This window comes from Gymnoscopelus braueri (genome assembly GCF_963280865.1).
Source record: "Gymnoscopelus braueri genome assembly, chromosome: 1".
Taxonomy (NCBI): Eukaryota; Metazoa; Chordata; class Actinopteri; order Myctophiformes; family Myctophidae; genus Gymnoscopelus; species Gymnoscopelus braueri.
This window is the reverse complement of record NC_137603.1, coordinates 5,953,578-6,017,925: the sequence shown is the minus strand read 5'-3', so window position 1 is coordinate 6,017,925 and position 64,348 is coordinate 5,953,578. Positions and strand designations below refer to the sequence as shown.

Sequence of the window (64,348 nt, the reverse complement as noted above, 5' to 3'; positions counted from 1 at the left end):
TACAAAGTCCTTACCTGTCAAAAGTCCTGATGAATCCAATGTCCTCGTCTGTAGAAATGCCAATGTATTTGAATGGAATGTAATTTAAATGTAATTGTTCAATGTCTTGCAGTTGCAGTCAGTCACACAGTGTCAGCTACGGGCTGATACTAGATAATACAATGTTTTTATTTTATTTTATTTCCTGCTTATATAGCAAGCTGGGAGGAGACACAGAGATAGAGAATGAAGCTCCTCCCACAGTCAACAAAGCCAATCAAAACAAATGATTGTTGGATCGTTTGATCATGAGTTCTGTCCCTGTCATTGTATTGGATGATGATGTCATTTTAAACTGATTGATTGGCTCTATGTGTGTATACATGAATGAACGAAAACGGTTTAGACCAATGGGCTCGACTCATGAGCTTGCGCTCAAGCTTGCGCACGGGGCTGCGCACCGAGGTGACGCAAAACGCGTCACTGATGTGACGCAGAACGTATCACAGTGGCCCCAAATAGGCCTCGCCCATCATACTTCACAACCCGGAAGAAGGGGTGAATTCGCCTCAAATGCTCTGGGTGAGCAACTCAATACAAGTGGATGGGAGGCGATATCCGGTGCCCTCTCTATTATTTTTAACTCTATGATTCCATGTCTGTAATTTGTTATAAGCATATTTATAATGCATTATAATCTGCTTCAAACTCTGTATGATCATAGTTATAAGTACTCTTAAATGCTCATAATGCTTTACAACAATCATTCACAAGCATTGTATTATGTGCTTATAACACTGTATAATTACAGTTAGAATCAGCCATAAGTACTAATAATGCAACAACAACACATTATAAAGCCTTTCACAATTATATGTGTGAAGTCATATCGTCTCATATTAATTATAACTTCTAGAGTGAAGTGTTATAATCATACTTGATCCGTTAAAACCGGGAAAGCATCTGTGTCATTTTAGATTTTAGCGTTGGCTATTGAAAAATAGCAGATATACATGCTCACAGCGCGGCACAGAGTGAGCTTATATATCTCCTTAATATCTGCGAGCTCGTACACCTGCGAGCTCGTACATCCGCTATGTTTTCATGTTTCAACATCTTGAAAGTGATTGTGACATGTTGAATCATTTTGAATTACGAAAAAAGTTGAGATTGAGAACTACTGATTTAAGATGCATTCGTATGGGTTAAAGGACACATCTTGCAGGGACACATTTTGGGCCCTTTATTGTGTTCTATCTAATCTCTCAAGAACAGATTCTGCTCTGCGTTGGAATCTGTCGTGAAGGCTCGTCATAACATGTACACACTGGGCTACAAGTGGGCGTGCCTTCAGATCAGGAAGCAGGCCGCGCTTTACCCAATCAAATGTAGTGGGCGGGATTCACGTGTCCGTCGATCTTTCCCCCTCGAAACAAACCCAAACTAATTTAACAATAGCGTCCGCGGAGCAGACAAAACCACGGAAAGATATTCACATTTTAACTTACTCTTTCATCATAGAAACAAGTGGGCTTATAACCAAAACGATCCATGTTCTCTGGGAGAAGTGGTGTTAGTGTTCCGTGTAGAAATATTGTTAGTGGGAATGAAAACATAGTGGCACCAACCGGAAGTGAAAGCTGAAGGCAGACCTAAACCCCGGTTTCCTTGTGCACTGGTGTTACGTTTTCTTCCGCCCAGAGCCAACAGACATAGAACAAACAGCAGAGGGCGCTGTTTTTCATTTTCAGTTGGCGATGGGTTCCCAGATTGTGTTCTATCTAATGCTTCCCTTTGGTCAAATAATTTGTATCCATGACAGAAATGTCCACCATTATGCTGATGACACGCAGCTACACATCCCACCAAAATCCGGTATTGCAGGCAATGTGTCCTATTTATTGTCATGTCTCTCCAATATTAAGCACTGGATTTCCCAGAATTTCCTGTAGTTAAATGAGGCAAATTCTGAGACTCTTTTATTTGCCTTATTACACTGTATTTGCCTGTGACAGCTGACATTTTATGTCTATCTGTTTTGACTATTATAGTTGTATGCACATTTTGCTTTGTTTGCTACTTTTTAACTATGTGAAGCATTTTGGAACTTTATTTGGAAAAGCACTATACAAATAAATGCATTGTTAATTCTCATGTGTAATTCATTACAATCATTGTATAAGGCTTCATTTTTGTTATGTTTTATTTCTGTCAGTCAAAGCTTTGATTGACAGCTTTTCATGTCAAGGACCTCCAAATGTATTTCCATTTGGCCACGGACCCCCATCTGAAAACATGTTGTGCCATGGAGGGACCCCCATACAAGATTTGTGTTGTTAAATTGTTAAAAGAAAATATTTCTTGATGTTTATTTAAATAGCAGATCTACAATGCATTGCATTATGAGCTTGTAGATCGGCTTTTTTCAATAGGGTTAAAGTGGTTAAACTGATTTTGGTGCTATATTAAAAGTAATTTTGCTGGGGACCCCCCTGGAACCCCGCCAAGACCCCCTCGGGGTCGTCCGACCCCACTTTGAGAACCCCTGGTTTAATGTTCAGGCAGGCTCTATTGGCTCAATTGTAAAAAATAAATGCCAGACAGGTTCAAATTCGGGGTAAAAGGAAAAAGTTACATAGTGCAGCTTTAAGTGCCACACTAAACAACCCAGAGCCAAAAGCCATTATATTTGGACCTATAGGGGGCGCCACCACAAAAGCTACAGATGACACTCTTTGCTGTAGAAACATGCATGATTTTATAATTCAGCAAATTAAGTACAAATGATCTCATGAGTCATGTGACAATGACTGTCAAACAAGGTTTTGATATTCCATACTGTTTGCTTGAAATTGGCGTCATAAATCTGTGGGTGGGGCCTACTTCTTAGAAAGTGAGAGGCCTCTACCCTCTATTAGACTAAAGTGACATCATCATAGGCTTGTTTCTCTGCCCCATCCCTCGTTTCTTAGTGATTGGGTGATTTTTTGGTGATTTTCACCCGACGCTAGTGATAGAGAGTACAACAAAATCGGGTGGGCTCTCCCACAGTTGTCAGTCGTGTAGGGAAACTGTGACTTCACTGGACAAGGCTCACACTCACATGTCCCATTATTATTTATTTTTTTAGGAATTCTTTGTTAACAATTCCCACATTTTCACAGATTTTGCCTACATGAGGTCTTATTATGGTATTGCTTTTTCATAGGGCCCCCCGATGATGTTTTTCATTTTTTGTGATATTTTATATATAAATTGATATTGAAACATTGAAGAAGAGTACCTCAATTTGCCATGTATTGTTGTACTTTAATATATTTGGAAGAGCAGTATTTCTTATGGAATTTATTATATTGGGTATGATATCCCCAACGTTGTGATGGTGTGATAACGTTAGTGTTCTAGGTTTAACCAAGTTGAACAGATTAGGAACTTGGGTATTCTATGATCACTGATCGAATGTATGAGTGATCCCAATCCTTTTTGTTTTGGTTGGTGGCTGACAGTGTATGTATGTCGGCACGCTAGCTCGCCAGCTAACAGCAGTTCACCTCGCTTCTCTCGCTTCTGCAATCGACTAGCAACGCTGATGCTACCAAGGTAGCACACTAGCTAGCACTGAAGCCTGCTAGCCTGTACTGCTTCTCCACCTCGTCTCATTGCCCATAGTGACAATAGGTTTGCCACCTTCCAGAAATTGAAATAAGGGACACTTATTGTCTCCGCAAGGCCGAAAGGCATGGCGAGAGAGTATGTTTTACCCCTTGTCCGTCCGTCCGTGTGTCCGTCCGTGTGTCCTGTCCGTGTGTTAGCAGCTAATCTCCGGCACCGTTGGCCCGGTTGCTGCGAAACTGTGCACACACACTCCCTGGATTTTCACGTGGGCCTGTTATAGCGCAACCAGGAGACCGATTTGTGCAAAACCCATTTACTCCTACAGATTTTATCCAAACATCACTCAAATCGGTACACAGTATCTCTATAGTCATGTGATCAAGACGGATCTGTCCGATATTTCATATTCCATCCAGATTGGCTAAGGTTGGCTTCCAAAGTTTGCAGGATTGGTCCGTTTTGAACAAAATGTCTCAAATCATGAACACAGCGTGCGATTTCTGTGAAAACTTGCACGCACATTCCCACTAGGCCGAGGAAGAAATGCCACCCTTTTCACATTGGCCTGTTATAGCGCCACCAGCAGGTCTAATGTACCAAAACAAATTTTTGCAACACAATGCCTCAAATCATGAATGAACGCACATTCCACTAGCCCGAGGAAGAAATGGCACCCTTTTCACATTGGCCTATTATAGCGCCACCAGGTGGCCACAATAACCTACCTGACCTGGTGGAGACCTGTGCTCCGAGGAGCACTTTTTCTAGTTCCAAAAGTTTTGGGGGGAGCCAGCCCCCCAAACCTCCTGAAATGCATAGAAATCTATGCATTTGGGGAACAGTTATACTTCTAACACACAATACAAACACAACAGGTCTTACACCTGCATTACTGCATTACACTTACAGTAACATGGTTATTTCCTTGTGATTATTCACACCATAATCACAAGGAAATGCAATGCTTCAGCCATAAACCACATGTATTGTTTATGTATGTTTTGCATTTTGAAATTTGCAATTGTTTCCAAAATATGAAAAAAGTGTATAAAATAATGCTGTGGAAAATTGTATGAAATAATAAAGTATGCATGATTTGAACATGATAAATGTATGTATTTATGCCATAATGACATCCACAGGTTTTATAGTAATAGTTGAAATTAGGCCTTAAATGTCAAATGTTCAAGCATGTTCAAATGCTTACCCAACGCGACGCATCGCAACGTGTTGTGAGCTTGTAGATCGGCTATTCTCAAATAGTCGATGCATAGGTTTAATTTTGAGGGCAAAAATAAGAATTAGGCAACTAAAAATAGGCAATTGGCACTGGGTGAAAAAAAATGGTTACAACATCGAGAGATTGTAAGTAAGTAAGTAAAAAAAAGAAAAAAATTAAAGTGATAATGACAATGATTTTTTTTTGTATAACACTTTTCTAAACAAAGTTACAAAGTGCTTTACAGACTGCATGGTAAATGTGACCACATGTGTCCCATTGTTGAGTCTGCTGAAAGCCCATCAACACCCATTTAAGTATGCACATGCAGACACATGGACTTGTGTGTGCACACCCATACACGCACGCACGCACGCACGCACGCACGCACACACACACACACACACACACACACACACACACACACACACACACACACACACACACACACACACACACACACACACACACACACACACACACACACACACACACACACACACACACACACACACACACACGCCTCCTCCGACTTTTTTTTTTTTAATTCAGTCATTCCTTCTCATTTCATGGATTTCCAGAATGGGCGTGTCTGAACAGGCGATCTCAGAATGGAAATGTTTATGATGTCATAGACATTAATGATGGCAAACCCAATGTTAAATGAAAAGTGCCCGAATCGCTCCGAAACTTTTTCTACCCCCCCTAAGTGGGGGTCTACGAACAAATACTTCGGGCTCGGATTTTGGCTCCGCCCCCCGGAAGTGGGTGAAACAGGCACCTCAAACACTTGGTGGAATTGTTCAAAAATGTTCAAAGTGTTTTTTTTTCGATTTTGTATTTTTCTTAGATGCCTCTTTTTATGCAGAATTTTTCCATATTTTTTTTTTTTTTTAATAATTTTTTTAAATAATTTTTTTTATTGACAGACAGAATTGCTCAGTAGCCCCCCCCTGCACAAGAGGACGTTTTGGTATTGCAGCTGAAAGTGCTGTATAAGCCAGAGACAATTGACTTGGGATGAGTATATCTGAGTGATGATTTAGGCTCAAACCTTTTGAAAAAGGTTTGAGGGACATACACCATATGATATTAAATATCAAATATTTTTTTTAAATTCATGGTGTAGCTCCTTTAACTTAAACCCTCAATACTTAGTAAACTTGACCTTTGGCTCTGTACATGATCTGCTCTTGTTTCCCTTTACACCAGACCTTTTTGCCAAAAATAGCAGATCCACCAGCTCACAGAGCACGTTGTGAGCTTGTAGATCTGCTATTTTTTGGCAAATGTTGCCCCAGTTGTTTTTCTGTAAGTTGTCTGTTTGTAAGGTGTTTATTATTTTGTTTACGGTTGAGGGTTGTTAGACATTATTTTGTATCTTATTTATGGTTATATACTTGAGTGAGAGTACTTAGTTATTTTCCACCACTGCTAGTGAGGCACTTAAACAGAACCTAGAGTAGTTTGTGTCTTAAAGCTCAACAGTGAAACCACTCCACTTACATTCTTTCCATGGTGTGGTTCTGAAGGGACGAATATAGCAGCATTTCCTGAATATTTTTCAAAACAACAGCTTATTTTTTATTTACATTTTTATTTGTTCTATGAATGTATAATGTCAGAAGATCCAGCGTGCATCCAGGATATACGGCCAGTCTGGAGCCGATGCTGGTGATTTGACATGAAGATCTACATCAGATCAAAATGTCTGCTTTCTTCAAATAAAGACGTCTTCACAGTGGCTTGGCGTGTGGGTTGTACCTCTTTAACGTGACAACAACAACAACAACAGCTGCAATGAGTCTGGCTTCTGTTCCAACATATTGTCAGGGGAAGAATTTTGCATTGAAAATCCATCGTGTGCCTGCATGGTTTTTGCATCATGGAGCATCACATTCATCATTATTTGAATGTCTGTTTATTTGTATGTTAATATATTATGCATTTGCACATTTTAGCAACAAGGCAATTCAAAGTGCTTTACATAAAACATGAAGCATTAAGACATCAAAACACAGCATAATAGGCATAGAAAGTGAAGCTCACCAGTTGGAATGAGCAGCAGCAGTGGGTACTATGACAGTACCGTCAGTATTATTATAATCTGTGAAACTACAATTAGTCCTATCTTGCTTTTTTTGGTGGTGACAAATACAGTTTAGACGACACTAATATGGATGATGAGGGTGTCCAGAAGAACAACCCCTTTTCTATAGGATGGCAAGAAAGTTCAAGTGTTGGAGGGTCGGAGGGCAGGCAAAATATAGAGAGAGAATAGCCTAATGGTAAACAGAACAGCCCCAGCAGTCTCTATGTGCGTGTGTAACTGTACGTCCCTCACAGTTGTTTACATGCGGCGCAGTTCAAATCCTATATTAAAATTGCCTAGAGGGTGGGAGGACTGTGGACTGACAGTGGACATCACAAATCCAGGCTTGCGAGGCGCACCGTTGCTCCAATCCGCACAAAACTTCTCACCAGGGGCCACATGTTGTACAACCCAGCTTACTGCTGCCAGGGGCCACATGTTGTATAACACAGCTTACTGCTGCCAGGGGCCACATGTTGTACAACCCAGCTAACTGCTGCCAGGGGCCACATGTTGTACAACCCAGCTAACTGCTGCCAGGGGCCACATGTTGTACAACCCAGCTTACTGCTGCCAGGGGCCACATGTTGTATAACACAGCTTACTCCTGCCAGGGGCCACATGTTGTACAACCCAGCTTACTGCTGCTAGGGGCCACATGCTGTACAACCCAGCTTACTGCTGCCAGGGGCCACATGTTGTAGAACCCAGCTTACTGCTGCCAGGGGCCACATGTTGCACAACCCAGCTTACTGCTGCCAGGGCCCACATGTTGTATAACACAGCTTACTCCTGCCAGGGGCCACATGTTGTACAACCCAGCTTACTGCTGCCAGGGGCCACATGTTGTATAACCCAGCTTACTGCTGCCAGGGGCCACATGTTGTACAACCCAGCTTACTGCTGCCAGGGCCCACATGTTGTATAACACAGCTTACTGCTGCCAGGGGCCACATGTTGTACAACCCAGCTTACTGCTGCTAGGGGCCACATGTTGTATAACCCAGCTTACTGCTGCCAGGGGCCACATGTTGTATAACCCAGCTTACTGCTGCCAGGGGCCACATGTTGTACAACCCAGCTTACTGCTGCCAGGGCCCACATGTTGTACAACCCAGCTTACTGCTGCCAGGGCCCACATGTTGTACAACCCAGCTTACTGCTGCCAGGGCCCAGATGTTGTACAACCCAGCTTACTGCTGCCAGGGCCCACATGCTGTACAACCCAGCTTACTGCTGCCAGGGGCCACATGTTGTAGAACCCAGTTTACTGCTGCCAGGGGCCACATGTTGTATAACCCAGCTTACTGCTGCCAGGGGCAACATGTTGTACAACCCAGCTTACTGCTGCCAGGGCCCACATGTTGTATAACACAGCTTACTGCTGCCAGGGGCCACATGTTGTACAACCCAGCTTACTGCTGCCAGGGCCCACATGTTGGATAACACAGCTTACTGCTGCCAGGGGCCACATGTTGTACAACAATGCTTACTGCTGCCAGGGGCCACATGTTGTCAATGTGCTCCGATCTACACCAAACTTGTCAAAAACACTGTTCGGGGTCTGGCATAATATACTGTAAGAGTCATATTACAAAATCTAAATTGCACACATATTGGCCGATACAGCAGTGTTACAGCAGTGTTTAACACTTCAAAGAGCGGCCATAAAATCTAATCCTATAGTAAAATTGCCTAGAGGGTGGGTGGGCGGACGGTGGACGTCACATGTAACATGCAGACTTAATGCAATAATAAACTTGTATGTATGTATATAGCACTTTTTAAAAACAGGTTTACAAAGTGCTTCACATACAATACATTAAACAGGAAATATAAAGGCAATTTAATGATGGACATTTAAAAACAAAGGAACAATACAAAAATAATAAGACCAAAAATAAGAGTGAAAGCAGAAAACTAGCCGACCATTGCTTCTAGCTAAAAGCCAATCTATATTAATTAGTTTTTAAAATACTTTTAAAAGTGGACACTGAAGTGGCCTGTCTAATTTGCAGCGGAAGTTGGTTCCACAGAAATGGAGCCCTAGCAGCGAATGCCCTGTCACCTTCCGTCACAAGCCTTGTCTGGGGGGGGGTCAAGTAAAAGCTTTTCTGCTGATCTAAGATTACGGGTGGGTATTTGAGGAGACAGTCGGTGCTTTAAAAACAAACAATGTAATTGTGAAGTCAATTCTGAATGCTAGCCATTGCAGTGAGGCAAGAACAGGGGTAATGTGGTCAAATCTCCTGGTTCTTGTAAGGACTCTAGCTGCTTTGTTTTGAATGAGTTGAAGGCGATTGATAGATTTTTTGGGGAGTTCAGAAAAAAGAGAGTTTCAGTAGTCCATGTTCATAGTCCATATTACAGTAGTAATGCAAGGCTTGGTCCGATCCACACCATACTTGGCACAGACACTGTTTAGGGGTCTGCCATCAGAAAAGTAGCCTCGTTCCCAGCCTCACTCATCTGCAAAGAGAAGAGCCTGGTCACAACCTAAACCAGCGAGTGTCTTGGAAGTCCTGAGTGGACAGGATTTCCGTCGTACGTGTTTCCCCCGGAAACTATATTTATTGACCAATCGCAACACTGTTTTCATTCACGGAGAAACAGATTTGTAAAGCATCAACGTCATTTCCTTGGGCGGTACTTCCGCCAAATTCAACCACTTCCCCCTAGACAACCAACAGCCCAGGTCTTGCCCAGCGTGTCAGAAAAGCCACCAGGCGCACCATTGCTCCGCCCCCTCTGTGTTCCTATTTGCTGATGCCCCACCCCCTCTGTGTTCCTATTGGCTGGTGTTTAAACAGCCATAACTCTAGTTCCCAGCATGCTAAAGGCTTCAAACTTGGTAGGTGGTCCCACCGACTTCCAATTCAACAAAAATGACCACTTCCAGTTTTTCCATCCTACTTCCGGTTTGTCGGATTGCCTTGAAACTTCACCCACACACTATTTGAGGGGTGTGGAGTTCAATGGTGCAACCTTCCAACTCTGCCTACCCTCCCATTTTTGTCTACAAGGAATCCAACGGTAAAGAGTGCAGCAGTTTCTAACATTTCAGATGGCCATAACTCGGTGACCATTGTTCTGAACAGCGCAATATAGGACTGGATTTGAAGGCCGCATGGCCGCCTGAAAATGATGATGAACAGGTGGCCTCATATGTGATCATCATCTGTCAGGGTCTTTAAAGGGCTCCCATTATTGCCCTTATAGCCTTCATTTCAGTACTGTTATCGCATTGGAGAATAATACAATCTGTTGATCAACTTGACATTCATTTGCATCACTGACCACATTGCTAAGCAATGTGGTCTATACCAGGGGTCGCGCTATAGGATTGTAATCTGCTGGTCCCAATGTCCGGAATGATTCAAATTTATCAGACATCTGATAAAAAATACCGGTCATAATTATGTTTAAGCATTAATTACAAGCAGGTGCGTAAATACAGCCTAACACTTAGGCCTACAGCATTATATTTTGGATTGAGCTATTTGAACATGAACCATGATGAACGAGTAATATACACATTTTATATACAGTAGTAGGGTCATCTTGCACAAATACATTAATTACCTACACTACCATTTGCGCCTGGCAATCTCTGCTTCTCACCCATTGACTTGCATGTTAAATGATGGCTTTTCCCCTTAAAAATAATCGATCATTTCAGGAGCAAGAGCTTCAAACTCTCTTCTAAATCTAGTCAACAAGGCCTGCAGTAGGCTATGCACTGGACAAATGTGCATGACATTATTTCAATAAACTAAAAACATGGGAAATGTTAGAGGGAGTAAAAGCCATGGATACACGACGGTCGACTGTCACGACCGTCATGGATGAACTTCAACCTGGTGTTTGCACTTTCTCCATTTATGACCCGTACATCTACATAAACGTTCATATTTCAAATATAAAGTGCTTATCCCATGGCCACGGATGTTACATATACGGGCTCTCAGAAGTACCTGTATCATCCGTATTGTTCAATAAAAAGCATTTTAATCTGATCGGTGGCCATTTTCTCCATATGCTTTCAACTGAGTGACCCTATTGGTTGGTAGGTGTATTGCACTCCAATACATTATGAGAAAATGGCCACTAATCGGATTAAAATGCTTTTCATTGAACAATACAGAATATACGGGTACTTTTGAGAGTCCTGTGCATAATTGTAACATCCGTGGCCATGGGGTAAGCACTTTATATTTGAAATCTGAACGTTCATATAGATGTACGGACCGTAAATGGAGAAAGTGCAAACACCAGGTTGAAGGTGATCCTTGACTGTAACAGGAGTTTTCATGTACCGCAGGGACTGCAGTAGCAGTTAATAAATAGACGAACAAATGAATTAATATACTTTAACGTGCGGAATCCGAAACAGGCAGCGCTGTGATTCTGAATTTTGTTACGATTACGGTGATTAGTAGATTATTATTCACACCACCTGGGCGAGTGAGTCGTGTAACTTTCCCGACGTTAAGCTGTGTGTGTTCAACAACACAGCCATGAAGCCTTGCAGTTTAAGTGCAGATTTCAGCTTGGGAAAAGCAGCCTCCAACGGGTTTGGGTACATGGTTCATAGTCACCATTGCGTTATCGTGGTATTCCTAGTCCCAGTCAGAAACACACATATGCTGTTAAGAGAGACAGAAAGAAAGAGCGAGCGAGAGAGAGAGAGAGAGCTTGCAAAGCCGCTCACAGCAAGTCTCCGCACAGACTGGTGTAAAGTAAATAAGTACATTCACTCAAGTACTGTACTTAAGTACAATTCTCAGTCACTGTTCGCCTCGCTGTTTATATAAATACTATATAAAAAATAACGGAGTAACGCACCATGTAGTAACGGTAACTGAGTTACTGAATTAAAAAATGAATGCGTTAGAGTACTAGTTACTGAAAAAAGTAACGGACAACGCACTGCTGACAGGTATAATCTGTCTCATACTGTATCTTCTACACCTCATCAATTATGTTCCACCGACTCCTCTTCCTGACACTCACACTCACATAGTCCTGTATCATGTTACTGTATCAACATCCTCAGTGTTTTATTTAGGCCACAGTGTGCCAGCCTTAATATCCTGTCATCACCATTTCCTCTCTCCTCTGCCCACTACCAACTCTATTACCTTTTATGTTCTTTTGAATTTTATACAAATGTCTCCGTTTGCCTTCTTTGTTTCACCTTTCCTGCCACAGTGGATTTAATTTACCACATATTACACTCTTGATCTCTGACTTACTAATACTTAATTCCATTTCTACTGTTCCTTTCTCTAAAGCCACCTTTGTCAATTCATCCACCTTCTCATCCCCCTCCACCCCTACATGTGCTGGTAGCCAAACTAACCTATACATATTTTACCTGAACTCCCTGTTCTGCTATTCTGGTGACTGACTCAAGAACTTCATGCAGAATATCTTGGTGGCTGTTTGAATGAAATGACCTGAAACTCATAAACTCATCACCCTCCAGCCAAACAAGGCCACCGGCCTTGACAACATCAACACCAGGTTCCTCAGAGACACAGCTGTCTCTATTGTTCCCATAGTAGCCCACATTGCAAATGTTTTTATCAGTCAGTGTCACGTCCCACAAGAATTCAAGATGGCGAGAGCAATCCCTCTGTATATAGAAGGAAGCAAATTAGAACCTGGCAACTACCGCCCGTTTCAAAAGGTTATAGAGAGATTAAGTCACGAACAAAATCAACAGCTACCGAACGTGTGTTCGTAAACTCCTGTTTGAATTCCAATCTGGCTTCAGAACATCCCACTCCACTGACACATGCCTACTGTATTTGACCGACTACATCAAACGTGAGGTAGACTCGGGGCAATTTCTGCAGCATGGTCATGCTGGACCTTCAAATGGCTTTTGACACTGTAAGTCATTTAATTCTACTGAATAAGCTGAGGGCGATTGGTTTTGATAGCACATCATTAAACTGGATGAAATCCTACCTTGAGGGAAGAGAACAAGTGGTTGACATCAACGGAACCATGTCCTCGTCCCTCCCAGTGAGCTGCGGGATTACGTTACTGTTCCTTCTATACATTAACGACATGAATTCTGCCCATTATCTGCCAATTTTTCCTGTTCGCTGATGACTCAGCACTCCTGTTTTCCAAAAACCCATTTTTTAATATTTCTCCTACAGATTTGATCCAAACGTCATGCAAATCGGTACACAGTATCTCTATAGTCATGTGATCAACCCGGATATGTCCGATTTTCCAGATTCCATCCTTATTGGCTGGCTTCCAAAGTTTGCAGGATTGGTCCGTTTTGAACAAAATGCCTCAAATCATGAACGCAGCTTGCGATTTCCGTGAAATTTCACATGCACATTCCCACTAGGCCGAGGAAGAAATGCCACCCTTTTCACATTGGCCTGTTATAGCGCCACCAGCAGGTCTAATTTAGCAAAACACATTTTTGGAACAAAATGCCTCAAATCACGAATGCAGTGTCCGATTGCCGTGAAAGGCCTAAGAAGAAATGCCACCCTTTTCACATTGGCCTATTATAGTGCCACAAGGAAGCCACAATAACATACCTGACCTGGTGGAGACCTGTGCTCCGAGGAGCACTTTTTCTAGTTCCTATCTCTTTTCCTGGTACTGCTACTGTACCCCTAAAACGTCTTAGCACCATCTGTATACACCTGTACATACTCATTATGTCCCTTCAGATATACCCAGTAATTGGCCATCAGTTGTTTCCTTCTTAAATCCATAGGCATTTCTCCATCTCCAGAGTTGGCCAGACACCGGTGATGTTTTATTTGCTCCCTACATACTCGTAATGCTTGAGCCTGAACTACATCCAGTCCCTTTAAGTCGGTCTTTGCTGCTGCTGATAGAAATAGAATAAGAATAGAATAATAGAAAGACGTGCACATACACACAGTGTCGGCTAGGTGCTGAGCAAAAAATAACAGTAAACTAAGAAAGTCAAATGCTTGCACATGCACCGATGGGCTCCGTTTAAAGCAAAAATATATATTGCACACTTTACAGCACTTGTTATTTTTATTTTTTTAAGGCACCCGTGCAAGCGTTACATTTTCTCAGTGTCTTTGCTGCTGAACCATATGCCACACTTCGTAATCTAATCCTGACCAGTGCAGAACAACTACCTGACAAACACCTCATCACATGTTTACATGTGTCTTCTATTCTCTTAATAAGTTCTACCCATGTCAATAGAAGCAAATATGATGTGATATTGTAGAATGAACTTATTGCAACCTCTCACTTTGGGCACGCAGAACGACGTGTCCCAGTGATTACACACACTGCACTCATACTGCACACACACACACACACACACACACACACACACACACACACACACACACACACACACACACACACACACACACACACACACACACACACACACACACACACACACACACACACACACACACACACACACACACACACACACACACACACACACCTGTTCCTTATTGTCTCTATTCAACCCCCCCCCCCCCCCCCCCCCCAGGCCCACTCTCTCAAAGAGCCCATGGTGAATAATGGCCCATGCCTTAGGCACTCACTACAATATGATATATATAACTCCCAAGTATTTAAAGTATCCAACCCTCTCCCACTCTTCCATTCCAACACATTTGGGGTGGCTCAGGGACAGGGTTAAACAAATATCAATAGGATTGGTATTAAAGACAGTTAAAGGGACAGTCCCCTCCTTCTCTTTTATTGGCAGTTGGTCAAATGGAGAATCTTTTTTTTAAATACTCAAGTGAAGTAGAAGCCTCAGTTGTACTTCAGTACAGTACTTGAGTAAATGTGCTTTGTTTTAGAAACCTGATGATGTGACAATATTGCTTAATCATTTCCCACAAAGACCCTGTAATTAAATATGATTGTGTTTTGTTTCCCACAGTGTACATGTACAGTGATGCATGGTTCAACAAAGTGCGTTATTGCTACATACAGCAGTAATAATGTGTATTATTATTACATGCTAGACCCAAAGTCCAGCATACACATCAAAAGAAGGAATTTTAAAAAAAAATCCCAAAAGGGTAGCACATCCAAAAAAATCAATAAAATGGAGGACAAAGTGCTCACACTCACGCTTACGCGTTTCGGCTATGAGCCTTCTGCTCTGAGAAAGGCTCATGCTACCCTTTTGTTTTTGTTTTTTTAATTCCTTCTTTTGATTTAAATTATTGTACTTGGAACATACATGATTTTTGCTCTGCTCAGCCTCAGTGAAGCAACATTTATTTTTCTTTATTCTTTATTCTATTTTGGAGAAACTTATAAGACCATCAACAACTGTTGGTATATATGTGTGATAAAGACTATCATCATATTTTCACATGTGGACAGGTGTTGAAAATTAGCACTCTATGTTATATACACTTTAAGCAATGCACCTGGTTCGTCCATAACATTATTTCAAGTTTTATGATGTTTCTTACAGAGAACGCTCTAAGATTACATCAAAACATCAAACAGTAAAACATAATACTTCTGATAAAGCTTGTATGCTCTTAGGAGGGAGGACATCTGGTAGGTTTTTGTACGACTCACAGGCTCTAGATCATAGGACTTCTCTCAGTATAGTCGACTGAATTCTATTAGAGTGGCCTCCTCTCTCCTCGCCTCCAGACAAGGGAAGGAATCTGTTGGTATCCCAATGATGTGGTCGCACTGTCTCTGACTGACTTCGCAGATCGGGGATCAAGTGTGTTGGGAGTCCTGCCCAAATAGGTGAAGCATATTCTAGGACTGGTCTGATGAAGGTCAGGTATATCTGGGTCATCAACACGTCTGAGGAGGAGGCTTGCTCCTTTGGCCACACTTGAAATAATGAACCCTGGCTGGGCCTTCTTCAGCATAAACTGAACTTACCATATAAGGTCACCCTCTCTATACTGCCTGGTTGTTCAGAATGATAGGAGGAGGTATTGGTCTGTTTTGAGGCCCCTTATTGTCTCCGCCAGGCCGAAAGGCATGGCGAGAGAGTATGTTTTGCCCCCTGTCCGTCCGTCCGTGTGTCCGTCCGTCCGTCCGTGTGTCCGTCCGTCATTCTGTCTGTGGACAGCTAATCTCCGGCACCGTTGGCTTGCTTGCAGTGAAACTGTGCACACACACTCCCTGGATGCCACAGCAGAACCTCTGCCCCAAATTTTTCACATGGGCCTTTTTTAGCGCCACCAGGAGGCCAATTTGTGCAAAACATATTTTTTGACAGTACTCCTACAGATTTTGTCCAAAAATCCTGCAAATCAGTACACAGTATCTCTATAGTCATTAAACAAAACGTGTCTTTCAGATTTTTCATATTCCATCCTGATTGGCAAAAAATGGCTTCCAAAGTTTGTAGGAGTGCTCCGTTTTGAACAAAATGCCTCAAATCATAAACACAGCATGCAATTTCCTTGAAATTTTGCATGTATATTTCCACTATGCCGAGGAAGAAATGCCACTTGAAAATTTTCTAATCAGCCTCATGGTGGCGCTGTAACAGGCCGATTCGTGTTTTTACCTATAACTGCACCGATCTGTGTAAAACTTTGTAAGCGCACTCCCTAGAGGTCAAGGAAAAACCTTTGCCCTGCATTTTTCACATCTGCCTTTTATAGCGCCACCAGGTGGCCGACTTATATAAAACAATTTTTTTTATATTACTCCTTCCGATTTTATCCAAATTTCACGCAAATCGGTACACATGATCTCTATAGTCATGTGATCACGACGGATGTGTTTGATTTTTCATATTCCATCCTGATTGACTAAGATTGACATCTATAGTTTGCAGTAGTGGCTTGTTTTGAACAAAATGCCGCAAATCATGAACGCAGCGTCCGATTGCGGTCAAACTGCACGCACATTCACACTATGTTGAGGAGCAAATGTCACCCTTTTCACATTGGCCTATTATAGCACCACCAGGAGGCCACAATAACCTACCTGACCTGGCGGAGACCTGTGCTCCGAGGAGCACTTTTTCTAGTTGTCTGTTGTTTTTACAGCGTTGGCTGCACAATGATCAGTGGTCATTTGAGGAGGCTTGTGCGTTATTTCAAGTATTTTAAGCATAACTAGCCTACTACAGAAGAGTATCAGCTCAGTAACATGTCCACACACCCTGTCAAGAGGTACATGTGTATGAAACACAGTTATACTTGTGTATAACTGTGTTCTGGATGAGTTGAATGACCAGAGTTTACAGTAAGGGACGGTTCCTTATTTAAATTGAAGGGTTGCTGAAACTAAATCATGACCCTCCCTTTGACAGAAATACTTCCTAGGCCCTCCCCAGGTGATTAAAAAAAGAAGATAGACCCTCTCCCAACAAATAAAGGAGAATTGTATACGTCGGCTATTCGAAAATAGCCAATTTATAACCACACAACGCATTGTGATGCAAAGGTTTTGAGAGCTTATAGTCCGCTATTTAAAAAACATGCAAAACGCTATTTAAAAAACAAGCAAAATGGGACATTCTGTATAATAAGTACTTTTCATTTGGTATTGTAAGTATTGTAAGTACACTGTATTTTAATACTTTTGTACTGTTACCCTAGTAACATTTTTAATATAGGGCTTTTACTTGTAACAGTATTTCTACATTGTGGTATTGCTACATTAACTTTTAAGTACTTCTTCCACCTCTGCTTGATTGTGTAAATAAATCCCACATCTATGGGCCTATGTGTACAGTATGTTCCATTATATTTTTACCCTGATGGATATCCAAACCTTCAAAACCACTCTAAAAACCCACCTCTTCAATATGGCTTTGCCCAGCTAACTGCACTCCCCCCTGTCTCACCATTCCACTGTTTTTATTGTTTACTGTTTTTTTTTTATAATAAAGTTGATTTTCTTTTGTTGTTTTCTCCTCCCCCCATGTAAAGCGTCTTTGGGTACTATATATATATTTGAGATATTATTATTATAGCTACCATTTACCCATACTGTATGACCTGTGATTGCATCACAGTGATTGCATCACAGTGATCTAGCATGGAAACTCAGACACAGATCACGTTACCTGCAGTATGGAGACCTAGAGCACAAACTGAGGTATTATTAACCACAGGAACCTGACCAAACAGTGTGTTTTCATGTGTTGTTATGTGGGCCCCATGCATGCAGGAAGACTGGTTTCTATGGTACTACCATAGCTAATGGTGAGGCACATGTAATCGTCACAATTACCTTTAAGTTCCCGATCACCACATCACCATTATTACATTTTTAGTTAGATGTCCCCGTAGCTCAATCGGTTGGGCTCTTGCCTTTGGGCCACATGGGTTCGATCCCGGGCACCGTCAACTCAGCGTATATGAGTAGCATGACTCGGGTGCGGTAAGTTGTGCGGCAAGTACTGGGAGCTGATGGTAGGTGTGGCGCTTCACCTCAGCATTCCATCTCCCAGGGGTCTAGCGTATTGTAACAGGGACAGAACAAACTCCCGTATTCTTGGCTGATAACGACAATAAGCCTCTCCAACTTACTTACTTAGATGAAATAGATAGATATTTCAAATGCAAAGAACAAAATAATTAGAATGAGTCCACCTTTAAATGAGTTAATAGTGTTAGGAGGGTCTTTGCTTAGGCGTAGTCCAGAAATATTATTGTTTGTTCCTGGTCTGATTGGAACATTAGTACGGTTGCATCTTCTCCCCCTTGTAACCAGAGCTGTCATTTCAGAAAAAAGGACAGGGTAACAAAGTAGCCGATCTACAAGCTCACAAGTCACAACGTATCGTGTTGTAAGATTTTAGATCTGCTATTTAAGGGGGGCATATTGACACCAGATTGAAAGTGGCTAATGAATGTAGGCAGACATGTTTCCTGTGTCAGATGTGTAGATGGATGGGTGTGGATTGAGATGAATTCCGAGCTGATCTGCAAAAAACCTTCAGAAGTGTAGCAAATATACAAGTGAATTTGAGGTTCATCATCATCATCATCATAAACTTTATTTAAACTCGGAGAACAGTTGAGGGGCAGGCCCTCATTTTCAATGTAGCCGAGGTAACAATACAGAACACAATACTCATTCATATACAACAATAATAAAAAACACAATGAATCATAAGACAGAAAATACTTACAAACGTGTAAGTTTTAAGTATTTTCTAACTCTTTTCACTTAAAAAACATTTCAGGATGACAATTCAGTTCAAGTTCTAGAGACACAATCTCAATATATTTTAAACTATATGATCTCAACGTGGCCATGAAAAGGCTTTCCAATGATGTAAACGACCATCAAAAACATACTTGGTTTCTAACTCTTCAACAAAAGTGTTAGAAACCATTGGTTGCCCTGAACTGACCCAAAGAAGGACATGAGGACACGAGGGGCGGCAATCCCCAATTGACGCCCCTGCTTGTTCCTCCGCGTCTTTGCTTGCGTCCGTTTGGGTCATCAAACATATTCTGAATAGTAAGATCACATTTAGCATTTAATTCAACTCAAGAAACCCAGCAGCACCCTGCCAATAAATCTTGATTATTTTTATTACAAGCAACTGGTATGAAGTCAATGTCAGAAATGTCTTACTAGTGGTACCAACTCTGTTGGACAAGGTTGAAGGTATTGTTACAATATCATACCACGGTATATTAATAGGATTTAGATGTTAATGACTAATAAAATCATGAACAAACAATGCATGTCGACAGATACTGATTAAAATCCTTTTAAAGGCATGCCCCTACTTATAGTTTCTGCGTTGCAAGCAATAAATCCTCAATATAAAAGAGGCGGGTATGAGATGGTTTGAGCGCAGGCCGATCTCAGAGTTTCATTTGGGAGGTGAGTGAGACTTGTTTAACTGTCATTTATAGTGAAATAAATGTAAGATGCTAACTAACTGCCTGACAATTTGTTCAGTTGTCTTTGACAAACAAATAATGTAACCTTAATTCATACAATGACATTAGAATAGATTATAATATAACAGAACTAAGAAACTAAACACACATTATATTTGAGCAAATATAATTTAATTTGATGGCATGAATATAACTAACACGTATCCTAAAATGGATCAAACTGTGGAACTATTGACAAACTGAGCTTTTTATCTCTTACCAAGTGGTGTAATGTAATATTTAACACATCGAATCGGTAGTCTTTTCGTATACTGTGATCAACCCAACATTTCACAATGTACATATTGTCAGGAGCAGCCCTTGCCCTAGAGACTTGACAGGGACAATGCACACTCACTCATCAAACTACACGCCTGCTTCTAAATTTAACATCGCTGGCCAGCTTGGAAGTGACTGTTTGGGAGTGTTGTGTGTTTCATATTATTTGTATACCGGTATACAAATATGAAACACACAACACGCCCAAACAGTCACTTCCAAGCTAAAATGTAGAAGCAGTTGTGACGTTTGATGAGTGAGTGTGCATTGTTCCTGTCAAGTCTCTATCGGGCACGGGCTGCCCCGTGACACATATACTATGTATACAATATATAGATACAAGGTTTGTGACTTCTATTGTGACTACTAGCCGTTTTAGTATGAATATTAGTTACTGTTACTTTTGCTGCCTTAGTATCAGTGTAACACATGTTGTTCTAAAGCTACAATATGCCTCATTGTACATTTATATGCCTCGTGCCTCATTGCACATTTACTGTATATATTTTTCCCTTTATTCTCCCTGCCCTTATTGTGCTATGCTGAATACTTTTCATACTTAATTAAATTAAAATTTAAATTGTATTTGTATTCTTATATTATCTTGTTTTTTATTATATATTGATTTAATTCACTATTACTATTGTCATTGTTGTTTAAGCACAGTACGCTGTAGCGTGCAAAATTGCACTTTGAGTACTGACAAATAAAACCTTCTTCTTCCTCTTCAAAATGGTGAACACACACACACACACACACACACACACACACACACACACACACACACACACACACACACACACACACACACACACACACACTTAGGGTTTGCACTTGAAGGTTCCAGCTGTAGAGGGGAAAAGTGAGTGTTTGCACTTTTTCTATTAAACTAACCTACAAGACTATATAGTCCTAAAAAGTCCTACAATTCTCTGTTCAGATCTCAAGTCAGCAAAGGCGTCAACGCCATCTTTATTTCTGTCTACAGAAAGCCGCCACCATGAGTACGGACGCGGAGATGGAGCAATATGGCGGGGCCGCCATATTCCTCCGTAAGCCAGAGAGGGAGAGACTCGAGGCTCAAACTGCACCCTTTGATGCCAAAACTGCAGCATATGTGGCCGATGTTAAGGAGCTGTATCTCAAGTGTAAAGTTATAAGTAGGGACGGTAACAAAGTCACCGTGGAAATAAACGACACCAAGGAGGTACGTAGGTAGAGGTGTATCTAAAATCAAATCGTGGCACAGTACAACTGTAATCACAACACATTCTGAAGTTGTTTTTTTCTTGTTTTTATTGTCTAGGAAAGAACTGTGAAAGAGGACGATGTGACCCCCATGAACCCTCCCAAGTATGACAAGATTGAGGACATGGCCATGATGACCCACCTCTCTGAAGCCACTGTCCTGTATAACCTCAAAGAGCGTTATGCAGCGTGGATGATCTATGTAAGATGTTATACCTGCTGACTCTGAGAACAGTACAGCATTCTGCTCTGAGCTGTCAATAGCGAAGATAAAAGAAAAAAAGTAACATCCTGAAAACAAGATGTAATAATGCTTGGCTGTTCCCTCATGCCACTTGGAACTGGTGGCTGTAATCCCCCAGCCAGTGATGGAAGAAGTCCTCAAATGTTTTACTTAAGTAAAATGATCAATACTGCAATGAAGAAATACATTGCATTATACATTGCAAATACATTGTTTCCCATATCAAAATGTACAAAGTAACTAGTAGCTAAAAGTTTTTAAATAATTGTAGTGGAGTAAAAGGACAATAGTTGCCTCTGCGATGTAGTGGAGTAAGTAAAAGTATTGAAAATTGGAAATACTCTGGTAAAGTAAAAAATACCTCACAATTGTACTGAAGTACTGAATTGTACTGAAGTACAGTTGAGTACTTGCTTTCCACCATTGCCCCCAGCCCTAGTGATCCGTTGTCCCAGATTATGTGTAGTGCTCTCTGCTATGTTGTATGTTATAATGTTCTCTCTCTTGTCCCCTTCAGACCTACTCTGGCTTGTTCTGTGCAACTGTGAACCCCTACAAGTGGCTCCCAGTGTACGACCAGCAGGTTGTAAATGCCTACAGAGGCAAGAAGCGTGTGGAGGCTCCACCCCACATCTTCTCTGTCTCTGACAACGCCTATCAGTTCATGCAGATGGGTACGTACTGGTCAGGACAATGTAAACACAGCTATAATGGTTTTGTGCTGCATACATGACTAAAAGTACATTTTACATTTTACAGATAGAGAGAATCAGTCTGTCTTGATCACGTAAGTTTCTCATCTACAAAGCATAAAAAAAGAACAATGTAATCAAATCCACTAACTGCGTTTCTCTGAATGTATGCATTTATAACCAGTGGAGAATCCGGTGCTGGAAAGACTGTGAACACCAAGCGTGTCATCCAGTACTTTGCAACAGCAGCATCTGGTACTGGAGACAAGAAGGAAGCACCAAATATCGGTGCTGGCAAAATCAAGGTATTTGTATAGGTTTTAAACTTGGACAAATTACACATTTTGAACATAAAGAATGTATATGCAAAATAGCAATTCAATTTAAAAGAATTCTGACCAAATTCTAAATTGGGTGATGTCTAGGGGTCACTGGAGGATCAGATTATTGCAGCCAATCCCTTGCTGGAGGCCTATGGTAATGCCAAGACTGTGAGGAATGACAACTCCTCTCGCTTTGTAAGTGTAAAATAATTATGTAATAAAAATCCTGCAATCATTTCATAATGTAGAGGGATTTGTTACAAATTGTGCTTTATGAAACAGGGTAAATTCATCCGAATCTGGTTCAATAATAGCGGTAAACTGGCCAGTGCTGATATTGAGACATGTAAGTATGAAATTCACATATGATAATTAAATCGTGCCTTAATTTTTAGAGGAATACATTTTGACTTTGTACATTAATAATAACAATAACAATAACAATTATAATAATAATAATATATAATATATATATTATAGATCTGCTGGAGAAGTCCAGAGTGACCTACCAGCTCGCTGCTGAGAGAGGATATCATATCTTCTATCAGATGATGACCGGTCACAAAGCTTACATAATTGGTAAATTGAAAATGGACTAATGATGTAGTGATTACATCAATTAATTAATAAAAACTAATTTTCACCCTTTTTCTTTTTAATCCCTTTTCAGACATGTGTCTGATCACCACCAACCCCTATGACTTCCCATTGTGCAGCATGGGTCAGATCACTGTGGCCAGCATTAATGACAAAGAGGAGCTGGACGCCACTGATGTCAGTAAACATATTTTTATAATAGGTTTTTAATATTCAGTGTACAGTCAGTTGCTCTGCAAGTGCAATGCTTGTATTTTCAAAAGTGATGTTTGTTATGGTCATGTGTGGGTCATGACCGAAAGAATTAGATTGCTGATACAAGCAGCCGAAATGAGTTTTCTCAGACGGGTGGCCATCTCTCTCTCCCTTAAGGATAGAGTGAGAAGTTCGGTCATCCGCGAGAGACTCAGAGTAGAACCTCTGCTCCTTCACTTGGAAAGGAGCCAGCTTAGGTGGTTCGGGCATCTAGTACGGATGCCTCCCGAGCGTCTCACTAGGGCGGTCTTCACTTCACGTCCCACTGGGAGGAGACCCCCTGGCAGACCAAGGACTAGATGGGGGGATTACATCTCCACACTGGCCTTGGAACATCTCAGGATCCCCCAGGAAGAAGTTGCTAATGTCGCTCGGTAAAGGGAAGTCTGGAGCTCTCTGCTGGAACTGTTACCCCCGCGACCCGATTCTGAATAATCGGTTGAAGATGGATGTATGGATGGATGGATGTTTGTTAAAGTAATGTGTTAATGTAAATCTTTTGAACACAGGATGCTATTGACGTCCTTCTAAAGTGATGTTTGTTAATGTTTTATTCTCCATCTTTTGATTGACAGGATGCTATTGACATCCTGGGCTTCGACAATGAGCAGAAGCAGTACATCTACAAGTTCACCGGTGCAGTGATGCATCATGGGGTCTTGAAGTTCAAACAGAAACAGCGCGAGGAACAGGCTGAGCCTGATGGCACAGAGGGTGAGCATTATCTTCAGCCAAGGAATGAAAACAATCAATAGTTTATCATAAGTAATTTTAATACATTCTATATTTTTATGACTTATTTTAGAGGCTGACAAGATTGGCTACCTGATGGGTCTGAACTCAGGAGAGATGCTGAAGGCATACTGCTATCCTAGAGTGAAGGTTGGAAACGAGTATGTCACTAAGGGACAAACTGTGTCACAGGTGAGAAAGTTACTTTATTTGATTATTCTGAATTCATATTCTCTACATGACTTACCATTAGAACTGTAATGTATTTTATTGTTCTGAATTCATACGCACCTTACGTTCTCTACATGCTTCCACACTATGCACAAATAATAACACACACACATACACACACACACACACACACACACACACACACACACACACACACACACACACCCCGAACCTCTAGTATATTATATGTACAGTATGATACACTGCCAAATAAATAATGAGAGACCACACTGAGTAGAACCACTGCTCCTTCACTTGGAAAGGAGCCAGCTTAGGTGGTTCGGTAAAACTATAAGCAATTAAATACACACACATTTTAACATTCAACATTTTAAAGTAATAAAAAAGTCATTATATTCAAAACAAATCACTTAACAATTCACATAATGTCTCATTTCAACAGAGTGGGTAACAGTCTTCCAGGCTTTCAAGTTAATCATTCCGTGCTATACCACAGTGCTATACCCACACTAAATGGGGGTGGAAAATGCATGGATGTATTTTGGAAGAAATGTAATACCATTCACACCCCTACTAATAACTTTCCTATTTCCTCAGGTAATGAACTCAGTGGGTGCCTTGGCTAAGTCCATCTATGAGAAGATGTTCTTGTGGATGGTCATCAGGATCAACGAGATGCTGGACACCAAGAACCCGAGAAGCTACTACATTGGTGTGCTGGACATCGCTGGTTTTGAAATCTTTGATGTAAGCATGGACTTGTTTTTTAAGTTGTAGACTAATTACTTTTTGTCACAATTACTTTAAAGGAGTAGTTCACCCAAAAAAAACGTATTTTCTATCAATAACACAACCCATGAAGCATTGAATTCATGGAGACGTTTTTGTTTTTATCGCATTCCTAAGCCAATCATTTGATAACCGGCGGTCTCTCCGGTAAGAGACACAAAGAGTCTCCTTTGTGTAAGTAAAGTGTTTTTGTGCAATGACGGCATTAATTTACGAAAAAACAAAAAGTTAAAATCTGGAGATAAGAGGTTTCTGCCCGACAACAGCGATATATATACTGTAGCAACATAGGTTTTTTCAGAACACGTGTTAGGATTTAGAAGACATTTGTAGAATCGGCCTCAGGTCTTAATGGGTTAAAAGATTAAAGTAATGATATTTCCACCTACAGTTCAACACCCTGGAGCAGCTGTGCATCAACTTCACCAATGAGAAACTGCAACAGTTTTTCAATCACACCATGTTTGTACTGGAACAAGAAGAGTACAAGAAAGAGGGCATTCCCTGGGATACCATTGACTTCGGCATGGACCTGGCCGTCTGCATTGAGCTCATTGAGAAGGTAATATACTGTCTGCATTGAGCTCACTGAGAAGGTAATATACTGTCTGCATTGAGCTCATTGAGAAGGTGATATACTGTCTGCATTGAGCTCATTGAGAAGGTAATATACTGTCTGCATTGAGCTCATTGAGAAGGTAGGTACATGGACTTGACTGTCTGCATTGAGCTCATTGAGAAGGTATACTATTATTTTGTGATGTTAAACACGTCATGAAATGGCTTTATTGCTAACTTTTCTGCTAAACTTAGTCAAAGATGGCTAATTTATGAAGATAAACCATCCCAATTGGAGCCACTAGAGGAAAATGGTACACAAATCCTACAAATGGTCTCCTAAGTGGGCGTCTGATGGAAAATCTTGCAAAAGTCAGAAGTTTACTTGCGTCTCGAGCAATGGGAGAGAGGAGGTCTCGTCTCACAGCAGCGTAGCTGTTTGTTGTCTCATTGTGCATTTGGCAGACAGAGTTTGTCTTTTGTCTCCTTCACAAAGCCCTTGGGCATCTTCTCCATCCTTGAAGAGGAGTGCATGTTCCCAAAGGCCTCAGACACCACCTTCAAGGCCAAGCTCTATGATCAGCATCTTGGAAAGTGTAAAGCCTTTGAGAAGCCCAAGCCTGTCAAAGGCAAGCCTGAGCATATGCAGCCCCACTTCGCCCTGGTGCACTACGCCGGTACGGTGGACTACAGCATCGCAGGCTGGCTAGAGAAAAACAAGGATCCCCTCAACGACTCTGTGGTGCAACTGTACCAGAAGTCTTCAGTGAAGCTGCTGTCTGTGTTCTATCCTCCTCCTGAGCCTGAAGGTATGTTTATTAATATAATCATATAATATAATATATGTGTTCTATCCTCCTCCTGAGCCTGAATGATATAACAGTTAAACTGCTGGCTGTGTTCTATTTGGGGGGAAATCAATATATCTAATCAAATCAATTACCAAGTTCATAAAATAATGACATTATTATTTGACAGTAAAATCCTCAACTTGTGATATTAAAGCTGCACTATGTAACTTTCCTCTTCTACCCCGGATTTGAACCCGGTTTCCTGTGCAAGTGCTGGATCTTTACCATTGAGCCAATCTGGGAACCCATCGCCAAATAAAAAGTAAAAACAGCGCCCTCTGCTGTTTTTTACTTATTCACTTGGCTCTGGGACAAGCTCAACGGAGCACCCGTGCGCAAGGAAACCGGGGTTTTTTGTCTGCCTTCAGCGCTCCACTTCCGGTGGTGCGACTATGTTTTCATTCCCACTAACAATATTTCTCCACGGAACACTAACACCAATTTCTCCCAAAGAACATGGATCGTTTTGGTTATAAGCCCACTTGTTTCTATGATGAAAGAGCAATTTAAAATGTTACTAACTTTCCGTGGTTTTGTCGGCTTCGAGGACGCTATTGTTAAATGAGTTTTGGCTTGTTTCTAGTGGGGAAGGAACGGCACACACGTAAATCCCGCCGACTACATTTGATTGGGTAAAGCGTGGCCTGCTTCCTGATCTGATAGCACGCCCACTTGTAACCAATGCGCACGGGTTGTCAACACGGCTACCGACAGATTCAAACGCAGAGCAGAATCTGTTCTTGAGAGATTACCATTGAGCTAATAGAGCCTACAATATATCTGTTGACTTAACAAATGAAGAATAATTTGTTAAAGTCAAAATAAACTGTCTGCTCATGATTCTACCAAAGGAGCGTCGGCAGGAGGCAAGAAGAAGAAGGGTGGTTCCATGATGACTGTGTCTGCTGCTTTCAGGGTAAGAGTATTTATTCATTATCAACATTATTTAGTCATGCATCAAATAGGCACAATATATTTTCATGTTGTAAATATTAATAAACAATGTTGTGAGCTTATAGATCAGCTATTCTTGAATAGCTGTATAATAAAATAGTGCTTGTTGTATGTTTTGCCTAAATGTTTTAAATAATATTCTAAATCTGCAAAGTTACTAGTAACTAAAGTTTGCAAATAATTGTATTGAAGGAAAAAGTACAATATTGTATAATTTTTTACTGATAATGAACCTACTTGGCTCTTTATTATGTCTCGACAGGAGAACCTGGGGAAGCTAATGACCAACCTGAGGAGCACTCATCCTCACTTTGTGCGTTGCCTGATTCCTAACGAGTCCAAGACTCCAGGTAAACACCAAATTATTATTATACATATAATTATGTGTATATATATATATATATATATATGTATGTATGTATACATACACATATGATTCCTAACAAGTCCAATACTCCAGGTAAAAACATGAGAATGAGAATGACAATGAGAATAATAATAATGAAGCAACATCTTTACAGGCCTGATGGAGAACTTCCTGGTCATACATCAGCTGAGGTGTAATGGTGTGCTGGAGGGCATCAGGATTTGTAGGAAGGGCTACCCCAGCAGAATCCCCTATGCTGACTTCAAGCAGAGGTATAATTCCTTTAGTACAGGTTTTAGTTTCATAACTATTAACGGGAGGCATGCAAAATGACCATGAACTTTTGCAAAACAGGTACAAAGTACTGAATGCCAGCGCATGTCCCGATGGCCAGTTCATGGACAACAAGAAAGCTTCTGAGAAGCTGCTTGGGTCCATTGATGTACCTCACGAGGAGTACAAGTTTGGACACACCAAGGTAAACACACTGCGAACCTTGTTTAACATTATTGAGAGAGGACCAAAAGTTGGTTTTGCAGTCGATTATTTACATATATAGTTTGTAATATCCTATGCAGGTGTTCTTCAAAGCTGGTCTGCTGGGTACGCTGGAGGAGATGCGAGATGAGAAGCTGGCTATTCTGGTCGGCATGATTCAGGCTCGCTGCAGAGGTTTCCTCATGAGGATAGAGTTTATTGCGATGATGGAAAGAAGGTATACTTTGACATAATTTACATAATTTAATGTAGTATTTAGTTACAATTTCTTACGGTACACTTTTTTAATTACCGGAACTGTTTTCCCAACAGAGATGCCATTCTCTGTATCCAGTTCAACGTGCGCGCATTCTGCAACGTGAAACACTGGCCATGGATGTTGATGTTCTTCAAGATCAAGCCTCTTCTGCAGAGTGCTGAGACTGAGAAGGAGCTGGCCAATATGAAGGAGAACTATGACAAAATGAAAACTGACCTGGCTACTGCTCTGGCCAAGAAAAAAGAACTGGAGGAGAAGATGGTGTCTCTGGTACAGGAGAAGACTAACCTGGCAATGGCAGCCGCATCAGTAAGTCCAAGGACGTTTTGTAGTTCAAATCGTATTGTAATCTTAGCTTGAATCTTTTCTCTTATCTTAACTCATTATGTTCATCCTGAAAAAATGCTGATGTAGTGAGTTTGTGCACCGATCTGGGATCGAACCGCGCTCCCCAACTCGGCAACCAAACGCAGAACAAGAATAGAGCTAAGCTCTATTCTTGTTCCGGGATCACTACATCTACCCCCTCATTTTTTTGGGAGCGCGTCCTCACGGTTCAGACTTCACGCATCACGCCCCTCACAACGCACTACGTCCCTCATGTCCCTCACGTGAGGACCTCCCGCTCCACATCCTGCCAACTACGCCAGATTGTAATGGAGCTAAACTCGATTGGCAGAGATATGTTGAGGCCGGGTCTTGTCCGGGGTCACTACACTGACATGTTTCCTTATTTTATTTATTTTTGACCTCAAGGGAGAAGATAGTCTGAACGATGCTGAGGAGAGATGTGAGGGTCTTATTAAAAGTAAGATCCAGTTGGAGGCAAAACTCAAAGAGACAACTGAGAGACTGGAGGACGAGGAGGAGATCAACGCTGAGCTGACCGCCAAGAAGCGGAAGCTGGAGGATGAATGCTCTGAGCTCAAAAAGGACATTGATGACCTGGAGCTGACCTTGGCCAAAGTGGAGAAGGAGAAACACGCCACTGAAAACAAGGTTCATGATTATACACTCTATGATCATACACTCTATGATTATACACTCTATGATTATACACTCTATGATCATACACTCTATGATCATACACTCCATGATCATACACTCTATGATTATACACTCTATGATCATCATACACTCTATGATTATACACTCTATGATCATCATACACTCTATGATTATACACTCTATGATCATCATACACTCTATGATTATACACTCTATGATCATTCACTCTATGATTATACACTCTATGATCATCATACACTCTATGATTATACACTCTATGATCATTCACTCTATGATTATACACTCTATGATCATACACTCTATGATCATACACTCTATGATCATACACTCTGTGATTATACACTCTATACACTATGAACAAGGTTCATGGTTATACACTCTATTAGTTGTCTTATCAATTTATAATACAAGTTCTGTCGTGCTTATTCAGGTGAAGAACCTGACCGAGGAGATGGCCTCTCAGGATGAAGGTCTTGCTAAGCTGACCAAGGAAAAGAAGGCCCTCCAAGAGGCCCATCAGCAGACCCTGGATGACCTGCAGGCAGAGGAAGACAAAGTCAACACTCTGACCAAGGCCAAGACCAAGCTGGAACAGCAAGTTGATGATGTGAGTTCATCAAGTGAATCAAGATGTTTTGAACACATTATGTTTATTGTTGTTACTGAATTATTCATTGTTGTTTTTATTATTGTGCAGTTGGAGGGTTCTCTGGAGCAAGAGAAGAAGCTCCGCATGGACCTGGAGAGAGCCAAGAGAAAGCTTGAGGGGGATCTGAAACTGGCCCAGGAATCCATAATGGACCTGGAGAACGACAAGCAGCAGTCAGACGAGAAGATAAAGAAGTAATGTGGAACACAATAATACTAATTAATAATAATAATTCATGTGAAGAATTACAAATTAATTTATAATAATAACAATGAAATGTCATGGAGAAAAAACACCTGCAAAATGACACTAAAATTAAATATGATGTACTGTATTTCACAGGAAGGAGTTTGAAACAAGCCAGCTTCTGAGTAAGATTGAGGATGAACAATCTTTGGGGGCTCAGCTGCAGAAGAAGATCAAAGAGCTCCAGGTATTTAACATTTCTTTCAAATCTAAAGTTGAATCGCCTAAACCCTAGTTGACCATGGTCCCCCATGGGTCTATACTTAAACCCTATGTACTTAGTTGATCAGGGTCCCCCATGGGTCTATACTTGGCCCCCTCCTTTTTTCCCCTTTACACCAAATCTCTTCGCCACTGCTGATCCACAAGCTCACGACGTGTCACATCACAACACGTAGTGAGCTTGTAAATGTTTGCCTATTATGACATGCCCAAACTAGGGATGCAAGGGTTCATTCAAGTGGTTCAATCTTTTTATAATAATCATGAGTAAATCATGATTTTCACATGTTATTCTAATATCATTAATTTGAAAAGGCTCGTATTGAAGAACTGGAGGAAGAGATCGAGGCTGAACGTGCTGCTCGTGCCAAGGTTGAGAAGCAGAGAGCTGATCTCTCCAGGGAACTTGAGGAGATCAGTGAGAGGCTGGAGGAGGCTGGTGGAGCCACCGCCGCTCAGATCGAGATGAACAAGAAGCGCGAGGCTGAGTTCCAGAAGCTGCGTCGTGACCTCGAAGAGGCCACCCTGCAGCACGAGGCCACCGCCTCTGGCCTCCGTAAGAAACAGGCTGACAGTGTTGCGGAGCTGGGTGAACAGATCGACAACCTCCAGCGTGTCAAGCAGAAACTGGAGAAGGAGAAGAGCGAATACAAGATGGAGATCGATGACCTGTCCAGCAACATGGAGGCTGTCGCTAAGGCAAAGGTAAGAATGGAATGTCTGTGGATAATTCTTCAGATAATACTTGTTCAATGAACTGAAAAGAAAAAAAGCTAATACATGTAGGTCACACAGTCATTAATTGAATATGTGTAATGTTAATTAACAGGGAAATCTTGAGAAGATGTGCCGCACCCTTGAGGACCAACTCAGTGAACTCAAGTCCAAATGTGATGAGAATGTTCGCCAGTTAAATGATATTGGAGCTCAGAGAGCAAGACTGTTGATGGAAAATGGTAAATGTTCTTTGTAAAGTCTATTTGACATGGTTTGTCAATATCACCAAATTCCTTAGAGATGATGATTAACAGTTTCCCAGGCCTTTTACGAATATATATCCAACAAAGATGATACAACCTTTTCAAACGGATATTTCAATTTCTAACTAGGTGAGTTTACTCGTCAAGTTGAGGAGAAAGACGCTCTTGTCTCACAGCTCACCAGAGGCAAGCAGGCCTTCACCCAGCAGATTGAGGAGTTGAAGAGACACGTTGAAGAGGAGGTCAAGGTGAGGAGCATTTTCTTTTACAAAGAGGCCTTGTATTATATTTTTGTGTTATTATATTCAGTTGACATTATTTTGGCAATTTTCTTTTGTCAGGCAAAGAATGCCCTTGCCCATGGTGTGCAATCAGCTCGCCATGACTGTGACCTTCTGAGGGAGCAGTTTGAGGAGGAACAGGAGGCCAAGGCTGAACTGCAGCGTGGAATGTCCAAGGCCAACAGTGAGGTGGCTCAGTGGAGGAGCAAGTATGAGACTGATGCTGTCCAACGCACTGAGGAGCTGGAGGAAGCTAAGTAAGTGATTAGTGTTTTACACAATCAGGTACCACTCTCTATACAGTGATCAATGCTTTACACTATCAGGTACCACTCTCTATACAAAGTAAGTGATCCGTCTTTTACACTATCAGGTACCACTCTTTATACTAAATGTTATTCACAATGATTTGATTTAATTCTAAACTGACCAACAGGAAGAAGCTAGCCCAGCGTCTTCAGGAAGCTGAGGAGCAAATTGAGGCTGTGAATTCCAAGTGCAGCTCTCTGGATAAAACCAAACATAGACTCCAGGGTGAAGTGGAAGACCTCATGATTGATGTAGAGAGGGCCAATGGTTTGGCTGCCAACCTTGACAAGAAACAGAGGAACTTCGATAAGGTGCTTTGACATACAGTAGATTATTTTAAAACGGATTGATTTTAGCCTCCATAAAGTGGGTGTAAATGACACATGTCATTACAAATGGTGTGCAGGTCCTAGCAGAATGGAAGCAGAAATACGAAGAGGGGCAGGCAGAGCTGGAGGGAGCTCAGAAAGAGTCTCGTTCTCTCAGCACTGAGGTGTTTAAGATGAAGAATTCCTACGAGGAGTCTCTGGACCAACTGGAGACCATGAAGCGTGAAAACAAGAACCTGCAACGTAAGACTTTCTCTACATACTTCTTTCAATATCAGTTTCACTTCAATGTTTTTTGCCAACTTGTTTTGAGCCAAGGCTGGTGTTTGTTAACGGGTCAAAATGGTTCCTCATTTTAATCAGTTTATCTCAAAGTTGGGTTCATGTGTGTTTAATATTCAAAGTAAATATAAATATACCTTTAAACGTTTTTAAAGCCAATATTCTACACATTTCTCTCAATTGTCAATTGAGTACTTTGTTTAGAAACGAAACGTTTCAATTGGTGTCAGAAGTGGGATCAATCAATATATTTAGAGGCTACACCCAGTTTATTCAAATGCATTTCTAATTTCTGATTGATGGTTTTCAATCAATGCAGAGGAGATCTCAGAACTAACTGAACAGATTGGTGAGACTGGAAAGAATATTCATGAGCTGGAGAAGACCAAGAAACAGGTGGAGACAGAGAAGTTAGAGATCCAGACAGCCCTAGAGGAAGCTGAGGTAAGACTTTTAGGTTGTAGATGAAGAAGGCAATTGTCAAAAAGTGCGGAGTTATACATATTACATTCGTAGGTCCATTCTACCTTTTGATCCTGTGTTACATATTAGGGTACTCTGGAGCACGAGGAGTCCAAGATTCTTCGTGTCCAGCTGGAGCTCAACCAGATCAAGGGTGAGGTGGACAGGAAGCTGGCAGAGAAGGATGAAGAGATGGAGCAGATCAAGAGGAACAGCCAGAGGGTGATTGACTCCATGCAGAGCACTCTGGACTCTGAGGTCAGAAGCAGAAACGATGCCCTGAGGATCAAGAAGAAGATGGAGGGAGACCTGAACGAGATGGAGGTTCAGCTGAGTCATGCCAACCGCCAGGCTGCTGAGTCCCAGAAGCAGCTGAGGAATGTCCAGGCACAGCTTAAGGTGCAAAACGTAGATAGTTAGACACATATCCAAACAGTGAAACTGCTCTGAACAATGAGTCACATTCTGTTGTTTCTCTTCACCACTTCAAATGTGATTTATCTTAGGATGCCCAACTGCACCTTGATGATGCTGTCAGAGGTCAAGAGGATGTGAAGGAACAAGCTGCCATGGTGGAGCGTAGGAACGGCCTCATGATGGCAGAGATTGAGGAGCTGAGAGTGGCTCTGGAACAGACAGAGAGAGGCCGCAAAGTGGCTGAACAAGAACTAGTGGATACTAGTGAACGTGCTGGACTGTTGCACTCCCAGGTCAAGTCAATGAAAAACTCAACACCAAATGTTTAACATACAAGTCATGCATACTTACATTGTTCAACTGAATGTTTATTTTAGAACACAAGCCTTTTGAACACCAAGAAGAAACTGGAGGCTGACCTGACCCAGGTCCAAGGTGAAGTGGATGATAGTGTTCAAGAAGCAAGGAATGCTGAGGAGAAGGCCAAGAAGGCCATCACTGATGTAAGTTAGGATGTCCTGTCCTACCCTCATCTATTAGATATCCTTATAGCCATCACTGATGTAAGTTAGGATGTCCTGTCCTACCCTCATCTATTAGATATCCTTATAGCCATCACTGATGTAAGTTAGGATGTCCTGTCCTACCCTCATCTATTAGATATTCTTATAGCCATCACTGATGTGAGTTGGGATGTCCTACTCTCATCTGTTAGATATCCTTACGTCATGATTCATATTAACATACAATACAATGCAACAATGACATTCCAGGCTGCTATGATGGCCGAGGAGCTGAAGAAGGAGCAGGACACCAGTTCTCACCTGGAGAGGATGAAGAAGAACCTGGAGGTCACAGTCAAGGACCTGCAGCACCGCCTCGATGAGGCTGAGAACCTGGCGATGAAGGGAGGCAAGAAGCAGCTCCAGAAACTGGAGTCTAGGGTAAGATGTGGTTTAATACCAACACAGGTTATAGTCATAGACAATTAAATAAGAAGAATTCACTTCATAATGCATAATTCAATTCTGACGGTGTTATAGTCATAGACAATGAAATAAGAAGAAATAACTTCATAGTGCATAATTCAATTCTGAAGGTGCGTGAACTGGAGGGAGAGACTGAAGCTGAAGTGAGACGTGGAGTGGATGCTGTTAAAGGTGTCCGCAAATACGAGAGGAGAGTGAAGGAGCTGACATACCAGGTACTGTAATATACCATGTTCACTTCAGTGACAAAATCAATAGATTGCATGAACATACAACTAATGTTATAACTTCACTGTCACTTCAGACTGAAGAGGACAAGAAAAATCTTGCCAGGCTTCAGGATCTGGTAGACAAACTGCAGATGAAGGTCAAGGGCTACAAGAGACAGGCTGAGGAAGCGGTAAGAAAAATATGATGTTTTTTTTTGTGTGTGTGTGTGTGCAACCACACTAAGGAATCATATGAATCATGTTTTCTTAATTAGTGTGGTTGCAATATAAATGCCATAATCAATGATGACCAGAATATCACTACTACTAGTACTACTACTGGGGTCCCAGGGCTCTATACTGTAGGTTCACTCCTTTTTTCCCTCTTAACCAAATATCTCAGCTGAAAACATTACAAGCTCATCATGATGCATTGTACGTTTGTAGATCTGCTTCATTTACGCAGAATATCCGTCTGTTTTCACACAAGGTTTGCATATTATAACATACCCAGAGAAGGGATGCTAGGGTTCAAGTTCACACCATGGAATCATAGGAATCAGTTATGTATAATGCTGGTATGATGTGAATATGACCATCAACAGTGTGTTCTTCACTGTCTATTTAGGTGCTTTCTGTGAGCGGCACAATAGAAATAGTCTCCACACAAATCTCAAAGATTGGCGTGGCACGGCAGCCACACCAAAGTGCCACACTGCACATGCGGGTTATGTGTGGATGGATGCTATGGCCTGTTAACGTATGGATGCTGAGCTTCCTTGAGTCCACAACGCACGAGCGATGCACGCATGCACACTGCACGCATGCAGTGTGTTTCAGGCATCATGATACAACTACATTACCCAGCTGCCATTGAGAAATGTCTGCCTGAGTGCCGAGCAAGCCGTGCCGTCATGATCACAAAGATGGTTGATTGATTTAGAAAGATAGACCGTCCCAATTGGAATCACTAGAGGTGAAATGGTACACAAATCCTACAAATGGTCTCCTATTGTAAGTGCTGCTGATGGCAGCTCTTGCGAACATCCTATGTTTACTGGTGCTCAATCCCACAAGAGTGTGTTGCTGGGAAGGAGAAAGGTTGATTGTCTCCTGATTTGTCTCTCTGAAAAAAGCCATTTTAGGATGAAAATCTTGGGAAGATTGTGTGGCTTGTGACGATTGGGTCCAATATTTAGTTCAGTGACCATGGGGCTAAAGAATCGTGTTCACGTTTTCTCTTCCATTGGAATTAATAGACTCCAACCTTTTTCCGGTCTCCTAAAAAGGCGGCGACCTACTTCACGCAGATACTGGAAGTAAACCGGAGATGGCATGCCTGTTTTTCTTTTATTTTTATTTTTGTCATGGATGATCATGCCGAATGATGATACCATGCAGGGCTGGACCCAAGACACTCATTAACATGCAACACTGCATTAGCTGCAACCACACTTTACAATTTTACTGATATTGTCTTAAACTGTTATCGCAAGATGCTCTTTTCAAATATTGAGGCTTTGAACCATCTCTATCATATTGTAGGAGGAACAAGCCAACACTCACCTCTCCAAGTGCAGAAAGGTTCAAAATGAGCTGGAGGAGGCTGAGGAGCGTGCTGATATTGCTGAATCCCAGGTCAACAAGATGAGAGCTAAAACTCGTGACTCCAAGGTAAGAACTCAATAACTTGGTTATCATTAACTGAGATTTAACTAAAGATTTGTGTTGAATATATTAGTCTAATCGTGTATTCATCTTTTAACAGGGAAAAGATGCTGCTGAATAGTTTCTTCAATCCAAGAATTCACCCTAAAACGTCATAAAATATGACGCATTAGGGCTATATTCAATAAAGCATTATACAATGTCATAAAATATGATGTATAAAGCCTATATTTTCAATAAAGCATTATAAATATACATATTTTGTCACTTGTTGTTTTCATTATCTCTGCCAGGCCAAATAGCTGGGAATTAAGGAATTCGGCCAAAATCATCAAGATCGTGCACTTGGTGACAAGTTTTTGATTTATGGCATGGTGTTAGTTATGGGCATAAGGTTTTCAAAAACCATCGCAAGCAAGTTGTGTCGAGCCAGGATGGTAAAGCCAGGCTTCACGTATTCTTGTAAAAGACCATGAAAGTCGATCAGAATCCTTGACCCAAAAAAATAAATAACTTGACCAATCATGGAGCCCAAAACCAGAGCGGCGTTCTTCTCTGTGGCTGAACAGCAGCACTGCAGCAGCTCATGGAATCATACAAGGAAGTAAAATGTATAATAAGTAAGAAAGGAAACACGGCCGCAATAAATATAGATCCAGGGAGAAAGCGTGGCAAAGTATTGCCGACAAATGAAATGCACAAGTGGTCCAAAAATATACAATTAATTTATATACAAGTCCATAAATATATAATTCAGTTAGGCTTAAACATGAGGAGTTTAAGTGAATATTGGAATTATAATTATAAACACTTAATAACATAATTTTCTAATTTCTAATTTCTAAAATTGAAGATCTACAAGTGAAAAGCTTGCCTTTTGGTCCACGGGGGTCCGGGGGGTCTGCGGGTACACAGCCATGTGGACCCCCGTGGACCCCCGGCCGCCATAAGACAATCTTTTTTCAGGCTGGAAAAACTCATTGGTTTGTGATCACATTGACTGCTTAATGAACAGTAAAGGCAATAGGATTAGTTAAACCTGGCCGGACCAGGCTAACTTCACAGCAAAATTTCCATGGTAACTAAGGTAGGATTGCTTCAATTTTCTTTCGTGAAACCGAGTCATGGATAAACTTATCCAGGGTAAACTGGCTAAGCTAATCTGGCAAGATAATTCAGCTTTCATGAAACCAATTCATGGCTAATCCTGGATAAATTAAGCCACGATAGCTGTTAAATCCAGGCTTAACCCCTAATTCTGCTTTCGTGAAATAGGCCCCTGATCAGGTGACCAGTCACATGCTCTCTTCTCCTGATCTGGGCGGCTATTTAATCTTCTCTGCCTACCTGTCATTCTGGCTTCTCTCCTGGCTGTGCTGGTGTTGCTGCCTCTCTGTCGTCTCCTCTGCTGTCTGTTGCCTTGCCTCGCTGTCTGCTGCTGACCATCAAGTTTGCAATCCCACCGCCTCCCCGGCATCCACCTGTAGGCTCTGTTTCTAGATTCCCCTTGGGGGTCTTAATTCATTCCCTGTAATTCTATTTGGTATGTAACATTAATTAAAATGGTCATGCTTACAGGGAATGAACAGAGCCCTGACGCCAAGCTATGCTTCATATATCTATGCTCAATTATGCTCAATAAAAATATATTCTAAAATCAATCTAAGAGTTGTCTGACTGAACTTATACTATTTGACAATTTTGCCAATGTTTAACCAGTTTTCATAGTCTAGTAGTTTGTTGATTACTTTTGATGCAGTAATGGTCTTTTGAGGTATTAAAAAGACCCCCCCCCCCCCCAAATAAAAAATAAATAAAAATAATGTGGGGACCCCCCTGGGGGTCCCGACCCACAGGTTGAGAATCACTGTTCATGTGATTCCTCATGGACAGTGTTGCCATGTCTGCTTATTATAAGCTGATTTTGGTTTGTTTTACAGAAAAATTGCTTGTAAATTTTGGTTGTTGCGATTTTTTTAAACTTGTTTTTAAAGTGTATTTCTTTGGTCTTGCTTCCAATTTTTTTGTATTGTTTAAACCAGTCTCAAATATTTGCATGTCAAGGATGCCTACATTTATGTAAGCTATCGTATTTCTCCGCAGACCCCCACCTGAATTTTTTGTTCAAATATATTCCAAACATTTAACTTTTTTCTTTTCAAGATTATTTTTCGAAAATAGCAGATGTACAAGCTCACTACGCACGACGTGTTGTGAGCTTGTACATCTGCTATTTTCAAATTGCCACGGATAGGTTTAAAATGCTCATGTGGCCTATTGTAGATATTTTTTAAAGATCGTGAACATTTGTGCAAATCTTTGAATATACACTGTATTTTTTTTACTCAAATTAAATAAACATTTTAAACTCAAAACTTTGCTTCTGAAGGTCCCTGGCACAAAATATATTTTTATGGGGTGGGTCCGCAGCCAAATACAGGTGGAAATTCAAAAGTAGCAGATCTACAAGCTTGAAACGTGTCGACAACAACAATATACTGTATAAATACATACAGTATACGGTATATGTGACGCTCAGGATTCGAACCTTGCTCTCCTACTGTACACTAAAAAGCAAAATGCCTTTTTAGTGTACCTTAGCTGAACCGCATCCAGGGCAAGTAAAGGCAACATGAGTATACATAGGGTGCGTACGAAAATACAGCACTGAGCGCACTGGCCAATACAAACTAATAGGCGAGTGTGCTCCGGTGCGCAATTTCCGAACGCACCCATAATAAACAAATGATCCCCATATCGCTGTTGCCTAAGTTTATCCAACCAAGTGCAACATTTGCATAATGACCGGGCGATTGTTATTTCCATGTAATGGAATGGCCAGCAACAGAAAATGCTTATTAGTGCAGCTGTACAACAAGCAGTGGAAGGAGGAGCAGGGAAGGGAATGGTAAGAGGAGAAAAAGTAGAGAGTTCATCATTTGGAGGATTTGCCATCAGGAAGACAGTGACTGTCTGAAGAAGAGACTTCACCAAAACACCCGACTCAGAGATCTGAGACTCTCTGCTGCCATCTGAAACGTGAGATCACTTTAACCTTGTGTTCATTGTTCATTAGAATAGTTGTTGTTTTCAGAAGAATGTTGAGAAGAGTTGTTTAAGATAGTTTAGTTGTGTCATTGTTCAGTTAACCCATTAAGACCTGCATCTGTGTCACTTTAGATTTCTTTGGCTATTCAAAAATAGCAGATATACAAGCTCATAGCGCGGCACCGAGTGCGGCGCTATGAGCTTGTAGCTCTGCTATTTTTGAAAAACATTAATTATTATTATTATTATTTATTTTTTCAAAAAACAAACAAAAAAAAACATTTTTAAGAATCGCCTCAGGTCTTAATGGGTTAAATGCACCCACAATCCAGCCATTCTTTTTTCTCTTCTGAATCGGCAGCAGGACACACAGAGAGCCTTACGATGAACGACACACAGGGAAATGGCACCAACTCCTCCATCCCCTTCATATCCTCAGAGATCGACACCTATCTGACACTACTAACTGCTGTCAACTCTATCTACATCATCCTGGGTCTCCCCATCAACAGCTACGTTGTGTGGCTGATACTGAGAGCTGGTGGGACGTTAGCCTCAGAGTTCTTTTATCTCAACCTGACTGTTTCTATGATCATCACTTCCCTGGCCTCTGTCTTTACCTTAGCATGGATCTTCACATACAACAACATTTTAGGCACTATTACAAACTTAGCTTATCTTTGTTTTTTCATCTTCTCTGTTCCATGGTTCCAGTGTTGTATCTGTGTGGAGCGTTACATAGCGGTGGTTCACCCTGTGGTATTTCTCAGGTACAAAGCTCTTCGGTACAGGGTGGCCTGTTGCTGTGTTGTCTGGCTGATGAGTCTTGCATTCAGCTCGTTTTATTTTTGGTCAACAACAGTGGTGGGTTACATCTCTCTGGGCTTTGACATTGTGATCATTTCTGTGATGTCTTTCTGCTGCTTCTCGGTCCTCAGAGCTCTGAAACAGCCTGGACCAGGAGAAGGACAGAGGGACAGAGGGGAGGGAAATGACATGAAGAGAAGAGCTTTTAAAATTATTCTGATCAGCTTGATAGTAATGTCACTGACTACAATGAGCTATATTGCCTCTGTTCTGACTAAACTGAATGATTCCATCCAAGTTGCTAATTACATCACATTTACAATAGCCATGATGTCAGGGTTTGCTCATCCTTTGCTCTACATCTACAAAGCTGGGAAACTGCCTTGTTTCAAGGGGTTCTGAGAGCAGGATAGATCTCTTACCAGACCTGTGTGTAATAGTATGTTTTAAATCTAATCTAAATCTTCCATGTCTCAGAGAAACTGATTCAAATTATTCAGCTATTTGTTTTGTTGTTGTTTATTGAATTACTCATGGTACAGAAATATTTATAATGAAAATTACATTGTAATTATAACATTATTTTTCATCATGCAAAAAATGCATGTAATCCTATTAATTATTGTGATAGTGTAAGCTGAAACGATCACTTCACAAGTTCACTCTTATAGCAGGTGATTTGACACAATGTTTTCTAAAATGATTGTTAGTGAATATTTAACCATCAATTCATCTCTGTTCTATGTCTATTGATCAGAGGTGTGATCAAATGGTTATAGTTTGCCTTGCAGGTGGTTATGTTTAGACATGAGTTTGATGTGGTTTAATTACTTCATTTCATTTAAGGGTTAATGTGGAGTTTGGTACAGGATCTGGGAAGGGTGTCCACCAAGACATGATGCTCTTACACCAGTTAATAGCATTTCCTTTACCAATGCTGTTTTATGGATTAACATCCACGGCCTAAATAATTTGACCTGTTCATTAACAACTTTTAATTGTACATTTTAACATTATGATGGAACACGTGCCATAGAGGAAAATAAAACTTTAGTAAAGATCCCACTTGATCCCGAGTGATTGGTTGTGAATATTTAACCATCAGATTTAATTGCAATTCCATTTTATTAAATTGCCAAAGTTGGGGGGGGGGGGAGACAGACAGTGGTGGAAAGTAACTAAGTAGATTTATATAACTACTGTACTTTTAAGTACAATTTGAGGTAGTTGTACTTTACTTAAGTATTTCCAACTTCAAATAGTTTTACTTCTACTCCACTACATCTCAGAGGCAAATATTGTACTTTTACTCCGCTACCATTATTTGAACGCTTTAGTTACTAGTTACTTTGTAGAGTTTGATTATTACAAAACCATACATTAACCACTTAAGCCCTATATATATTTAGGCCATTTGAAAATAGCCGATCTGCAAGCTCGCGATGCGACGCATTGTGAGCATGTAGATCTGCTATTTTCAAAAGATTTTTATACATTTGAAAACTTGTGAAATGTGACATTCTGCATAATGAGTACTTCTGGTACTTTAAGTACAGTTTGATACCAATACTTTTTTTTACTTTTGCTCAAGTCAATTTTGAATTCCGGACTTCTACTTGTAACAGAGTATTTCTACATTGCAGTATTGATACTTGTGTTTAAGTAAAAAATTTGGGTGTCTTTTCCCACCACTGCATTTTACCCATATGTTACATATTTCACATATAAATGTTAGACATGTTTTTATGAACAATATCAAGAGACAAAAACAATGTACAGTGTATTCTGTTCTGTTTTGTTTTCTTGTGTCATGTCAAATGTGTGTACTGTTTATTGTTTATTGTTGCATACATGGCTGCTGGGTCGCAAGACAAATTTCAGTGTGAACTGACAATAAAGTATTATCGTATTATCGTATTATCGTATCGTACTGTAGCCTATATATCCAAACATTTTCCAAAACATTTGCAGAGATTAGCCTTTTCCAGGCTTAATTTTAAAAATATTTCCAGGAATGTCATGACCGTGGGAACTGTTGGAGATGCACTTTTAAGTCCTCTCAAAGGAATAATAGTTCACCCAAAAAATTACTTATTTTCTATCAATTACACAACCCATGAAACCTTGAATTCATGGAGATTTTTCAGCTTTTGTCGCATTCCTGAGACAATAATTTGATGACCGGCAGAAAGATGCTAATAGCTCCGGTAGGAGACTCAAAGTGACTCAAAGTTGACACTTTGAGTCTCCTACCGGAGCCGCCACCGGTCATCAAATTATTGGCTTAGGAAGAAAAATAAAATCTCCATGAATTCAAGTCTCCATGGGGTGTGTAATCGATAGAGGAAAAAAAAGTCATTTTGGGGGTGAACTATCCCTTTAAAGAGCTGGTTCAGCAGCATTGAAAGCTGCTTCTAAATAGGGAACTATTTGTGGTATCTCAGATGTGATACTTTTTTTGTGAAAATAGTATTTATTTTTAGATATATGTATATATTGGTTTGGTTTTCTATATTATTGTAGATGATGATATTGTAGATGGTATATTGTGAATATGTGTCTGATGTATTCCCCATCCACCTCCACACATGTACACAAAAGAACCAGCAGCGGGAGCCAACACACCAGTGCAGCTGCTTAGTGGCCATTAGTTTCAGCTGTTTTAACAAAAATGTAGAAAATAATTGTTACAAGTTGGGCTTTAGGTTAATGTCCATTGGTCCTTATACAACCAACCATGAAAGACTAAATTGCTATTTAGAATCAGAATTATTAATTTGATTTAAGGTATTTATTTCAGGTCTCTGCTACTAATATGCACTGTATGCTGTACAACTGTGTTTCATACCTGTGAATGGTTGAAGCTCAGCAGCACCTTTTCTTTACTCGTGTATATTCCCTTGAGCAGAAAACCTACAAAGGACTCCGATGTAAAAAGAACACAACAATATGAATTCCAAAAAATTTATTCCCTATTACAGAAGTAATAAAAGACGTGTTCTTATACTAAATAAATATACTATGGTGAAAAACCGTGTTCATTTAACTTTTGTCTTGAGCATCAACTGAATCGGCACTGCACCAACATGCTCGGGTGTTAGTAATCTTTTATTCAATTCTCAATCAAACACAAGGAGTTAATTGTATCCTTTAACTTCTTGTTTATGCCCCCAAATGACAGGATATACAGGTTTTAGTACTCATTGCTATAGAGTGTTTGTTCAGTAACAGTGTTAAATAGCTCTATATTCTGATAGTAATCATTGCTATAGAGTGTTTGTTCAGTAACAGTGTTAAATAGCTCTATATTCTGATAGTAATCATTGCTATAGCGTGTTTGTTCAGTAACAGTATTAAATAGCTCTATATTCTGATAGTAATCATTGCTATAGACTAGTGTTTGGTCAGTAACAGTGTTAAATAGCTCTATATTCTGATAGTAATCATTGCTATAGACTAGTGTTTGGTCAGTAACAGTGTTAAATAGCTCTATATTCTGATAGTAATCATTGCTATAGAGTGTTTGGTCAGTAACAGTGTTAAATAGCTCCATATTCTGATAGTAATCATAGCTATAGAGTGTTTGGTCAGTAACAGTGTTAAATAGCTCTATATTCTGATAGTAATCATTGCTATAGTGTTTGTTCAGTAACAGGGGTCTCTCCAGCTCTAGCAAACACACATGTGAGCTTGTAGATCTGCTGTTGTTGAAAATGTTTGACTTATCCTGAAAAGCTGTTAATACAAATAAAAAAACATCTCTTATAGGATCCCTGAAACAATATATTTTCAGATGGGAGTCCGTGGTCAAATGAATTTAGGGGGTCCTTGATATGAAACGTTTTAGAACACTGTCAACATATCTAGAGTATACTCTGTGTGTGTGTGTGTGTGTGTGTGTGTGTGTGTGTGTGTGTGTGTGTGTGTGTGTGTGTGTGTGTGTGTGTGTGTCCTGTGTTTAGCTGAGATAGAAAGACTGTGTGTGTGTGTGTGTGTGTGTGTGTGTGTGTGTGTGTGTGTGTGTGTGTGTGTGTGTGTGTGTGTGTGTGTGTGTGTGTGTGTGTGTGTGTGTGTGTGTGTCCTGTGTTTAGCTGAGATAGAAAGACTGTGTGTGTGTGTGTGTGTGTGTGTGTGTGTGTGTGTGTGTGTGTGTGTGTGTGTGTGTGTGTGTGTGTGTGTGTGTGTGTGTGTGTGTGTGTGTGTGTGTCTGTGTCTCTGTGTGTGTGTGTGTGTGTGTGTGTGTGTGTGTGCTGTGGATATACATTTATTTGATAAGATAAGTGTTAAATAGCTCTACATTCTCTTAGCGATCATTGCTATAGTGTTTGTTCAGTAACAAAGGTCTCCCTGTCTCTCCAGCTCTTTGGTAAACAGAGATTAGGTTACACTAAACAACCTGCAAGTTATAACCATTTGATCACAACCCAGATCATAGAACACAGATGATCTGTCCCTGTCTCTTTTCCCCACGACACGGTTGAGGCAGAAGGCCGCCCACCCTAGAGCCTGGGTCTGCCTGACGTTTCTTCCAGTTAAGGCTCAGCTTACTCAGGGTGGGACAGGGTTGTGTCTCTGCTCTACATGTTGTGGTGTGATTGTGCTATGCAAGAAAGACTACAGGGTCGACAGGCGATGACGTCACTGGTCCGCAAGAGTGGGACAAATGGATCCGGAGATTTGAAAGATTTCGCCTGGCAAGTAACCTCAATGCAAGCTCTGAAGATAATCAAGTAAACACATTGATTTATTGCATGGGAGACGAGGCGGACGATATTCTCCGTGAGTTAACTCTGACGGCTGAACAAAGACGCACATACCAAGGAGTGCGTGACGGATTACAAGGCTTCTTTGTTGTGAAGAAAATGTTATCTATGAGCGTGCTAAATTTAACATGCGCAAGCAGAGAGAAGGGGAGAGTGTGGATGCGTTTGTCACTGCTCTATATGCGCTGGCAGAGCATTGTAGCTACGCGATGCTGCACAATGAACTGATCAGAGACAGACTTGTCGTCGGACTGCAAGACAAGGGGCTGTCTGAACGCATGCAGTTGGACGCGGACCTAACTTTGGATAAAGCCATAAGAATGGCACGGCAGAGCGAGGAGGTGAAAAGGCAGCAGTCTTCTCTGCGAGGGGACACCAGACCAGAGGCAAGTGATGCAAAATCTGTTGACAGAGTGTTCAAGAGCAACTTCAAATCTGCCAAAAACAAACCTCAATATGCTGATAGCCAAAAGCAAAAGCCACACAGTACTCAGTACAGCAAAGATAAGGGTGCACAGTCACAGTGTCAAAATTGTGGCTACTCTCCATCCCATCCAAAAAGTGATTGTCCTGCCAATGAAGTGAAATGTCATGCATGTGGGAGGAGGGGACACTACAAGCGTGTGTGCAAATCCAAATCTGTGCATGAAGTTGAAGAGGATGAGGATGAGGAGGAAATCTTCCTCGGCAGCGTCACGACAGATGGGGATCCTTGGATGGTCAATATTGACATCCATGAGAGCAGTGTGATGTTCAAAATCGACACAGGTGCCGATGTCACAGTTTTGCCCTACACTGTGTTCTTAAACACATACAGAGACAGTCCACCTATAATCAGGAAAGCAACAAAGCCACTCCTGGGACCAGGAAGGAGTCCACTCGACGTAGTGGGCGTCGCCAGACTGCTACTGAGGAGAGGTGAGAAGGAAGAGAGGGAGGAGGTGTACATTGCTCGCCATGTGCATACTGCCTTGCTGGGGAGATCTGTGAGCTGTAGGCTGGGGCTTGTTGCACGCCTAGACAGTGTCACTATGGAGACATTAAAGGAGAACTACCCAAAATTATGCACAGGGCTCGGAGAGATGCGGCAGCCATATGCCATCAAGCTGAGACCAGGGGCCGAACCGTTTTCACTAAAAACACCAAGGAGGATTCCATTGCCTCTAATGGACAAAGTCAAGCAAGAACTGTCCCGCATGGAACACCTCGAGGTGATAAGGAGAATCGAGGAGCCAACAGACTGGTGCGCTGGCCTAGTGGTGGTGCCCAAAAAGACAGGTGCTGTACGCATATGTGTCGATCTCACCAAACTCAACGAGTCAGTGCGTAGGGAGAAGTTCATCCTGCCATCAGTGGAGGAAACACTGGGGATGCTGGCTGGAGCCAGAATTTTTAGTAAGCTGGATGCAAACATGGGGTTTTGGCAAATTCCCCTAACAGCAGATTCAGCAAAACTGACAACTTTCATTACACCCTTCGGGCGCTATTACTTCAGACGGCTACCGTTTGGCATAGCATCCGCCCCCGAACACTTTCAGAACCGGATGGTGACGGAGGTCACAGAAGGGCTTGAGGGCGTTGTTTGCCACATGGACGATGTGCTGGTGTGGGGCCGAACACAAGAGGAGCATGACGCTCGCCTGCATGCTACACTGGAAAAGATCCAGAAGGCAGGCATCACTCTGAATGTTGATAAGTGCGACCTGTCAAAGTCAGAGGTGACCTTTCTAGGCCATGTGCTCTCCACCAGTGGCATCAGCCCAGACCCGGGAAAAACGGAAGCCGTAAGGAAGATGCAGGAGCCAACAACTGTGACCGAGTTGAGAAGTTTTCTCGGAATGGTAAATCAACTTGGGAAGTTTGTGCCGCAGCTGTCCGAGAGAGACAAGCCTCTGCGAGATCTCCTGTCGAAAAAGAACTGCTGGGTGTGGGGCGTCAACCAGGCAAGAGCCTTTCAAGATCTAAAAGATGCACTGACGTCTACACCAGTGTTAGCCATGTACGATCCCAACAGAGAGTGCAAAGTCTCAGCAGACGCGTCGTCGTACGGATTGGGAGGCGTACTGCTCCAAAAATGGGACGAGGAGTGGAGGCCAGTAGCCTACGTGTCGCGGTCTCTCACACCAACGGAGCAGAGATACGCGCAGGTGGAGAAGGAAGCATTGGGGCTGACCTGGGCCTGTGAGAGGATCCGTAACTTCCTTATTGGAAAACATTTCCAGATGGAGACGGACCACAAGCCTCTCCTGAGTCTCCTGGGGTCTCAGGCACTGGATGCTCTACCTCCTCGGATCCAACGCTTCAGAATGCGTCTGATGCGCTATTCTTACTCCATCTCTCCTGTGCCAGGGAAATGCCTGTGGACAGCTGATACGCTGTCACGAGCACCTGTGGAGAGAGAAGAGAATGCAGCTGACAAAGAGCTGTTTGAAAATACTAACATCTACGTGGACATGGTACTGGAGAACCTACCTGTGAGCACTGACTACCTGGAAGAGCTGAGAGAGCAGCTGCGGAGAGACAGTGTGTGTGCACGGGTGATGCAGCTGTGTGCAGAAGGCTGGCTAGCACACGGTTCCAAAGAACCGGCACTCAGGCTGTACAGCGCAGAGCAGGCGTTCCTTACAGTCCAAGATGGTGTCTTGCTGAAGGGACACAGACTTGTCATCCCTTCTACAATGAGAAATGACGTTCTCGCCAAACTGCATGAAGGACACCAAGGCGTGGTGAAGTGTAGACAGCGGGCGCGACAGTCAGTATGGTGGCCCGGGCTGAGCCAGCAGCTGAACGAGTTGGTTCTCAACTGCCGAACATGCTGTAAGGAGAGACAGAACCACAGGGAGCCGCTGATGCCATCGCCATACCCAGGCCGACCTTGGGAGAAGTTAGGAGCTGATTTGTTCATGCTTGGGAGCAAGACCTACCTGTTGGTTGTGGACTACATGTCAAGATACGTGGAGATTGCCTTGCTGACCTCCACAAAGTCAAACGATGTAATCCATCACCTGAAATCGATCTATGCTCGTCACGGGATTCCGGATCTGCTCATTTCGAATGGAGGGCCCCAGTTCTCCGGAGCAGCCTTCGCTGCATTTGCAGAGTCCTATGGTTTCCGTCATGTTACCAGTAGCCCAAGATACCCTCAGGGCAACGCCGAAGCCGAACGTGCAGTACAGACTGTGAAAGGTCTCCTGAAGAAAGTGGAGGACCCCTATCTTGCTTTACTCGCTTACAGGGCTACCCCTCTCGACAACGGGTATAGTCCAGCGCAGCTTCTCATGGGGAGGAGGCTCCGCACAACGGTGCCTATCCTTCCTGCCTTGCTAAATCCTGCTCTTCCTGATCGTGAAGCTGTCATGCAGAAAGAAGGGGAGAAGAGGACAAAAGATGCACAGCGCTACAATGTGCGTCATCGTGCACGGAACCTTGACAGACTCAATCCAGGACAAGACGTGTGGATCAAAGACCAAAGAAAAGCCGGAGCTATCATCGAAAGCCACACCACCCCACGATCGTATCTGGTGGAAGGACCCCACGGGACCATCAGACGGAACCGTCATCATCTCATCCCTATGAGATCCTCGCCGGAGCAGAGTGGCCGTGGTGCAGCGGAGCCGTTCCTGGGAGGCGCTCCAGAACCACCTTCAGCAGAACCACCACAGCGGAGTCTTCCAGAACCGCCATCTACTCCTACTCCTAGAACCAGGTCTGGGAGGGCTGTGGTGAGACCAACTAGGTTGGACTTATAATTTTGTTTTCTAGAGACATTGCAGAGACTCTATTGATAAGTAAAAAAAAAAAAAAAAAAGACAAGAAAAGAAAACGAATATTGACATGTGATTGAACGTGATATGTTTATGCTGTAAATGTTGAAGTCAGTTGCAGGGCTTAGAAGGAGGACAGTACAGGGTTAGTATAGGATGGATGTTTGAGATTATTGATTTTGAAGTGGTTTGTTCTAGCTAAGAGTAAAAAGAACAATGTGTGTTTGATTGTGTGGTACAAGCTCAGATAGGAGCAGACCTTCCAACCACGAGGCATAATAATCCTCAAGGTCTGTTGAATCTATGGCAGTCTACCCATTGATTCTAAAAAGGGGAGATGTGGTGTGATTGTGCTATGCAAGAAAGACTACAGGGTCGACAGGCGATGACGTCACTGGAGTGCGACCGGCGTGATCATCACAGCTGTAGTCATCACAGAGTGAGGGACATGTGTGTGAAGGAGTGAATAAAGTAACCACGTTAATAGTACAGTTGGACTCACGCGTACGTTATTCAATAACACGACACATGTAAAGTGTCTTGAGACAACTTGCTGTGATTTGGCACTTTAGCAAAAAGGTTAAATATTCAAAACAAATCAGTCTGGATAAAGTGGGATCTTTATTAAAGTTTTATTGGGGTGGACACCCTTCCCAGATCCTGAACCAAACTCTACACTGACTTAAATAAAGTGAAGTAATTAAACCACAGCAAACTCATGTCTAAACATAACCACCTGCAACCTATTAACCATTTGATCACACCTCTGATCAATAGACATAGAACACAGATGATCTGATGGTTAAATATTCACTTATTTCACTAACAATCATTTCAGATAAAGTGTAATGAAAAGATCTGCTATTTTCACTAGTTCGGGTCCCGGGCAAACGTCTAATTTCTCTTTCGGGTCTTGAGCTAAAACAAAATGGGAACCACTGCCCTAGAGCAGGGGTTTTCAACTGATTTTGACCCAGGGACCACCATCCTAACCACTGTTAAATTGACTTTTTTGCCAATATCCGATATTCCGATATTGTCGAACTCCTAATTTCCGATACCGATATCAACCGATACCAATATATGCAGGCTTTTTCACCAAAAGTCAACTAATTGTCAGGTAACATCACATATCTAATAAAATAAAATAGCTATAATATCAATCTAATATGTAATTAAATACAGTGATGTTGTTAGGTTTTCAATGAAGTGAGTCCAGTGACTCACTGGTGAGTACCACTAATCTTAAATTAGATGTTGGCCTGTTTGACAGCGCAGAAGCATAATTGTCTTGATGCCTAACATTAACGAGCCTCAACGAGTGTCAGCTGGACACAGACACACACCTGCCCTCTGCAGTGCTCTAATTTGAAAGTGACTGGAGTCTGTGTCATTTCTCTGCAAAAAACATGGAATATGATGGAATATTAGGGGTGGGACGATATATCGATATATCGATATATCGCGATACTTTCTCCCGCGATAAATAATCGATATCCTCCCGAAAAATATCGATATTAAAATCTTTTTTTTTTTTTTTTTAATGTTTGTGATACGTTGTTTTTCCTACTCTGTATTTGTGTAATGATGATTTTGAACTGTTTGGTGCTATTTTATGTGTTTATGAATTGAATACAAGGACTATCGTGATATATCGTTGGTGAATTTTCATGCAATATATCGTGATATCGCAATATATCGATATTTTCAGATATCGTGATATATCGTTGGTGAAATTTCATGCAATATATCGTGATATCGCAATATATCGGCATTTTCAGATATCGTGATATATATTGTTATCGTGGGCCTAATATCGTGATACATATCGTATCGTGAGGTACCCATATCGTCCCACCCCTATGGAATATGATTAAGGATTACTTTGATTATGGTAAGCTCACATTTCATATCACACACACCGTACAGTAAAAACACCTGTAACTTATTAAAAGGAAAAAAAAAAAAAGGTAAAAATAAAAAAATCTATATGCATGGCCAGGGACCACCTGGAATACCTCCGCAGACCCGGTTGAAAACCCCTGCCCTAGAGCACACCTCCAAAATCACATTCTTTCCACAAATGTGAAAAGGTCAACCGTATGTTGTTGTACAAATGCTATTCACCCCTGCAGCTTCGTCGCAGCCTTTTGCCTGTAACCCACGACTGACACAGCCCTGGGGTAGGCCACCCAGCCTGGCGAAGGCCTGCACTCCGTGGAGTGCACTTAAGTTAATGTATACAATCAATAGGAAGCTCCAAACAATGTTTCTATGTTGATTATACAATAATCTAATGAGCTTGTGAGGTTTCTTGTCTTGTCCTATGTGTGGTTCTCTCAGAGAAAACACAGCAACACAAATACTAGATTTTTATTTTGTTAGTAATCACAATCATAATGTAGATGCATTTAAAATGAGTGAATTAAAAGTAGTTCATGAGCAGGTTAAATTATTTAGACACTCTTCCCAGATCCTCTACCAAATTCTAAACTAACCATTAAATAAAGTGAAGTAATTAAACCACATCAAACTCATGTCTGAACTTAACCACCTGCAAGCTACAACCATTTGATCACACCTCTGATCAATAGACATGATAGAACAAATATTCACTGCAAATCATGTCAGATCAAGTGGTGTCAAATCACCTGCTATAAGAGTGAACTTGAAAAGTGATCGTTTCAGCTTACACTTTTACAAGAATTAATATGACTAGACCATACCCGTAGGGGGATATGAGCACCCAAAGTGTGCAGTTTGGGTTATGCGGTGAGAACAGACAGTTTATCAGGGATCGAAAGTGAGTTTGTACTGTGTAGTGCAGTGGTTCTCAAACTTTTTCATGGCAAGGACCCCCAAATTGACACTTGTTAGCCAGCGGACCCCCATTTGAAAAGATATGCGAGGGACCCCCATAAGAGAAGATTTGTTTACGGCTGTAGCAGTGAATCTCAACCATTTTAATTTCAAGGTCCCCCAGTTTGACATGCATTAGGGCTACGGACCCCCATTTAATGGCATTTCTATCCCTTGGACCCCAGTTTATATGGTAAAATGTATGTTAATTTAACTGTGAGAGTGTACAAATGGAACCAAATGGACCCGTTAGAGTCCATTTGGTTCCATTTGTACACTGTCAGAGTTACAGACCCATAAGGGTCCATTTGGTGCCTAATCTATCATTTAGCTGGGGACCCCCTGGAACTCCCTCAAGGACCCCTGGGGGTCCCCGGACCCCACTTTGAGAACCAATGGTGTAGTGTGTACACACACACGCACATCCCGTCGTGGAGGAACAGAACACCCACAAACACCCGCGCATATAAAGATCTAACAGGCGGAGCCGTTCCCCGTCAGCCGTTGCCAACACACACACGCGCGTGCGAGCCGTTGCGAGCGCGCACAAACAAACACACACACACACACACACACACACACACACACACACCACGGTACAGCCTCATGCGGCCCGTGGCCCGTCGCGAACACACACACACGGGCGTCGCGCAAACACAAATAATGTACATTGTGACACGTGGCTCCCCAACGTGCATGCGCACGTGCGTGTCCACGCATACACGGCCGCGGACCGAAGTTGTGGCGCGATCATCTCCCCCCCCACCCACACACACACCACGGAGGCAGCCACGAAATATGGCTCTCTGGCGAGAGTGGGTGGGGTCTATGGTGTAGAAGCACGGTGTTGCCATGTTGTTCTATTGTAAGCGGTTTAGGGGCCATATTGGTGGTAGTGTGTTTTGGCGTTGGTTGTGAAAGTGCAGGTGGGTGTGGGGAGAAATATGGCTCTCTGGCGAGAGTGGGTGGGGTCTATGGTGTAGAAGCACGGTGTTGCCATGTTGTTCTATTGTAAGCGGTTTAGGGGCCATATTGGTGGTAGTGTGTTTTGGCGTTGGTTGTGAAAGTGCAGGTGGGTGTGGGGACGCGTTGTGAGCTTGAGAGGCAAGGTATATGTGTGAAAGCGCTGCGTTTGGCCTTCTTTTCATAGACCTTGTTGCTTGTAGGGTTCGTTTCGTTTGGCCTTGTTTTCATAGACCTTGCTGCTTGTTTGGCCTTCTTTTCATAGACCTTGTTGCTTGTAGGGTTCGTTTCGTTTGGCCTTGTTTTCATAGACCTTGCTGCTTGTTTCGCGCGCGAAACCTGGCAACGACACATGCGCAGTTTGGGGCACAGACGACCCAAGACACCAAGACACCAAGACAGACAGACCGACAGAGCTTACTCAAATTATATGTAAGATGATTACATGCATTTTTTTTGTATCATCATGAACAATAGTGTTATAATTATAATGTAATAATTCATTTTTCTGTACAATGAGTAATTCAATAAACAACATAACAAATAGCTGAACAATTTGAATTAGTTTGTCTGACACAGTGGAAGATATCGATTCAATTTAAAACATACTATTACACACAGGTCTGGTAAGAGATCTATCCTGCTCTCAGAACCCCTTGAAACATGGCAGTTTCCCAGCTTTGTAGATGTAGAGCAAAGGATGAACAAACCCTGACATCATAACGATTGTAAATGTGATGAGCAAAGCAACTCTGATGGAATGAGTCAGATAAATTACAACATCAGTAATATGGATCAGTGTAGTCACTACCATTACTATCAAGCTGATCAGAATAATTAGAAAAGCTCTTCTCTTCATGTCATTTCCCTCCCCTCTTGTCCCTCTGTCCTTCTCCTGGTCCAGGCTGTTTCAGAGCTCTGAGGACCGAGAAGCAGCAGAAAGACATCACAGAAATGCACACAATGTCAAAGCCACAAAAGATGTAATACAACACTGTTGCTGTTGGTTTCCAAAACTGTAACAGGCTGAATGTAAGACTCATCAGCCAGACAACACAGCAACAGACCACCCTGTACCGAAGAGCTTTGTACCTGAGAAATACCACAGGGTGAACCATCGCTATGTAACGCTCCACACAGATACAACACTGGAACCATGGAACAGAGAAGAAGACCAAACCAACAAAAGCAAATAATCGAATCATTTCACAAATATTGTTGTGCGTGAAGAGCCGTGCTATGTCGAAGACAGAGGCCAGGGAAGAGATGATCATAGAAACAGTCAGGTTTAGATAAAAGAACTCTGAGGCTATTGTCCCACCAGCTCCACTCAGTATCAGCCACACAACGTAGCTGTTGATGGGGAGACCCAGGATGATGCTGATAGAGTTGACAGCAGTTCGTAGTGCCAGACGGGTGTCGATCTCTGAGGATATGAAGGGGATGGAGGAGTTGGTGCCATTTCCCTGTGTGTCGTTCATCGTAAGGCTGTGTCCTGCAGCCGGTTCAGAAGAGAAAACCATATTGGCTTTTGAGTGCAATGTAACATTGACACAACTAAACATTTTGAACAACTCTTCTGAAAATAATAACTATTCTAATGAACAATGAACACAAGGTTAAAGTGATCTCACGTTTTAGATGCCAGCAGAGAGTCTCATATCTCTGAGTCGGGTGTTTTGGTGAAGTCTTTTCTTCAGACAGTCACTGTCTCCCTGAGGGCAAATCCTCCAAGTGATGTACTCTCTACTTCGCCTCCTCTAACCATTCCCTCCCCTCCTCATCCTTCCTCTGTACTGCTTGTTGTACAACTGCACTTATGAGCATTGTCACCTTTCTTTTGATGGTGGGTTGTCCATGGAAATGCATATTTAATCACCCGGTCACTATGCAAACTTTGACTTTGGTTGGATAACCTCGGGCAACAATTTGTTTATCACACACCCATAGCCCCATAGCTGTATCCACTGCTCAAATTAAAGTAGTTTTTCATCATATGGAGAAAGCACTGATACTGCTCTAACTATCATTATTATTGTTGGTGGTGGTGATAATACTAATAGTTTGAGCCCACCCATTTCGGATGCTGTCAATGCACTGAATGGGACATCAGCAAGTTTAATCAAACTATTGATTGGTCCAAGTGGGTGAGATACTGACCTACCAACATTTAATCAGGCCATTGATTTGGTCTAATCAAGAGATACTAACCTACCAACGGAGGATTTTTGTATAGTTTATAGTTTTGGACCGCGTGTGGGGGGGGGGGGGGGGGGGCGTCTAAAGCGAACTGGAGCCACGAGAGGCACCACTGAGCAAGCTAAAGTCAGCGAGTTGCCGTGCCGAACTTCGCGACGTTCGCTTGAGCCGACTCAGCATCGTACGCGTTATGTAACGATAGGCACAGAATCATAAATCTTGTTTTGGGGTGAGTGTTATGTCTCACTGCCTGGGGCTCTGTTCGATTATGCTGCGCTCGTTTAGCCTTGCCTTGTGTTGTGAGTGTTGGGATTTTGGGGATCGATTACTCAGTCTTACGTTGTTGTATTTGTCGATATGCTGCTCCCCTCAGAGCTAAAAAGTAAAGTGAAGTTCTCTGGCAAACTGTGTCATGGCCTGATCATTCACCAACACAACATTGGCGACAAGGATTGCTGCTTTTTCTCTCCCACCACCTAACCACTTCCTGGAATTGCCTGGTGAGCCTTGGAAACATGGCTAGTAGCTATGGGGCTAACTGGTGTTAGCGCGGCACACATAAAGACACTGTTGCAACACTTTCTGGGAACGGATGGTCAACGGGTGCTCGGGACGTTGGAAAATTGACCCGATATCAGGTAAGATGGAGCCGTGGAGCTTCTGAGGGGTCATTTCTTGGCCTGCAAAGTGCCCCTCTCCACCGTTTCTTGTTCAGGCAACAACGCCAGCTGCCCGGTGAGTCTGTACACCAATATGAAATGATATGTGACCAGCTAATTGAACACACAAACAACGTGAAAGTGCGTGAGAGACTATTACTGGAAAAAGATGAAGTGTTGCTGTCCGAGGCAGTTACGATTGCATTTAAAGTTGAGAGTGCAGCTGAGAGTGCAGCTACGCTAACTACACGGCAAGTGGCCACATCCAGCCGGGCAGCTTCGTCCGATCTCTCTCTGAATCCGCCACCGCCACACGGCGACTCACCGGACCCTGACTGGGTAAAATGCAACAAAAAAAAAGGTGCATTTATATAGCGCTTTTATCCAAAGCGCTTTACTTAGATTGTGCATTACATTCACCCAGTCACACACACATTCACACACACATTGATACACCGATGGCAGAGGAAACCATGCAAGGCACCACCAGCTCATCGGGAGCAATTAGGGGTTCAGCGTAATGCTCAAGGACACTTCGACACTAACACTGGGGGAGCCTGGGATCGAACTGGGATCCTCGCGGTTCCCATCCGGCCACTCTACCGGCCACTCTACCCCTGAGCCACTGCCGCTCCCATCCACAACCACAACAACCCTGCGGTAACTGCAGGTCTCGGTCGCATGCTTCAAGAGCCCAGAACTGCCCTGCCCATGGCCAGTAATGCCGTAACTGCGGTAAGCAAAATAATTCCCACCGTTATACACAATGTGACCTCAGGTGCAGTGCCGTTCAAATCACGTTCAGTCTACCTCAATGATGTGTGCAGCCGTCTGCTGGTGGATACCGGTGCGGGCTGGTCTCTCCTGGACATTGATACCTACAATCACTTTTTCAGTTCACTGCCCCTGTCCACGCAAACCTCACAGCCTTTGTGACACATGTCGGGGTGTTTCGCTACACCCGGATGTCGTTCGGCCTCTGCTCCACTGAGCCTTGGGTGTGGTCTCAGGCATGCAGTGACGCTGTACGTACCCTCTCCCCCAGTGTTGGCCCACTTTGACATCGCCAGCCCCACCCTAGTGACCTGTGATGCATCATCTATTACAGAACGGGGTACATAAACCCATTACCTTCGCCTTCCAGAGCCCTCAACCAGACTGAGCAGGGGTACTCTGTGGGCGAGCGTGAGGCATTAGCCTGCCTCTGGGCCTGTGAGAAGTTGCACCTCTATCTATAGGAACAAGCTTAGGGAGGAATCGAGCCCAGAATGAGGTGGTCGCCATCTGGTTTGGTCAATGTAAATAAAACAGGAGGAAGCAGCCCACAACAACATTGGGCCTCATGCATCAACCGTTCTTAAGAGGAAATTTCATTTTAGCTGTGATCTGTTCTTAGGTAAGAACAGAATCTATGCACACTGAAGAGCACTCTTAGCGTGGCCTTTGAGTTCTTAAGTGTGACATGTTATGTGACAAAACATTTTTATTTTCGAAGTTTCTTCAATTCTACAGTTGTATAATACAGGATTTAAATTACAATAATATTTGTATCATATCTTTAGAGCAGTGGTTCTCAAAGTGTGGTCTGGGGACCCCCATGGGTCCTTGAGGGAGTTCCAGGGGGTCCACAGCAAATGAGGAACAGTTTAACCACTTTAACTCAATTTTATACTTTTTTTTTTAAATTGCCGATCTACAAGCTCACAACGCGTCCCATTACTGGACATTTTGAGCTTGTAGATAGGCTATTTTTGAAACATTTTTGATACATCTTGAAAAAATATTCAATTTGGGGGTCCTTGACATGAAAATGTTTGAGAACAACTGCTTTAGAGTTTTCAACGGGCCTGAAATTACAATCTAACCCAAACAGAACCAGTTGAGTTAAAGCCCAAGCCCCATACCCACCCCATAACCCACCACCCAACCCACCCTCATCTGACTTGACTTCACTTAGGAATTCACTTAGGGAAGAAATGTAAGAGCGGCAGTGGCTCAGGGGTAGAGTGGCCGGGTAGAGTGAACTGGAAAACCGCAAGGTTCCTAGTTCGATCCCGGGCTGGGGCGCTCCCCTAGAGTTAGTGTCGAAGTGTCCTTGAGCAAGACGCTGAACCCCTAATTGCTCCCGATGAGCAGGTTGGTGCCTTGCATGGTTTCCTCCACCATCGGTGTATGAATGTGTGTGTGAATGGGTTAATGGCACAATCAATGTAAAGTGCTTTGGATAAAAGCGCTATATAAATGCACCATTTACCATTTAAGAGGAAACATTGCAACTTATTTCTGCATGAGGCCCAATTCTCCCAACATATGACTTTCAAGCACTTTCCTCACAATGTATATCAAGTCAGAATATGCCATTGGATTCCCCATAAATATAAAAGAGGAAAACTCAATCAAGTTTCTACCTTGTTTAGTCAAACAAATGTGTTTTTGATATTCAGCATATTGGCATGGCTGACATTTTTGAGCTGGACAAACAGCAGATTTGGATTCAGTGGTAATACGTGGATAATAAGTGTCATTGTTGCAGTGTGTGCAAAAACTGAAGCAGCGGCTGCTAAAGGAGCGCTAAAACATTGAAACGCGCAGGTGAAGCGCCATTTGTTTCCGCGCTGCAACCCTTGATGCTGAGTGCCAAGCAGGGAGGCATCGGATACCATTTTTAGAGTCTTTGGTATGACCCGGCCGTGGCTCGAACTCCGACCTCCCAGTCTCAGGGCGGACACTCTAACCACAAGGTTAGAGTGTCTGCCACTATGCTGAATATTAAGCATATATGTTTGTCTATAAACAAGGTAGAAACCCAAATATATTGGGACAATTGTCTCATTTATATTCAGGGCCAGGGGATTACCTGTACCAAGAAATGTCTTCACCAATGTGTTTGTAAAGTGTCTAGTCACACGTAAAGAAACACATTTACGTGTGACACACATATTCACCTCTCCTAGGGCAGTGTTTCCTAAACAATGAGTCGGGAGACGCCATATGTCAATTTTGGGTCTCAAGACAAAACGTGTGAGAACCGCTGCCCTAAGCAGACCAGTGACAGCTGCTGAAAGTTGGGGTACATGTAATCTTATGCGGGAACATTTGCAAATGTTTAACCCTTGTGTGAGGGTTCAACTCCTTGGCAGAAAAACTGCCAACCCCACTTTCCCAGTCATCACAAACATGGATGTACATTAAAAAGTTGCTTTATTTGTTTATTTCAATTTCTCAAACTACGAGATATTGCTCACCAACGTCAAATTCCTCAGGGGTCAAGGTCACTTAGAGCTGTGGTTCTCAACCTGTGGGTCGGGACCCCCAGGGGGGACACCAAATGATTTTTGGGGGGTCCCCAGATGGCAGTTAAGTGACAATTTAAAGGAGCTACACCATGAATTTAAAAAAAATATTTGATATTTAATATCATATGGTGTATGTCCCTCAAACCTTTTTCAAAAGGTTTGAGCCTAAATCATCACTCAGATATACTCATCCCAAGTCAATTGTCTCTGGCTTATACAGCACTTTCAGCTGCAATACCAAAACGTCCTCTTGGGCAGGGGGGGGCTACTGAGCAATTCTGTCTGTTAATAAAAACAAATATTAAAAAAAATATATAAAAAGAAGCATCTAAGAAAAATACAAAATCGAAAAAAAAACACTTTGAACATTTTTGAACAATTCCACCAAGTGTTTGAGGTGCCTGTTTCACCCACTTCCGGGGGGCGTAGCCAAAATCCGAGCCCTAAGTATTTGTTCGTAGACCCCCACTTAGGGGGGGTAGAAAAAGTTTCGGAGCGATTCGGGCACTTTTCATTTAACATTGGGTTTGCCATCAATAATGTTTGTGACATCATAAACATTTCCATTCTGAGATCGCCTGTTCAGACACGCCCATTCTGGAAATCCATGAAATGAGAAGGAATGACTGAATTAAAAAAAAAAAACATTTTTTGGGGTACAAGAGACACTGGGGACCCCAAAAAAATAGGACTTTTTTGTTGTTGTATGTATTCATTCTTATTTTTGCCCTCAAAATATGAAGTCGGGTGTCTTTGCGCGATTTCACGTTGGCCACGTTGACCACCTCCAGCCATAGTCAGTTCTGTTCCTAACTCAACATGTAACAGTTTTGGTCACAGGCGGTAATCTCATCACAGACCTATCGTGCAACGATGAAATCAGGATCTACAAATGTAAGGAAGGGCCAATGTATTATTATTGTTTTATTCTCTATCTCTCTCACACACACACTCTCTCTCACTCACTCAGTTTCTCTCTCTCTCTCTATCATGGGCTAGGCCCACTGATTCTCTCTCTCTCTCTCTATCATGGGCTAGGCCCACTGATTCTCTCTCTCTCTCTCTCTCTCTATCATGGGCTAGGCCCACTGATTCTCTCTCTCTCTCTCTCTCTCTCTCTCTCTCTCTCTCTCTCTCTCTCTCTCTCTCTCTCTCTCTCTCTCTCTCTCTCTCTCTCTCTCTCTCTCTCTCTCTCTCTCTCTCTCTCTCTCTCTCTCTCTCTCTCTCTCTCTCTCTCTCTCTCTCTCTCTCTCTCTCTCTCTCTCTCTCTCTCTCTCTCTCTCTCTCATATGCAGACTACTGCAGTGGTGGGACGGGAGGATAACTGCGACCGGCAGTCGGCTCCAGTGAGGCGGGGGTGGGGGGTTAGTGGGGCAGGGCAACGGGCAGCGTGGGGGAGCACATGCATGCATGGGTCATGGCCTGAAACCACTGACTTAGAGGGACTGGTACCTCTGGATATGAGGGGTGCAGGGTGTGGTTGTTCTGTCCGTCTGTAAACAGCTGATGTCAGGCACCGCTGGGCCGATCGGTGTGAAACTTTGCACGCAAACTCCCAGGAGGCCAAGGAAGAACTGACCCCCCAAATGTTTCAAATCAGCCTCATGGTGGCGCTAGAATAGAATAATCCCCACTCCATTGGGGTGTTATTAATTATGTCACTGTATGTATATATGCACATACGTGAAATTTGTCTTCTGCTTTTTACCCATCCTATAACAACTAGGAGCAGTGAGCAGCCATTTGCTCAGAGGACAATTATGGGATAAGAGTCTTGCTCAGGGACACATTGCTGGCCTGGCCTGGAATCGTACCTGGGATAACCAGGGGCTCTGGCTACCCAGACGGGCTCACCAACCACTCAGCTATGGCCACCACATCCCCCTCCCGCCATAAAAGGTTGCAACACAGCCCTGGGTGGGTGTCTGCAGGCCTGGAATTTCGTCATTTTAGGGGCAAGGCCACTTGGCCTTTGGTGTTGTCCATTTTTGGAGGGCACAAAGGCCAAGTGCCAGGGCAGGAAGGCCATCAAATAAAACAATGATTTTAAGTCCACGCCACATCATAATTCATTTAGCTTAAAGGTTAAGGATGTTTACATAATACATATAATAACTTTCAAATAAATAAATATCATGAAGCTGTTTATTTCACAGAATAATTGTTTTATTTCTCAAACAATGAATACATCTCATTTTCATGCTGGATGAACAATGTTCATCATGGACACAAAAAGATCATCATCTCAAGTTGGGGGGGGGGGGGGGAACTGCTCTGGCTTCATGTGAACAGAGGATTATAGCTAGATGCACCTTCTGACTTCCCTTATGCTGTCCCACACAAACAGCAGTAATTAAACTGTCCTACAGAGACAAACAGTAGTAACAGCAGGAAATGAGTTTCAAACAATCATTTAGCTTCTCTGGTTTAACCCGTCAAAACAGGGAAAGCATCTGTGTCATTTTAGATTTTAGCTACATTTATAGCAACAACATTTTCAGAAAACTCTTTAGAACATTAGAACTTAGTTAGTGCCGTGCTACTGTACAAGTTTGTACATCTATTTTTGAAGATTTTGAATAATTTATATATTTAATACTGGGGGGGTCCCTGGCACAAAACATTTTCAGATGGGGGACAAATACATATCAATTTGGGGGTCCTTGGCATGAACAAGTTTGAGAACTACTGATTTAAAGGCATTTGTAGAATCGGCCTCACGTCTTAATGGGTTAAATAAACAATCACATTCATAGCTTTAAATCACAAAATACAAGTAGCTACTGTTGCAAAATATTGTAAATATGTTTGTTGTGGCATTTTACTTAGTAGTTCAGCCAGGGGTGGACTGGCCATTTGGCGTACCGGGCAAATGCCCGGTGGGCCGCGGGCCAGTGGGCCGCTGCCGTTTTAGGATTATTACGGTCATTTCAGGGTCGCGTGGCCCAATTATTAGTTAAGTTAATGTTTGGGCTAAGATGCTGGGCCTCAGTGCGGCTGCAGAGTTCATGTGCAGGGCTGGGCTGAAACAGTGAAACGCTCCCCCCCCCCCCCCCCCCCCCCGTTGACAAAACGGCCCGGGGGGTGGTGGGCCGGTCCAAACCAAAATGCCAGGGCTGAATTTTGGTCCCAGTCCGGCCCTGAGTTCAGCCTAGTTATCCTGTAACCAAAAAGCTAGGTAAAATACTTGCAAATGTGTTTCTCATTGGTCACATTCAGACCTGGCTTGTACTAGCCTAATCTGAATCACTACTTGAAGATGGGGAGTCAGGCGATGTCACATTGTTGGATTTTGAATTTCTTGGACCATATGGCTGAGTGTATGGCCTCTTTTTACAGATGCCAGCTCCCCACCATTTTGCCACTGCTTCTTGGCTTTGATAATCTGCAGGAGCACAACCCTGTGATTTGATAAGGAGGAGGTCTTCAATTGTGGATGTGTGCAGGCTTAGGCGCCAGTCTCCCTGCATTCTCTTCATAACTGAGAACTGTCGCTCTACCTGAGAGGTGGAAACAGGGAACACTAAGACAATTCTAATCAGGTGTAGCAGGTTGGGATATGTGCTTCCCTTCTCATTCAGAAACCTTGACCATAACGGGAGGAAAGCTTGGTCCTTGTGGTGGCGTACTATGTCAACTTTAGCTCTATACCACTCTCTTTCTATCTCAGCCACATTACAACCATTTTTTGTGAGAAGAGGCTCAAAGTGCTTGCATAAGTGATGCACCTCTTCCTCACCAAACTCCTCCAAGAGCCTTTCTTCAGTTGGTAAATTCACAGGATCAAACATCTCTGCTGCAAGAAGCACAGGATCAGTGGAGAAAGTGGAAAATCTCTTGCCAATGCAGGAAATGATTTTGTCCACAGTGTCTTTCCTACTGCGACAGAAGGCCTCTGCAGTTACATTTGAATTTCTGATCTTTACACCATTGTATTGAAAACCCTCAGTGCTCATGGTGAAGGATTCAAAGACTGGGCGGAGATAGGGACCTGGCCTCTCAGTTTGCTTACGCAGTGCAGCCTGGGCAGCCAGGATCCTACTACGCACACTTGATAGGGGCATGCCTATGAATTAAAAACCAAGGCCCTCATTGGAAACAAGTCCGCAAGGACTTTTATGAACGGACCTGTTAGACAAAGTATTTTAAATGTAACTGTGCTGTTTTACATTTTTTGCCTAATAAAATATTCAATCAATCATTTGATCTCCTTGGAAATGAAGCGAAAGTTCAGCCAGCGCAGATAAAAGGTCCTGATATAGTGCCATATTGAGAACAAACTTTTCTGAGGTTAACTGCCGCAACATGGCCCTGATCTTCTCTCTCTCTGGTGCGGCCTCGTCCTGTCTTTCCTGGAGGTGGGTGACAATGCTCCTGAAGTTTGAGTTGGCAAGACACGACACAGCCCTCCTCCTGTGGTCAATCCACCTTGTTCCCTGGGAGCGAGCCGGTTTCACAATGTGCTCCTTAAGTTCCTCTCCGATGGCCTTCAACTCCCTCCATTTTTTGGGGGAACGATGGTAGAGAGAGTCTTGCCAAGAGGTCATCAATCTTGGTAAAAGAAAAACAGAAATGACGGCATTTATTACACTTACACTGCATTACACATTGTACATTTTGATTATATATTCTACAGATATAGTAAGAAAAACAATACAGTACCTGTTCAAAGTATGTTCCCTTGAAGGCTTCCTTCAGGCCCAGCTCCAGTCTGTGGGCAACACAATGCACTTTCAGCATCCATGGCACAGAGTCCTGTAGTTTGGTGAGGACACCATTCGTCTTTCCAAAGTTGACGGATGCACCATCAGCTGCAGTTGCAGTCAAGCAGCCACTTAGATCCAGGTTGTTTTCTGCACACTTCTGCATTATGGCTTCAAAAATCCCATCAGCATCACATGTCTTTGGCTCTGCAATACTTACAATGGAACACAAAGACAGACATTGAAAATTAGTTTTGAATACATTATCTGGAAGCTTTATTAGAACCACTACAACCTATACTGCATTATGACATCTCTCCAACTTTCCTGCCTTTTTACACTGTCACTATCCCAATAAAGACACTAAATTGCATGTGGAGAAAAAAATACATTCAACAGAGTCTACACGTATACATTCATCTTACCCAAGTAGGCTGATTCTTGGGGAGCCATTTTCAACAACCTTGATGCTTATGACTTCTTTTTCTGAAGTTCCTTTGTCTGTGCTTCCATCAAACAGTAAGGAGCAATAGAAAGGCTCACATTTCTTAAGTGCTTGAAGATGGTCTCTGATGCTTC

The 64,348-nt window shown here is 42.3% G+C and overlaps 1 protein-coding gene across 1 annotated transcript; it reads left to right on the top strand.

Annotated features, from left to right (window-relative positions):
• Nucleotides 1-21,077: 21,077 nt before the first annotated feature.
• On the top strand, nt 21,078-36,945 carry LOC308089847 (myosin heavy chain, fast skeletal muscle-like; the record flags this gene model as incomplete). The annotated part of the gene is made up of 39 exons (XM_080434780.1): nt 21,078-21,284; nt 21,384-21,527; nt 22,087-22,243; nt 22,329-22,356; nt 22,446-22,566; nt 22,687-22,779; nt 22,867-22,930; nt 23,065-23,163; nt 23,255-23,358; nt 24,012-24,150; nt 24,242-24,360; nt 24,958-25,107; nt 25,541-25,711; nt 26,204-26,516; nt 27,410-27,474; nt 27,775-27,862; nt 28,034-28,151; nt 28,234-28,357; nt 28,458-28,594; nt 28,690-28,945; nt 29,393-29,635; nt 30,096-30,272; nt 30,363-30,508; nt 30,657-30,747; nt 31,098-31,487; nt 31,612-31,738; nt 31,892-32,010; nt 32,104-32,300; nt 32,480-32,663; nt 32,759-32,924; nt 33,283-33,407; nt 33,516-33,824; nt 33,932-34,135; nt 34,220-34,345; nt 34,616-34,786; nt 34,942-35,046; nt 35,136-35,231; nt 36,586-36,714; nt 36,809-36,945. 39 exons carry the CDS (start codon nt 21,078-21,080, stop codon nt 36,827-36,829), a joined length of 5,823 nt encoding a protein of 1,940 aa, XP_080290906.1. The 3' UTR covers nt 36,830-36,945.
• Nucleotides 36,946-64,348: the final 27,403 nt, after the last annotated feature.